Raw genomic sequence first — 70805 nt, 5'->3', positions numbered from 1 at the left:
ACAGCCTCCAAAATACAGAGAAACCCTGTCTCGAAAAAAAAAAGAAAAGAAAACTTCTAGAAACACCTCTACTAAGAAATTAGTCAAAAGTCTTTAACTGAATTCAAACTGAGTGTTTGGGATCATTTCTGGAATGCTGAAAGATCAATCGCAGGGCCCTGGTTCCTCACATATTCTCTGAGCCACATACCCCAGCCTTGAATAAGGGGCTCTTTGCATTCTTTTTTTTTTTTTTTTAATGATTTCTGTTGTCTGACTCTACTTAGGAAATGGATCCTTTTGGTACTTGTCTGTTTGGAAACCTGGCCTTACCTTCTGAAAACTGACTGGGCATGGTGGAGCACACCTTTAATCCCAGCACTCAGGAGGCAGAGGCAGGCAGATCTCTGAGTTTGAGGCCAACCTGGTCTACAGAGTGAGTTCCAGGACAGCCAGGGCTACACAGAGAAACCCTGTCTCAAAAAACCACAAGAAACAAACAAACAAAAACTCATAACTGATTTTTATATTGTCAAAACAGTTCTGTGCACAATAAAGAAATAAAATAAAATGGGATGGCTCCCCTTTGAGGAGTCCATACCACCCTCTCGGGCATGTCTTTCTTTCTGAATACCTTTCTTTCTCTCTCTCTCTTTTTTTTTTTTTTTTGGGTTTTTTTTTTTACGAGACAGGGTTTCTCTGTATTGTTTTGGAGGCTATCGGCCCAGCCTGGCCTCGAACTCACAGAGATCCTCCTGCCTCTGCCTCCCGAGTGCTGGGATTAAAGGCGTGTGCCACCACCGCCCGGCCCTTTCTTTCTCTTAACCATAGAGCTTACATATATACATTTAAAATCTCAAAAGTAGAAAAGAATTTTTAAAATCTATAATTTAATAAACCCAAGTTCTATAGCAACAAAAAGATTGAAATGGGTCCATGGTAGAGTATGGATCCTACTGTAGCTACTCACTGCTGAGTTAAGGTGACACGAGACTCCAGGTCAGAAGCAGGAGTGCTGTGCTCACAGAACAGCGGGCAGTCATCTGCATGGACATCCCTTACTCAAGGTCTGGGAGACACAGAATGGCCAGAGTTCTGTCGCACACAATAGGTTCACCCTGGAACACCAGGCTTGGGGTGAGGGGCTTCACTTATAGCGCACGCAGGCAAGCTGTGTGATGTCTCTTTAGGAAAGTACAGCTTGCTCACTGCAAACTAGAAATGGGCTCGGGGGACAGAGATCAGGGTCTTGCATGCTAGACATCCCCAGCAAGCATGCTCAGCGATGCTCAGACCCTATGGGTTGCTTCTCCCAACAGTCAGCAGGGGCTCAAAGAAAAAGCAAGTTTACACATAGCACTCAGGCATTGTGGCACATGCTACGGTCTCAGCCCTATGGAGATTTAAAGAATAAAAACAAAAAAGCCAGGCCTAGTAGCACACACCTTCAATCCCAGCACTTGGGAGGCAGAGGCAGGTGGATCTCTGTGAGTTAGAGGCCAGCCTGGTCTACAGAGTGAGCTCCAGAACAACCAGGCCGACACAGAGAAACCCTTTCTTGAAGAACAAACAAATAAATACATAAACAAAAAATTTAAACATCTATTATTTAAAAAAACAAAACCCTAACAGCTAGGTGTGGTGGTGTTCCTATGTAATCCCAGCATTCATTAGAGGTGGAGGCAGGAGGATTTCGAGTTTGAAACCAGTACTACATAGTGAGATCTTGTCTCAAAAAGCAGTTGACGATAGCCTCCTAAACAATACAGAGAAACCCTGTCTCGTAAAAACAAAAAAACAAAAAAAAAAAAAAAGCAGTTGAAGAGATGACCCAGAAGTTCAGAGTGCATACTGCTCTTGCAGAGAACCCAAGTTTGGTTCTCAGAACCCATATTGGGCTGTTCACAATGGCCTGTAACTTCAGCTCTATGAAATATGACACATCTCAGCTCTTCTAGTATCTACATACAAATAACCTCTCCCCCCCCCATCATGCACAAATCTTTTAAAAAAAGATTTCTGACTGATCTGAGTGGCCTGCCCTTACTTGGAACAATGGTGACATCCAGACCCAGCTGTTGCAAGGACCATGTGGGTCTGTTGAAGCTCAAGGCCCATGGTGCCACCAAGCGTTACACAGAAGCCTGGGGTTGGGGCCGTGGCCTTGTTGGTATCTGGGAGCCATGACTCCACCACAGCCATCCTGATCTGAGTGTCCAGTGCTTCCACCCAGAGCCAAGAAATTGTCCTGGACGGAGTTACTGCCTAGGGCCGTGTCTGGGTCTGTGGTCCAGCTGCAGCTGGGTCTGCGCTGATGTATGTCTGTGGCGTGTGTCACCTCAGGGGTCATAGGAAGCATGCATGATGAAATTTGAGAGCCATACTGAGCTCTTTACTGGTCCTGCCTCTCCCTGGACATTGCAGCAAGAGAGCTGCCCCTGACCCTCACAGGAGAGCTGCCCCTGACCCTCACAGGAGAGCTGCCCTGCTCCCCAGCACTTGGGAGACATGACTCCACCCCTCACCACAGGCTAAGGAGAACAGACCTTGATGACATGAGCATAGGGGAGCTGGCTTCCCCCCTTCACCTGAGGGGGACAGCCCCAGGGGCCTGGACTGACCATCTCAGCTAGCACCCAGACCCATAGCTGGGCCTTGGGTTGACCCTAACATCTACCCCTGGAGCTCACGAAGGGATTGGTCCTGTGGAACAGTACCGCCGAGTCTTCAAGACTCTCAGCCAGGGCTGTTCCAAAGGAGTTTCAGTGAGGATTCAGTGATGATAGCATATCAGAAACCAGAGACATTGAACCAGACCAGTGACTCATTGCAAGGGACATAGTAAAGCTGACGGGACAAAGGAGTATGCTATGTGACACACTGCTCCCAGTGCCACCAGGACCAACGAAGAGGTGTTGGAGAGGTGGGAAAGATGGAGAACTGAAGACTTCTTTTGTTGTTGTTCTTATTTTTGTTTGTTTGCTTGCTTTGTTTTGTTTTGATCTTTTTAGAAATTTTCTTTGCAGGGGCAAGGAGAGGAGATGGGGGTGGGGACTGGGAGGTGAATGGAATTAGGGTGCATGATGTGAAGCTTCCAAAGAATCAATATGGAAATTATGTTTTTAAAAAAAATATTTTTTCTGGGGCCTGGAGAGTGAGTGGCTCAGCGGTTAAGAGCACTGCTTGCTCTTCCAAAGGTCCTGAGTTCAATTCCCAGGAACCACATGGTGGCTCACAGCCATCTGTAATGAGATCTGGTGCCCTCTTCTGGCCTGCGGCTATACATGCAGGCAGAACACTATACACATAATAAAAAAAAAAATCTAAAACTCCGGAACTCACTATGTAGACCAGGCTGGCCTCTAACTCATAGAGCTCTGCCTGCCTTTGTCTGTAGAGTGCTAGGTTTAAATGCATGTGCCACCATGACCAGCATGAAGCTACTACCTTCTAAGCAGCTGTCCTCCACCTTGGCGTCCTGCATGCTGAAATTACAGCCATGTGCTAACATGCCCCATCTTGGAAGGGACTTAAAGGCTCAGTGCCGGGACAAGAGGTATGTATGTAGCACTTTTGGTGAAGGCTTTTTGGAGAAGATAAGAATCTAGGTTAAATTACTAACTCCCAAGTTAACAAGGTGAGCCAGAAACATTGCCATGTCTGGAGGCTAGAGATAGGCTAGGTACTGATGACCCTGTCCCAGACACTGCCCCCACACCCAGGAGTGCAGCCACACTGCCCTCAGAGGGTGATCCTGAGCCCAACATTGACCAACACACTCAGCAGGCTTCCACAGACTGTCTGTTTTTACCACAGTCTTGATTTGTAGTTCAGGCTGCCTCAAACTCTGATCCTCCTGCCTTAGCTTCCAGTGTGTTGGGACTGATTATAGGTATGTGCCACCACACCTGGCTTTGCCATGTTTACTATGAAAATTTATTTTATTAAAGGAGAGACAGTGAAACATATACCAAACTCTCCACAGTGGATATAATTTAGACTGGGATTATGGAGAAGTTTATTTTCTTCATTATATGTTGTAGATTTCAGACTTTGTCATAGTGTATAAATTATAAGTAGACATAGTCATAAGTGCCCGTGTTTCACTCCTTCCTACCTTCCTTCCTTCCTTCCTTTCTTCCTTCCTTCCTTCCTTCCTTCCTTCCTTCCTTCAGCCCTTGGATTCCATGCATCTATGCCACCATCCGGTTACAATGTGGCTTTTGTGTGTACACCAGACTCAAAACTCATTGCATTAAAATCAGTCTCCTCTACCTGCCTGCCAAGGGAGGCCATATTTGGAGAGAAAACCTTTTGTTTCCATCAAATGAGTGTCGAGTGGGCATGATCAGGGAGAAACTGAGACACCTTCAGCCTGCAGGCAAAAAGACATTTCCCAATGAGAAGAAAGCAGGGGACAGGACCCTGTGAACTATGCTTTTGCAGTGGGACTCAGGACGGGAGGGGCTCTGTAAAGTGCGTCTTGGGAAGGTGTGCTCGGGAACTTACTTCGCAGTGTCCTTCAGTGAAGATCTCCTGTAACTCCCCTGAGTGCTAAGGATTGAACACAAGTCTTTGCATTCCACCACAACCTCAACCCTCCTTGTTTGAGAGAGTGTTGCTATGTAGCTCATGCTGGCCTGGAATTTTCTATGTAAGCCAGAGTGATCTTTTTTTTTTTTTTTTTTTTTTTGGTTTTTCGAGACAGGGTTTCTCTGTAGCTTTGGAGGCTGCCAGATTGATCTTATACTCACAATCCTCCTGACTTTGCTTCCCAGGTGCTGAGATCATAGATGTGGGCCACCATGCCTGCCTTCTCTACGATGTTTCAAGATTCTTTGGAGAAGAATTTGAATCTAACATCTGTGACCATGACATTAAAGGTGCGAACACAGAGACCTCAATTGCCTCACACACTGAGACCTTTCCAGGAAAAGAGAATATTCTGGTCACCTCCACTGTTCTCCCCAGATGATTCAGTGGATGCATTCTCTTGGAGGCTGAATCACTGGGAGTCTACCTTGAGAAATCAGTGCTTGAACGTAATCCCTAGTCCTGCAAAACTGAGGGCCAAAGTCTGCAGCAGTCACCCCACCAAAATGCTGCCTGCTACAGTCTTCCTAAGCAAGAAATGGTACCTTCATTTGCTCTTTTATTTGAGGAAAAAAATTTTTGAGACAGAGTCTCACTATGTAGACCAAGCTGGCTTCCAACACAGAAACCAGCCTGCCTCTGCTTCCCGAGTGCACCACTGCCTGTCTTACTTAAGAAATACTTATATTAAATGCCAAGCTGAGAACACAGAAAGGAGCCTAGCTTTCGTGGAATTTAATATCCAAGCAATAAAAGACACAGCACATGTGAAGCAAATGTCACACCTTTCAGACTGAGGGTGTAGCTTAGTGGTAGAGAACTTGCCTACCATGCCCAAGACCCTGGGTCTGATTCCCAGAAGTAAAAGCACACCACCACTACTTCCTCCGTCACTTAAAACTTGACTTTAGGTTACTGTCAGAGTGGCAGAGATGTATACAATATCGTGAGAAACGGGAAGTAGGATGACCCGGTCAGGAAGATTTGCAGTGTGTAAGAGCTGTGGAGTTAAAGACGGGAGAGGAAGGGCTGGAGAGATGCCTCTGCTTCTCCAGAGGATCCTGGGCTGGGTTCCCAACACCCATACAGTGACTCATGACCATCTGTAATTCCAGTTCCAGGAGATTCAAAGCCCTCTCCAGGCGGCTGTGGATGGTGCACACATATGTACATGTGTGCATACAAACACTCATGCATATAAAATTTAAAAATGAATAAACCTTAGAAAAAGGAGAAGAGAATGAGGGAGAAGAGGAGGGAGAGGAATGTTCTCTGAGCATTTACTGGGGCTCCGAGGGAAGAGAGCGATGGAGAAGACCCAAGCAGGGAGCAGGTGCACCAGGGTATGAGCTTATTTGCATTTTAGGAAAACCAGTCTGGTTAGAACAGACTCTCTGAGACATTTTAAGAGGGTATTGTTTTCTCTTATTAGTTAATATACATTCTAGAGAAATCTTCACACAGGCCACAAGGGGGCAGGCATGAGAGGCTACACCATCACAGGGTATGTGACTGCCAATGGTCAGATACCATTTAGAAGTCCACCATCAGGGGGTCTTCAAAATGTTGGATGTTTAAACTAAGCATGGGCCTGTAACAGCAGCATTCAGAAGGCTGAGGCAGAAAGAATGCAAACCCAGCCTGGACTACCTAGCTTGTCTGCCTCAAACATAAGAAAAAGATTGGGGCTGGAGAGGTTAAGAGCACCGGCTGCTCTTCCAGAGGTCCCGAGTTCAATTCCCAGCAACCACATGGTGGCTCACAGCCATCTACAATGAGATCTGGCGCCCTCTTCTGGCCTGCAGGCATACATGCAGGCAGAACACTGTATACATAATAAATTAAAGAACAAGATTGATGGCACACTTGTTCTAAGTCACAAAGCAGACACGGAGGCTGAAGAGATGGCTCAGTGGTTAAGGGTGCTGGCTGCTCTTCAGACAGGCCAGGTTTGGTTCCAGGATGTAGATGGTGACTCACAGCAATATGTAAACCCAATTCCAGAGGATCTGATATCTTCTGGCCTCTGTAGGCACCAGGCATGACATATAAGAAGGCAAAATACCCATACATATAGAATAAACTTTTAAAATGTAGACACAAAGGTCTTAGAAACAAAACAAATAAGGGGCCAAGTGTGGCATGGTACTAGTCTCAGCACTTCGGAAGAAGGTGGATCTCTGTGTTTGAGGCCAGCCTGTTCTACTTATCTAACTTCAGGATACCTGGACTACGTTGAGAGACCATGTTTCAAACAAGTGAACAGGCTAATGCAGGGGTGTGGCCCCTCTACATCCTACCCATGGTCCCAGCTATTCAGGAGTGCACAATGAAGGTCGAGCCCACAGGAACCTGGAATGATGGGACAAGAGACACAAAGAATGGACAGCAAGTCAGGCTCTCTGATCAAGCTGCAGTTTTCTATTTCCTCCCATGGATTCTTGTAGTGGTTGAAGCAGGAAGCTTGGAGGGGGGTAGGTGGGAGAGATTGAAGCAGGGAGCTTGGTCTTGGCAGGATACGTTCCAAGGACACAAGTCTGAGGCAGGGGGAGTCCAGACTGCAGGCCAGGTGGCAGAAGGGTGGGAGAGCCTGGACTGCAGGCCTTGGAAGTATGCTGTACAGGAAGATAAGCAGGCACAGAGACATAGAAGCTTAACTGTGTTAGTCTCTAAGAATACAGTAGTAATACAAAGATGGCTTTTATTATGCTATCCTTATTTAGGACCTTCCACAGCTGACAATATTTACAAGAGGTCCTATATACCAATGATCACTCCCGTCATTACTGAATCAGAAACAGATAAGGGGATCAGAGACATGGAGTATTGGGGACCAGGTCTCAGTAAATCTCTATTTCTCAGCCCAAGGCCATTCCTCAGAACTTAGGCACCTTCCTACAGATGAGCCTGGTGCTTTAAGCTCCCTGCCTTTAAGGACACTCTGCATTCCCAGACTGACATTCCCTGCACTCCCCGGTGCAGTGTCCTGCCCATTGTTTATCAAACGTTTCCTGCCTTTGACAGACCCCTGTTCCATTCCTCAGGGCCTCCTGCCTAACAACCTCCTACATTCCTTTGCCCCCATCTCCCTGCCATGGTCCCCTGTATAAGCTTGTACAAAATTCTCAATAAATGGAGCTTGATCAGCCAGTTTGTCTTGCTCCAATTCTCTGTGTCTCCTGTCCCATATTTATCTCCCCCTCAGGATAGCCCACGTTGACTTGGTCCCGAGGGTCGGGGCAGTGGAGCAGGAGGTAGAGGTACTGTTGCCAAGTCTGCTGACCTAAATTCAAGCCCAGTGAGGTTCTGCTCATACAGGTTATCCTGTGATCTCAGCACAGCTGCCTGGCTATTGGCTGACACATGCCCACACAGAGTCCTAATAAAATACAGTGTAGCTCTAAAATGCATAAGGAAGAAACAGTAACTGGGATTAGAACATTAGGAAGCTTGTTGCTTACTTTAAGACTGGGTCTCTGGTAGCCCAGACTGTCCTGGGATTCCTTATGTTGCTGAAGATAACCTTAAACTTATGATCTTCCTACATCCCCCACCCAAGTACCAGACTACAGACCTGTTCCATCACACCCAATTTATGCAGTTGGGAATCAAACTCGAAGCTCTGCACTGGCTATGCAAGTATTCTACCGACTGAACCACAGCCCGGTCCCCCCATTTTAGGGGGCCCTTTTGAGACAAGGTTTCACTGTGTAGCCCAGGCTGACTCAGAACTCTGGGATTTACCATGTACCAAGGGTAGACTCAACTGGAAATTTATTGTTGTTGTTTTCAAGACAGGGTCTCTCTGGGTAGCCCTGGCTGTCCTGGAACTCACTCTGTAGACCAGGCTGACCTCGAACTCACAGAGATCCACCTGTCTCTCACTCCTTAGTGCTGGGATTAAAGGCATACACCACCAACACCCGGCATTCTTAAATTTTTTTGTGTGTTATACTTTTATTTTATGCATTATTGTGCTTTTAGGGCATTCAAGTGACACAGTCTGTGTGGTGGATGACATCTTCTTTTAATTAAAAAATTTTTTTAAAGACAGGATCTTACTATGTGGCCTCGGCTGGCCTTGAACTGCCTGCCTGTGTCTTTTTTTTTTTTTTTTTTTTTTTTTTTGGTTTTTAGGAGACAGGGTTTCTCTGTATTGTTTTGGAGGCTATCGGTCCAGCCCGGCCTCGAACTCACAGAGATCCGCCTGCCTCTGTCTCCCGAGTGCTGGGATTAAAGGCATGCGCCACCACCGCCCGGCCTGCCTGTGTCTTCTAAATTGAGGGACTAAAAGTGTACGCCAGAACTCTTGTCCTTATTTAAGATTTTATTACATGTATTTATTTATTGTGTGTGCATATGCATGAATACATGCACAGATGTACATGTGCCATGATGTGAGCATGGTGCTCAGAGGACAACTTGGGGGACTTGGTCTTCTCCTTCCACCATATGGGTTCTAGACGTTGAACTCTTGTTATCAGGGTTAGTGACAAGTGCTTTTACCTGCTCAGCCATTTTGGCACTCTTCAGAAGCTTGACTCGATTCCCTAGTGTTGCAATTAGAGGCACACACCACCACACCAGGCTAAAAACAATAGAAAAACTCTTCAGTTACAACAGCAGAGGCCCTTGCACTAGAGTGAATGTAGTAATGGGAAGTACATGTATTGTGTTATATGAATGAATATACATGGAGAACATTTCTAGAAGGGTCGAGTGTCTGACAAATGTGTTTTATTTTGGAGGGAAATGGGGGTTTTAAGGACAACCTCCAGGATCTGGCTCTGAGGAGCATGTCAGGTGAGAGGCAGTGAAATGAAAACTGAAGATGGAATGATAGGTTGTTTTGTTTTGCAACAGGATTTCTATATTCCTGGCTGTGCTAGAGCTGGCTATGTAGACAGGCTGGCCTCAAACTCACAGAGACCCTCCTGTTTATGCCTCCCAGGTGCTTGGACTAAAGGTGTGTACCACCATGCCCAGTCAGTAGGTTTAGTTTTGTGTTTGTTTGTTTGCTTGAGACATTTGGATGTGACAAGGAAGACAGAAACTTCCCCAACTTTATAATTACACACACACACACACACACACACACACACACACACACACACACACACACCCTGCTTCCTCCCTTTTCCCTGACTTTTCCCACTAGGCTGGCCTTTAATTACTGGGCTCGAATGATCCTCTGGCCTCCTCCATAGTAACTGGGACAGCAGTTGTGCGCTGTTATACCTTGTCCATTGTGCACCATGAAAAAGGAGAGAGACAACACTTATGGGTTCCAAAGTCTTTAATGAATCACCACATAATGGGCTGCTGGTTGACCAGGGCTGCAGGACAAGGATTCCGGAGACTTGCTTCTCCTGGCAGCCCCAAGAAGGGGCAGAAGTGGGCTTTATAAGCACAAAAATCACAAACAGACTGTTTCTATGGTTTAAGGAGGAGGTTGGTCAGCCATTGGAAAGTTCCCAGCTCCCCCTAGGGCCAGGGAACATGAACTGTGTTTTACCCTACAGATAAAATGAGTCTGAAACAAAATGACAGTATTCAGGCCAAGGTGCTTTTGCCTATTCCCTTCAGAACAATAAGGCTTATGTAAAAAGACAAAAAATAAATAAACAAAAATAGAAACAAAACACTAGCATATAATGAAAATCAGGAATTGAAGGCAAATTTTAAAAAAAACAACTGTAATAGTGGTAATTGTTGACCTGATAGAATTTAGAGTCACTTGAGAGATAGACGCATGGGCATGTCAATGGGATGACCCATCTTGACCTTGGGTAGAACTGTGAGCAGTATCCTGGACTCCACAGTAAGTCATGGGCAGGGATCCAAGACTGAGCACCACCAAGCATGGCTGCTTCAATGTTTGTTTTGGTTTTCTAGACAGGGTTTCTCTGTGTAACCCTGGCTATCCTGGAACTCACTATGTAGTATGAACCAGCCTGGCCTAGAAATCAGAGATCTACCTGCCTCTGCCTCCTGAGGAGCTGGCATTAAAGGCAAGTGCCACCATGCCTGCCTGCACATCTGCTTGTGTGTGTGTGTGTGTGTGTGTGTGTGTGTGTGCGTGCGTCGCACGCGCGCGTGCGCGCACGCGCGCGTGTGTTCATCAGTGTTTTGCCTGAGCCATGTGGGTGCTGGGATTTGAAGTTGGGTCCTCTGGGAGAGTAGTCAGTGCTTTTTACTGCTGGGCCTTCTCTCCAGTTCTGGTGGAGCACTTGGGGAGGGTTTGCTAAAGGAGGCAGAGGCAGCAGCATCACAAGTTCAAGACCACCCTGGGCATCTCAGCTTCTTAGCTGTAGATTTCTATGACTGTGCTCCTGTTGTTGTGACTTCCCAACATGATGGACTGTATCTTCAATTGTAAGGACTAATACTGAAAAGCCTCAAGGGAGCTGTGAAATTCCTGACAGAAAGGTTGACAGGCCAATAACATCTGCAGGCAGCTGGGAGCTCCTAAACTCCTGAGGTCAGCATATTGAGCTTGAGACTTTGGGGGAGGAGAATCTGCATATGAAGTCTTCTAACTCCCCGTTCTTCTGTTGAGGAAGGTCTCTTTCTTTAATTTTCACATTACCTTGATCAATCCTGATCAAACACCAAACCCAAATAAACCTTTCTGTTGTGTAATAGTCTTTTCATACACTGTGAAGATGTGTCTATGCCAAAGTGCTTTCTGATTTGTTTAGTAACGAGCTGAATGGTCAATTCAAGGCAGGAAGAGGCTAGGGGCGCTTCTGGGCAGAGAGAAAAGATTCTAGATGAATCTAGGCGAGTGAGACGCCAGAGGAGACAGAGAGGAAGTAGGACTGCAGGAGGAGAGGTAAAGGCGAAGAGCCGCATGGCAGGCAGCACGCAGATTAATAAAAATGGGTTAATTTTAGCTATAAGAGCTAGTTAGAAACAGGCCTAACTTAAGGTTGAGCTTTCATAATTAATGATAAGTCTCTGTGTTGATTTTTGTGAGCTGATGAACCAAAGAAAAATCCTTCTACATCTTTCTTCCTTACATTGCCTTTTTTAGGGTATTTTAAACCACAGCAACAGGAGCAGTAATGAAGACCATAATTGTGAGCCCTAAATATCTTATGATGAACAAATATGTCCAACTTGACTTTAGGACCTTGGCCTTGACAAACGGAAATTTTTATAGCAGAGCCATGTGTCATAAATCTGTAATCCCAGTACCTGGGAGGTAGCTGCAGCGGATTCAGGAGTGCAAGCCCCACCTGCCTCTAAAAACAAAAGATAGAGGTGGCAGAGGCAGGCAGATCTCTGTTTGAGGCCAGTCTGGTCTACAGATCAAGTTCCAGGCCAATCAAAGCTACATAGTGAAATATTGCCAGCCGGGTGTTGGTGGCGCACGCCTTTAATCCCAGCACTCGGGAGGCAGAGGCAGGCGGATCTCTGTGAGTTCGAGGCCAGCCTGGTCTACAGAGTGAGTTCAGGGACAGCCTCCAAAGCCACAGAGAAACCCTGTCTCGAAAAACCAAAAAAAAAAAAAAAAAAAAAGAAATATTGCCTAAAACAACAACAACAAAAACCTAACAGTAAAAAGTGGAACTCTTTTGTTTGTTTGAGACAGTGTATCCTGTTTTTCTATGTAGTCCCACATGTCCTGGAGCTCCCTACATAACAAGGTTAGCCTCAAACTCACAGAGATTCTCCTTTGCTGCCACCCATCCCCCATGCTGGAGGGTGCACACCTGGCTGTGAAATTCTTCATAATATAATTTTTCCAAAATTAAAGACGTATAACTGAGCCAAGACGGGTGATAGCATCATTCACTGAGTGGTGATAAAGAAATGCAGGGTTGGTGCTGGAGAAATGGCTCAGCAGTTAAGAGCTCTTGTTCTTGCAAAGGACCCCAGTTCAGGTCCCATCACCCGTGAAGTAGCTGACAACTGTCTGCAACTCTGATACCCTCTTCTGGCCTTTTTTAATACTAAGCATACACATGGTGTACATATATATACAGACAAAATAGTCATATATACAAAATGAAAACAAATCTTTTGAAAAGGAAATGGAAGGTAGTTTTTAAATTTGTTTTTTAATTTTTTTTAGATTCATTTTGTGTATGAGTATTTTGCCTGCATGTATGCATGTGCATTGTGGTGTGCAAAATTCCTACAGAGGTCAGCAGAGGGCATTTGATTCCCAGGAATTGGAGCTACAGATGACTGTGAGCCAGGTCCTGCACAAGAATTGCTCTTTCAATCACCGAGCATTCTCTGACTCTGGGTTTTGAGACAGGGTGTTGTTATGTAACCATAGCTAGCCTAAACTCACTGTGTAAACCAGGCAAGCCTTGAAATTGCAGGTGATCCTTCTGCCTCTGCCTTTGGGGTACTAGGATTATAGGAGTGTATTACCATGCCTAATGTTCTAGTTTGACTTCTGTTGCTGTGATAAAACATTTTATTTTTTTTTCTTTGGTTTTACAAGACAGGGTTTCTCTGTATTGTTTTGGAGGCTGTCAGTCCAGCCCAGCCTCAAACTCATAGAGATCTGCCTGCCTCTGCCTCCCGAGTGCTGGGATCAGAGGCGTGCGCCACCACCGCCCGGCTTTATTTTATTTTATTTTTGGTTTTACGAGACAGGGTTTCTCTGTATTGTTTTGGAGGCTGTCAGTCCAGCCCGGGTGATAAAACATTTTAACCAAAGCAACTTGCAGGAGGAAAGTGTTTATTTAGCTCTTCAAAGTGACAGACCTCTTTTTTTTGTGTGTGTGTGACAGGGTTTCTCTGTCCTGGCTTCCTGGAACTAGGTCTATAGACCAGGCTGGCCTCAAACTCAAAGAGATCTGCCTGCCTCTGCCTCCAGAGTGCTGGGTTAAAGGTGTGCGCCACCACTGCCTGACTTCTTTGTGTTTTTGTTTTTGTTTTTGAGACAAGGTCTCACTCTCTACTTTGGCTAGTTTCTAACTCACAGACATCCACCTGTCTCTGCCATCCAAAAGCTGTTAATTAGCTTTCTCATATAGGCCAAGACCACCTTCTTAGGGAATAGTGGCACCTACCATGGGCTGGACCCTCCTGCATAGATTAGCAATGAAGACAATTTCCCATAGACATGGACACAAGCAATGTCTATCTGAGAAACCTCAGCTGAGACTACCTTCTCAAGTGACTCCGGGCTGTGTCAAGTTGATGGTTAAAGACTAGAACACCCGACTAGACCTAAGTTCAATGAAAGAAAGTATTCCTTTTTTAAACTTGAAAAACGATGTGTCTCTGTGTGGTATGTGCACATGACACAGATGCCAGGGGAGGACAGGAGTATCAGATGCTCCTGGAGCTGGGATTACAGGCTGTTGTAAGCCACCAGGGTAGGCACTGGGAGCTGAACTTGACTCCTTTGCAAAAGCAGTACATTCTTAATTGTTGGGCATCTCCCCATCTTCATCATTTTTCTTAATTTTCTTTGTTAGTCTAGAGACTGGAATAGTTCCAGTGTTGGAATTTAATGTTCCTCAATAGAAAAAAATCTGATAGCTTACTGTGTGCAGGGCACAGTACTGTGTCCTGGGGATGCCTAAATGAACAACACTCATGATCTTATAGAGTCTGAGATTCTATCAGAGAATAACAGTATGTAATTAGAGACCTTAAAAGACTTATTTCCGCTAGGTCCTGGTGGTGCTCACCTTTAATCCCAGCACTCTACTCGAGAGGCAGAGCCAGGCCTATCTCTGTGGGTTCGAGGCCAGCCTGATCTACAGAGTGAGTTCCAGGACAGCCAGGGATACACAGAGAAACCCCTGCCTTGGAAAACAAAGCAAAACTGCCGGAGCCCAGCTCCAGCGGAGTTCAGGTCCCAAAGAGGAGGTGTGGAGTTGGTGAGGGAAGGAGACCGACAGGATCTGAGGGTGAATTAGGATGGCTGCCCGTTTACTGAAATGGGCACACTTCATATACTCTATAATTGCATCATAGTTTGAGCACAATCAATACTGAAGCAAACAATGATTCTGGGGCGAAAGTGGTCATCAAAGGCATTGCAGCATTCAGCATTTTTTTTGTGACGCAAAAACAGTAAGTTTAGGAAGAATCTAAATACCTCTTGTCCTGTAAGGTTTAGTAACCCCACAAGGTGCCCTTTTACACTTCCTCCTACGTGGGTGGTCTCAGCCTTTGTGGTCAAGAGGTGGTAGACATTGAGCCCTGAGAAACAAACCGGTAAGGGCGATTTTCATTCCTCAAGGGACTTGATGCAGCATTTGTACCATGTAGTACAACAAGCATCGTGGTGTTTCCTAGTTGTATTCCTTATTGCCTTAGTCTTATAATATGGGCCTGTTCCCTTCATAAGCTCTCAAAGGGAAGGTCCTGATAGCTTACTCCTTTTCCATTATACCGTACCATTCTGATTCTTTCAGTGTGTGCTTCTGTATATGGCAGAGGGGAATAAAGCCAGTCTAACTTCTTAACAGAATCTTCTCTCCATGGGGCATACGGATCTTGCCATATGTCCAGTAAGCCACTAATAGTGAACACTATTCTATACTTATTAACTGAACCCTTGCCCTAAATGGCCTCAGGCTCTGGATCTGCACCCACCATTTCTCTCTATAGTGTGATTTTCATCCCTGGTACCAGGTATTCTCAGTTAATAAATCTTTAACTTCTCTGTTCTTGGTGTAATTAGGGTGTGCATAATGGAGAGTCTTGTGTGGGAAGTAGGCAGAGTTACCATGCTATATAGTTCCACAGTGGCAGGGATTTTCTTGTCTGTATATTTTTTTATCCTTCGCCAAAGCTCACACAAAATTTCCTAAAGGAACAGGCATAAGGAAACTCCCATAGCCCATGGTGACAATCATTAAAAATGAATGTAAATAGGCTGGAGAGATGGCTCAATGGTTAAGAGCACTGGCTGCCCTTCCAGGGAACCAGGGTTCAACTCCCAGGACCCACATGGTAGCTCACCACTGTCTGTAACTCCAGTTCCAGAGGGTCTGACAACCTCAAATAGACATATATGTAGGCAAAGCACCAATGAACATTTTAAAAAAATCATAGAAAGTCAAAAGGTGCTGAAAAGTTGTGATTTGCAATGTCAAAATGCTAGAACTCCACCGGGCGTTGGTGGCGCACGCCTTTAATCCCAGCACTCAGGAGGCAGAGGCAGGTGGATCTCTGTGAGTTCGAGGCCAGCCTGGTCTACAAGAGCTAGTGCCAGGACAGCCTCCAAAGCCACAGAGAAACCCTGTCTCGAAAAACCAAAAAAAAAAAAAAAATCCCTTGGAACTGGAGTTACAGGCAGGTCTGAGCCATCTGAAGTGGGTGTTGGAATTCTAATTCTGGTCCTTATGAAGGAGCAGCAAGAGCTCTTAACCGCCAAACCATCTTGGCTTTTTAGGGTTTATGAGAGAAATACCAGGATAGATACTTGGGGTGGGTGCTCTCCTGAGGGGTGAAACCATGAGATAGGCTTCCGAGGAATACCTTTGTAGCAAAATGTTTGCGTGACCACATCTTTTTATTTCCTGGGAAGATTCTGTAAAAATGTGAACCCCAAACTGCTTATTTACAATTAAAATTGTTTTTGGATAGATTCACAACAAAATTTAGCTTAAAGTCAGAGTTCTCATATGCCTCGTGGGGGCCTTCTTTCCTTCTTCCCAAAGATCCGATGGTTTTTTTTTTTTTTTTTTTTTTTTTTGTTTTTTTGTCTGGTGCTGAGGATCCGGTCCCATCACCTCCCACATGCTGGGCAAGGCTCCATACATGCATTTTGGTCCACTTGATTTATATGAAGTTTTCGGGGGAGTATGCAAAGACACGGAAAACAAAAAAGCACTCTGATTTATTAAATCATGGTGAAATAGATTAAGGCACAGGTGTCAAAGTTAAAACTACGTTTCCCAGGGTGCAATGCAGCACGTCACAGAGAAGTATCGGGCATGCGCAAAGGAGTCCTCCGCGCTCGACCGCGCTCATAAGAGAAACAGCGTGTGTGGTTCTTGACGTGCCGCGAACCTTCGAACACAAGTGCGATACTCCCCTGTGAGGAAGCGTTCCAGCGACTCTCCTGTTCCCGCCATCGCAGTTACCAGCGCGACGTGCTTTTTCGCCCCAGACTCGGTAGGTGGGACGGGACCATGGCAAAGCACTTCCAAGCAGCGCGGGAACGAAGGGCCAGCGTTCCTGCCCGGCGCCCGGCTCGCTCAGGCGGCTTCGGAGGAGACGCGCAAGCGCCCTAGACGGGAAGGGGGCGGGGCTGTGGGTGCCTGCGCCCCGGCTCCCTGGGCCTGCGCGTGCGCCTTGCGTCCCTGGCGAGGTGGGAAGCCGCTGGAGCTGGTTTACCTTGGGGCAGGCACCTGGCTAGGGACTCGGCGTGAGAGTGGGCTCCAGACACCTGCACTTTTTGCTGCTTGTTCAAAGCTTATTGGTTTTTTTTTGAGACCGTCTCGCTCAGCCTGGCCTCGAGCTCGCAATCGTCCTGCCCCAGTCCCAAGTGCTGAAATTACAGACTTGAGCCACACATTCCCTAGAGGTGTCCATGTGTTTACACAACAGAGAAACTTCATCCACCCTCCAGCTCACTCACCTGTCAGCTCACACAGGCTTCCTAGGGCGTCGGCTTCTACTCCAGGTAATCCCTGTCTCTTGTCATTCCAGAGAAACAGCTCGACCAAAGCCACCTTGATTTCTAGATCGCCAAGTTCAGTGATGTAGGCTTGGAAATATCCTCTTTCGTTGCCTAAAAGTCCTGCTCCATTTCATTATCTTTAGTGGTTGTACCATCGAAATACATGAACACTTCATCTTGCCTTTCCTTCTGTTCACTCCTTGGGCACTATCTGCTTCACACTTTCAATATAAATAACATTTATTTGGTGCCACTCTCTTTTCTATCTTTTGCTTTTGTTTCCCGAGATAGGATTTCTCTGTATAACAGCCCTTGGCAGTCCTGGAACTCACTCTGTAGACCAGGCTGGCCTTGAACTCACAGGTTTCCACCTGCCTCTGCCTCCCGGGTGCTGGGGTTCAAGGCTTTAGGTTCTACCATTTAGAAGTATTCAGTGTGTGTGTGAAGGCAGTCGTGTACATATGCCGCTTGTGTGGAGGTCAAAAGGACAGCTTTCAGGAGTTGGTCTGTCCTTCCACCGCGTGGGCTTCTAGGATTGAATTCAGGTCTTCAGGCTTGGGGCAAGCACTTGCAGATGCTGGGCTGTCTCGCCGGCCCCTTAGCTCAGTATTCTGTTGTGGCATTCGAATCCACTGGGAAAGACCAAAGACTTGGACTCAATTCAAATTTAGCTTAAATGAGTTTATTCTTACTACTCACAGAGGATGAGCCCCAGGGGCTAAAGGAAGGGTTTATAAAGGTGGCTATCAAAGGTGTACATGGCAGTTACCTATGCAATCCATAGCTGGACAAGGACATTTACAACCTCAGTTGTTCCTCTTTCCCGTTGTACACTAATAAAAAGACCACTTTGTCCCAGTCCCACAGCGAATAGCAAGTGAACAAAAGCAGGAAGCAAAGATAGGGCACGTAAGGGATGCCTGGTACCATAGGAAGTTTCTTTGGCTATCACAGGGGAGTTATGTATAAATATTACATAGGTCTGCACACTCTGGGGGAAGTGTCACTAATTGACTGGGATAGCACAGGCAATAACACAATGCCATTAGGTTAATAGTGGCTTTCACATCCCCATAATTCTACCTTGGCCTGAAGATTTATTTTTATGTGTATTTTTAGTATTAATTTAAAATATTTTACTTTTTTTTGGGGGGTTTCGAGACAGGGTTTCTCTGTATTGTTTTGGAAGTTGTTCTGGAACTCCCTCGGTAGACCAGGCTGGCCTCGAACTCACAGAGATTCACCTGCCTCTGCCTACTACTGAGTGCTGGGATTAAAGGCATGCCACACCAACACCCCGGCTATTTTGCAACATTTTATATATATTTTAATTAATTTTTTGAGACTAGTCTCCCTATGTAACTCTACCTGTCCTTGAACTCATGTAGACCAGGCTGGCCTGTAACTCACAGAGATCTGCTTGCCTCTGCCTCCCATTGCTGAGATTAAAGTCATGGACCATTATGCTTGGCAAACATTTTATTTCTCAAAGATTGTTTATTTTATGAATAAGAGTATTTTGCCTGATGTATGTTTATATACCATATGCAGAGACCACAGGAGGTTATTATATCTCCTGAAACTGGAACTAGTCACCATGTGGATGCTGGGAATTGAACCTGTGTTCTCTGGAAGAAGAGCCAGTTTTCTTAACCACTGTGTAGCCCTGGCTGTCCTGTAACTTTGTAACCCAGGCTGACCTCAAGCTTAGAGATTCTGCTCTGACTCCTGAATGCTGGGCTTAAAGGTGCCTGCTACCACCATCCAGCAGCCCTGTGTTCTTTTCAATTGCTACATTGACCATGGGCATGCTGGTGATGTATTCTGTGTAACCATAGTGACAGATGGTCTAGTAGCAGTTTACAGGAGAAAAAATGTTTCTTCCATAATTTCCTTACCTATGGAAAATGCTGAATCGCAACAAAACTTGAATTTAGAGGAAGAGCTGGAATTTGAGCCTTGTAACCAAATCCCAGTTTTACTAGTGTTCCTGAGTTATTGCCATAACTTCTCACTTTTCAGCAGCAAAGAACAGTGCTTTCCCAGGGTCTTGCCCCTGAGCTCATTTGTCCACCCTGAACCTTCTTTCTGGTAGCTCAGTGGCCTTTTCTGAGCTCCTTTTTTCTTAGCCTCTTCCCACTAGTTCTAAGGCTTTTGCAACAGCCTGTAGGTTGACTGTTCTTACATATACCCCGTCATCTCTAATCTAAGATCCTTATTCTACATACTATGATTCTAAATAATACATGATTTTTTTTTTGAACCAGAGTCTTTTCAACCATTTTTACAACCTACACTCTCCTGAGTGACCTGGAACTTGCTTTGTAGACCAGGCTGACCTCAAACACATAGAACCTGCCTTCCTCTTCCTCCAAAGTGCTGGAATTAAAGGAACATGTTACCATGCCTAGCATAACTAGACTTGTTTTCTCTCTCAAGATTTATTTATGTGTATAAGTGTTTTATCTTAATGTATGTATGTGCATCATGTGCATGTCTGGTGCTGTTCGAGACTAGAAGAGAATGTCTGCTCTCTTGGAATTGGTGTTACAGTTGTGAGCCATTGTGTGGGTACGGGAACTGAAGCCAGGTCCTCTGCAAGAGCAGCAAATACTCTTAACTGCTGAGCTGTCTCTCCAGCTCCATAACTAGACTTTATATTTTTTAAAATTTGCATTTTGGGAATGGTTAGGTTTGGACAGGTTCTCATTATTTAATAGCCCCAGTTAAACCTTGAATTCAAATTACTCCTGCCCCTGCCTCCAATGTGTTGGGATTATAGGCATACCATCATGGCTCTTTATTCTTCCTTCCTCTTCCCCCTTCTCCCTCCCCTCCCCTCCCTCCCTCCCTCCCTCCCTCCCTCCCTCCCTCCCTCCCTCCCTTCCTTCCTTCCTTCCTTCCTTTTTTGGATACAGGGTCCTACTATGTAGCTCTGGCAGTCCTGTAACTCAGTATAGATCATAACCCTGAACTCACAGAAATCTGCCTGCCTCTGCCTCTGGAGTCCTGGGACTAAAGGTGTTTGCCACTACACCTAGCTCTTTTTTTTCTGGCACATATTCTTTATGTGAAAATGAGTAATTCTGTGGTACTAAAAATAGTGTTGTAGAGGCTGGAGAGGTGGCTCAGCAGTTAAAAACATTTGTTCTTACAGAGGAGTGGGGGGGTTCTGTTTCCAACACTCACAAGATAGCTAACAAGTGTCTTTAATTCCAGTTCTAGGGAATCTGACACCTCTTCTGACCTCTGAAGACTCCTTCATCCATGTGGTACACATACACATACTCAGGCACACATACAATTAATATTAAAAATAATGTGCTGCAGCACTTGGGAGGCAGAGGCAGGTGGATCTCTGTGAGTTCGAGACCAGCCTGGTCTACAAGAGCTAGTTCCAGGACAGTCTCCAAAGCCACAGAGAAACCCTGTCTCGAAAAACCAAAAAAAAAAAAAAAAAAAAAAAAAATGTGCTGGGCATTGCGGCACATGCCTTTAATTCCAGCACTCAGTAGGCAGAGGCAGGTGGATCTCTTGAGTTTGAGGCTAGCCTGGTCTACTACAGAGCAAGTTCCAGAATAGCCAGGACTACACAGAGAAACCCTGTCTCAACAAACAAAAAATAGTGTCATAAATGTGGAGAAAAAGATTATCTTGCAGACCTTGTTGAAGTCATGTCTCCAAGACTCAAGTTTGTAGGAAAAAGAAGTTGCACTTCCTAGATATTTAAGACCTGTGCTTCCAAGAGTGCAGTTCAGTAATAAAAAGAGATATAACTGAATTTAGAAATGGAAAGGGGGCAGTTTGCCAAAAGAAGATAATATAAATTATCGCTAATCACATGCAAATCAAAGCAACCAGGACCAAAGAAGTAGTAAGGTGGTCGAGCACTTGCCTAGTGTGTGCAGGCCCTGGGTCATCACCAGAGCCTCTGCACTGCACAAAAAAGAGACAGCAGTGAGATACACATCAGACTCACTAGGATGCCTGTAGCAAGAGGACAGCAGTGTATGCTGGCACAGATGCAGACATTCTAGAATCTCCTTAACATGCCACAGCCACTATGAAATAATCTGGCCATTCTTTGAAAGGCCAGACACAAAGTATCCAATAATTCCCCTCTTGTGCATAAACCTGGAAAAATGAAAATGTATGTCAATACAAATCTTGTATAAGCTGTGTCACTGGCTCTTTGGGTGCTGAGTTAGGTGGATTATTTCAGCCCAAAGATTTAAGGGGCCCACAAACATAGTAAACATCTTATCAGAAAACAGACTGGGTGTAGTGCCACACATATGTAAATCCCAGCACTGGAGAGGCTGAGGCAGAGCTGTGGGTTTAAGTTCATTTTGGCTTCATGAATTCAATCTCTGTCCTTACTTGAGCAAATTAACATATTAGCACGTGGTATGTAGCTATTGATCTAGCAAATGCCTTTTTCTCAGTCTGGTCCATAAGGACCACCAGAAGCAACTTGCTTTCTCTTGGCAAGGCCAACAGTATACCTTTGCAGTTTTACCTCAAGATTATATTAACTCTCCAGTCCTGTATCATAACTTAGAGGGGATCTTGATCATCTGACTCTTCTACAGCTTATTACATTGGTTACTATATTGATGATTTTGTGTGCTGATTGGAGAAGGAAATAGCAACCACTTTGAACTCATTGATGGCCCAGATGAGCGTCAGAGGATGGGAAACAAATCCAACCAAAATTCAAGGGCCTTCTACCTCCATGAAGTTCTTAGGAATCCAGTGGTGTGGGGCATGCAGAGATAGTCCTTCCTAAGTGAAGGAGAAGTTATTGGACCTGTCTCCTCCCATCACCAGGAAAGCAGCACAATGTTTATTGGGCTATTTGGATTCTAGAGACAGCACATCCTCACTTGAGAGTGTTACTTTGGCCCATATACTAAGTGACTCAGAAAGCTGCTAGCTTTGAGTGAGGCCTGGAACATTCAATCAAAAGGCAATTTAAGCAGAAGTTTATTTAGAAAAGCAGAACTTAGTAAACTAATCAGCACCCCAAAGAGAGATTGGAGTGGACTCCAAGACAGGGAGCAGACTAAAGGGTTTGTGCTGGAGATTTTAAAGAAGTTTTGAATGGTAGAGAATCCAGGCCCTTTTGATCCTAAGCAGAAAATGCAGTTAAACCTTGTCCCAGTCTTTGTTGCTAGCAGGAACAGGGCAGAAGCAGCCTAGCCTCCTGTGGTCCTGGCGTGAAGCAACTTGATCATAGTTGCATATTGATCAGCTGTATCCTTGCTCGTCCCTGATCAGTTTGCTGTTTCCTACCCTGCGTCTAGTTTCATCTTTGAGCCCTAACTTTCCTTTTAACTCTAAGGTCTGTTTTTACCATATCAATAGGAAAACTGTCTTATTTTTTTTCTACACAATTTTTCATAGGTACATTATTTCCAGTAGCCAAAAAGTGAGCAAAAATCCAATGTCCACAGTTGACAAACTGATAGAATATTGTATTCCAAAATAATGCAATTTTATTCAGCAATACAAAGAAATTAAGTCTCCAGTTTGTGTCCAGACACCACACCAGAACAAAGACTGAGCAGAGACATACATAAACACATCCAGACTCACCAACTGACAGAGAGCAGAGTGTGCCCTCTGAACACTCTACTAGTGAATTGGGCGGTCCCCAGACTTCCCAGACAATGCACCAAATGTAGGGTCCAAGGAAACGTTGAAGGAAGACCCTGGGACTCAAATAGCATGTAAGATCAAAGAGCGTTTATTAATATTCCAGCATGCATGGGAGGTCATTCACCTGTACAAAATGGCAATGACACTGAGAGGAGCATGCAGGTTCTTTTAAGCACAGCTGGGGGAATTCAGGAGTGATTAGGTCATCTCAAACATAATTGGTTAAGCAAACATCAGGTACACTAGCATACATTTAATCAGCTGAAGTTTAGTCTCATCATTTTTGAACATACTTGCACAGCTTGGACAAATTTGAATGTGACCCAGAAGGGGCAGCTGGGTTTGTCCTTGAAACATTGTGAGGTTGGCTCAGGCCTTGTCCCTGAATGCAAGGACATTATGGATAAATGACCCTTTGTGGGAGAGACACCTGTTTCACCCTTCTCAGAGAACTGAAGCCTAAACTCAGTTGTGAGAGTGGGAGAGTTTAACCCCCTACATTCCCCCTCTTGAGCTTGGCTCTATCTTGAATCTTTGAGATGGGTCTAGGGACAGATACTGCAATTTTAGCATCATCAGCTTAATAGTACCCAGACAGGAATTACCATTTAGTTAAGGCATCAATGATATAAGAACCATTAGCAATTAGCAGAAGCAGAAGAGTCAAAGGCCCTGTGATGGTTGACAAGAGTTCCTAATCTAGAAGGAACCTGGAAATCAGAATGGGGATTAGTTGTAATTTTATCTCAGGTCCCATTTTTTGTATTTTTTTTTTTAGTATAGCTAGATTGTAATCCTGAGTGATTTATATTGAAATAATATTTTCTTTCTTTTTTTTTTTAAGACAGGGTTTCTCTGTGTATCTTTGTAGACCAGGCTAGCCTTGAACTCACAGAGATCTGCCTGCCTCTGCTTCCTGAGTGCTGGGATTAAAGGTGTGTGCCACAGCCCAGCAAAATAGTTTTTTAAAGCTATATAATACCTCTTTGTTTCTGTATAAAGAAGGCCAAGTGCTTTATCATATTGTAGAACTATTTTAGTTTATGAGCCTACCAATTGGCAAATCTAAGCTGTAAACAGATGTTTCCTGTCCCGACCTCCTGGCCCCAAATAACTGACTCAGAGGCTGCATATGAATTATAAATGTCAGGCTGATAGCTCAGGCTTATACTAATTAGCTGTTACATTCTTTTCTTTTCTTTCTTTCTTTTTTTTTTTTTTTTTTTTTTTTTTTTGAGACAGGGTTTCTCTATGGCTTTGGAGGCTGTCCTGGAACTAGCTCTTCTAGACCAGGCTGGTCGCAAACTCACAAGAGAACCACCTGCCTGTGCCTCCCAAGGGCTGAGACTAAAGGCGTGTGCCACCACCTCCCGGCAGCTCTTACTCTCTTTATTAACATGGCACATTCATCCCCTGCTCCCTCTGTATCTGGCTGGCAACTCTTGAGTCTGTCCTTTTTCCCATCATCCTTAGTTTGGTCATCCCACCTATGCTGCCTGCCTGGCTACTGGCCAATCAGTGCTTTATTAAATCAATTCAAGTGACAAATCTTTATGTTGTATGAGAGGATTATTCTGCAGCCTTTCCCCCTTTTTGTCTAGTTAAAAAGGAAGGTTTTAAACTTTAACATAATAGATTATATACAACAAGAATAGTTATCAAGTAAGAATTATAGATATAATAGGTAGGCTGTATTTGACACAATTAGAGAAAATATTCTATTATCTGTTTTATCTTTGTGACTCTAAAGTTTTACATCTAATTTGCCTTTCTAATCATAATTAAAACTGTAATTATAACTGTCTAGTCTTCAACTCCATCAGTGACCCCAGAAAGGTGAAATGTAACCTAATGACGGGGACTTCAAGCTTCCTGGGCAGTCACCCAAAGTTCCTCTGTAACATTGGGGCATCTAGCTCTGGCCTATAGGCCTAGCATATCTGACAGACTTTCCTTTGAAGCAGGGAATTTTGAAGGACTGTCCTATCTGGTCTTGGCAAAGTTCAGCAGTCTCCTTTTTTGTGTCCTGCTGGTCCAGTTTGAACAGTAACTGTCAACAGTTGAGGCAAGGGCAGTTTCTTTGCCCATATGACTAGCTTTTACCATAAAGAAAACAAACTCCATACAGTTTCTTTGATGCCTATCCTCTCTGAAGTAGATTGGTGCTGCCAGAAGCAGACATGTCTCACTGTTATGAAAAGCCCTAGGTTATTAAACATATTAAATGCCATATTCTGTAGGTCTTTGAAGTGTTTGAAGACCATCTATCTAATATATCTATGAAAGACCTTGAAAGCATACCTACCTTGACAGTTACAGATGACTAGTAACATGTATTTCTTAATTATATGTTACATTTTTAAATGAACACAATACCTTAAACAAGAATAGAAATATACATATAGTACAACAAAATTAACTTTAAATTTGTATCAATAAACCAAAATCCATACCAATGTAAACTGTTTAAGACTAGGAATTGCTTATTTAGTTTAAAAGTAGGTTCAATAATCTTTTTTGTTTGTTTGTTTTTGTTTTTCCAAGTTTCTCTGTAGCTTTGGAGCCTGTCCTGGAACTCTTTCTGTAAGGCTTTGAACTCAAAAAGATCTGTCTGCCTCTGCCTCCCAAGTGCTGGGATTAAATTATATATCCCTCCTTTATCTTTTCAGAAAGAGATACTTGAATCTAATCTCCTTTGTTCAGCTTTTTTCCTACTGTCAATAACAACTTGTAAACAACTTCCTAAATAACGACAACCATACATAACCCACTGGACAACCCAAAAGATGCCCACCCCACCTCTTGGAAATGTGGGCATTGCATTCTTAAAATTACTTCCTGTTGTCTGGGAGGTGATGGCGTCTTTACGGGACCATGAAAAAAAGTGGGATTATGTCAAATCCTAGGAGAGCTAGCTGTATCATTTGTTGTCCAGTCTCTGTGTAATGGGAAAGTGTAGGGCTTATCTCAAGTCCTGGCTAGAGTAGTCTGTGAGGCTGGATCATCTCAGCTAGCCACCTTGAAATTGTCCTGAGCAGTTTGTTGTCCAAAGCTGATCTTTGGGTGGTGTTTGTCAGATTAGTGGTGTTACCATAATCTAGGTGGAATTGTCACTGTGGGGCCCCATCCTCCTTTTGGAGACTTCAAAAGTCACTGTTAGACATGGTAATGGTTCACTGCAGAAAACTTAAAACATTTTAAATGTCATATGCAGCAGAACTTGAAAAGGTTAAAGGACCATAATTTGTTATGTACATACAGCTTACAAAAACTTAATACCTAGGTACCTGATAGCAACTCAAATCAAATCCAAAATCATGTACAGAAAGTTAAATGAAGCCCTTTTTCTAGAATTAGTACTCAATATGACCATTAATATAATGACAAAAAGTTTAATAAATATATATACATATAAATCATAAATTTTTAGATATTATTTATACCTTAAGAAAAGTTTTAGCCAGGCGGTGGTGGCGCATGTCTTTAATCCCAGCACTCGGGAGGCAGAGGCAGGTGGATCTCTGTGAGTTTGAGACCAGCCTGGTCTACAATAGCTAGTTCCAGGACAGCCTCCAAAGCCACAGAGAAACCCTGCCTCGAAAAAAAATACCCAAAAACGAAAAGTTTTAAAGAGCTGAATGGTGGTGGTACATGCCTTTAATCCCAGTGTTCAACTTGGGAGGTAGAGCCAGGCCGATCTCTGTGAGTTCAAGGCCAGCCTGGTCTACAGAGTGAGTTCCAGAACAGCCAGGCCTGCTATACAGTGAAACTCTGTCTCAAAAAAGAAAAGAAAAGGAAAAAAAAAAGTTTTAAAGCTGGGTGGTGGTGGTGCACGCCTGTAGTCCCAGCACTCAGGAGGCAGAGGCAGGCAGATCTCTGTGAGTTTAAGACCAGCCTGGTCTACAGAGCTAGTTTTAGGACGGCCTCCAAAGCCACAGAGAAACTCTGTCTAGAAAAACAAAACAAAACAAAACAGAATGTAAATGAAACCAGGTGGCTCTTCTGACATAAGACAGATTTTGATTTTTCTTTTAACAAGCATGCTATGCTCTAACTCCAAAGCCAGCTTTAATCTTTAAGTGAACTGGTATTATAAAAAGATCATTTGCATTACATGTCTGTAGAGAACAACAGAAACAAACATTTTGGAAGATTTATGAAATTTTATCCTCTTGGAAATGTTTGATATACTAATAGGCCAATTTACTCTTTTTTCTTGGGACATTATCATTAGATGATTCATCCTTTTTCTTCAGATGTCTCATTTGACTGGTGATCTTCAGATTCCTTTGCTGAATGCCTTCATTCTCCTGGAAAGACAAAAACAAAACTGTGCCCCAGCCCTAACTTTGGGGAGTTTCCGTTTTGGCAGGTTATATCTGATCAAATGAAAAACCTTTGTTAATCTTAAATTAATTTAGATTGAATGGTCACACTGTTTGAAGAGCTATCATCTCTTCTAATCAAGAGGTCTCTTTTGTTCGAATCTAATCTTTATAATATTTGCTATGATTTCAACTGAAATTTTTGTTTTATCTTCTAAAACTATTCTATCATCCAGAGCAGTATGGTTTTTTTTTTTTAACAATAGGCTTTAGGTTCTTTAATTGCTCTGGAGAGGAGTTTCCCCCATGGTCACAGATTGCAGATGGGGGTCTGCGAGAAGGACCCGCAAGATATTTCCTGATGGCAAAGAGTTACCTTGTCGGTCTCTTATTGATCTATATTCATTGGTTAAATGTCTGCCTTTGCCACACCTTCTGCATACTCCAGAAGGCAAGGACCTTCTGTTTGGATTGTTCCTAGAAGAACATTGTTTCTAGGAACACCCTGCCTGCAATCCTTTTTCAGGTGGCCTTGTTTACCACAATTACAACACTTGACATTTTGATTTTTCTTTAAGCCACTGGAAATTGCCTGTCCTACCCAATTATCATCATGGTTGTATCATTCAATATTGACTGTATCTCAGATCCATTCCTCTATGGGTGGTGAACTTGCCTTTAAAGTCCTAATTATCCTTTTTTATTGTGAATTAGTATTTTCAAAAGCTAAAGATTCAATTAGTATTCTAGATTTGGTATCATTCTATTTACTGCTGAAATTAATCATTGTTTTGAAAAAAAATCAGTGAAGGTTTCTTTTAAACCCTGTATAACTTTAGTAAATGACTCAGTTCTCTTTCCAACTTCTTCAATTCTGCCCCAAGTATTCAAAGCTGCTGCGTGGTATAGAGCCAAGGTGAGGTCATCATATAGAGACTGTCTTTGTGTATCACGATAATCTCCCTCTCCAAGAAGTTGCTCTTGAGAAATTTCAATACCTCTACCCCTACTTTGTTGTTCAATGGTCCTAGCCTCTTCCACTGCAATTGAGGACCAGGTTCCAATACTGCTGTAACTAAGTCTTTCCAGGCTTGTGAAATAATTCTGTTACTAGTTGACCTTGAATTTAACATCTGCTTCACAAAATGTAAATGCATACCATATGAGACTATCGCATCCTCAAATCTCTCCAAATCTAACATTTCTACAGGAATCCAGTCAGCTCATACATAGCCTTAGTCTGTCATTTGGCATCTGTTGCCATAAGGTGACTGGATAAATTAAAGTTGGTTGTTTGATAACCTTGGGCTGTTCCTCTCTAATTTATACTGTAATGGTGAGGTTGGTTCTCCTTTAAATTCCTCTGTCTTTGTCTGAATATGTCTATTATCTGTTTTAGTAAGTTTTTCTAAGACTTGTAACTTATCAGTCAAAATGGCATTATTTTCTCTAGTAATTTTTTTCTAAAGCCTGTATCTTGGCACTCATATCACCAGCTTTTTAAGGGATAAAACAAGAATTATCAAACTGGTAATGTTTATAATTGATATTGTGTAAATCCCAGCTAAGTTAATTATCCCCTCATTTAATTGTTCCATTTTTAAACCATTCATTGTGGAATCCTACAGAGACCTAACTCCCTCCATTGAAATAGTGTTTCCCTTTTTTTTTTTTTAATATGGGAAAAAGCTCTTTTTATAAAACTAATTCCCCCCTTTAAGAATCCCCAGTTGTCTCACCCAGTCTGCTGACGATGACGGTGACATGTGAGGCTAGCTGCCTCTGCGTAGTGTGTCTGAGCAGAGAACACAGGAGGTACACAGCCTGGCTGAGGACAGCTTCAGCTGCTCTCGTGTAACTGAGCTCTACCTGGGCACCAGATGAAGTGTTAATATAATTAACCTAATCAGGTAATATAAAATCTGGAGCCAAATATTGGGGTAAAAACCTGAAAAATCAGAGAAGTAGGGGAGCTGCCACATTGGCTTCCTGCACCTACCATTCCTCCATCCAAAAGGGGACCGAGATCCTCTCTCCTCCCTGCCTTACCACTTCCTGTTTCTTCTCTTGTACAGTCCTCCAGGTCTCTATGGTTATATAGTGCCTAGCTGTGCCCTTTGACTCCAAGCAAGCTTTATTTATCAGAACACAAACAAAATATCACACAATACTGGGCCCATTTTTCTGGTATGTTCATGAACATTATAGGTAACCATTTTGTCCCCTATGTCAGGGAGTTTCCTTTTGACCTAGCATTTCAGCCTATTAAGGACAGGGGCAAGGGATGACATTTTTTTTTCCCCCTGTATCTATTTCCATCTGAAACTGGGGTGTTGTTGTCAGGTCCTAGGAAGGGTGAAAGGCTAGTCAAAGGCTGGGAAAAGGTGCGTTCATCAGAAGCATGTGGTTGTCTGACCAGCTGCAGAGACAGGGAGTAATAACATTGGCCGGACTTGTCCACATCAGCTTTCAGCAATTCATTTGGAGCAGGTGTAGTCAGCAATCGATGTTTGGATGTGTCTGCCAGCCAAGTAGAAACCTGCTGAGACAGATGTAGACTAGGGACAGAAGCAAAACTTTATGAACTTAGAGGAAAATATGTTACATTTGGAACTTTCAGATCATAGCCCTAGTAATTGGGAGGGAGAGGAGTCCCAAGACCAGGAGACAGAGAGACCATCCTCAGGAACAAACAGGAGGGGAAGCTTAGGTTGTACTTATCAATCTGTATTGAAATTCATATTATAGAAAAAGCAGATAGTTGGTGTCTGGAAAACAGCAGGAGTAGACTCACACCTTTGAGACCTAGCAAAAGCTATAGATTTGGGTTAAAAAGCATGAACATTTCCTTAGATCCTCAAATATCCTAGACCTTCATATTTTAAAGCATTTATAGACCTTTAAAACTTGTGTAGACTTTAACCCTTTTTTAATCATTTATCAGAGAGACAAGTAGTTATTACTGAGAACAACCATTGCAAAGCATGCTCCTGTGTATTCTTTAATATGAAGCCTGTGAGCAAGGCAAACATGTCTGCCTTTTCTTACCAAAGACCTTAGCTTTAATTAATGTACTGACAAATGAATGAACAAGGTGGCTGCAGTTTTGGGGAAAAGAGCTGTTAAACTGGCAAGGCAATCATTAGCCTCATTGTCAAACACCATCAGAGATCTGAGAAGGATAAATTTCATCTGAGTAAGCAGAAGTGCAGGCCAAGCAGCTTCTGGGTCCATTAGAAATGGCAGAGACTAGTCTGTTTCCTAGATAGCCATCCCAGGCAGCACCCATCTTCAGCTGCCAGGCCCATAAGGTGAGTTTTTCCTGTGGAGGAGGAACATGGGAAAAACTGATCTTATTTTGCCTAAACAAAGTGAGGCAATCATTTCTTCAGTGTCATGTTTGTCCAGTCTGGGCCAGGATCTGGTGGCACATGTTTCATTGGGACATTTTGTTCAGTGGTCAGTGTTATCAATAATCCAGCTCAATATCTTCTTTGGAGACCTCAGGTTCATTGTTAGGAGCTGGGAGTCTCTATTATAGTAAGCTTTTTTATTAAATAATTTAAATGCCATATTCTTCAGATCTTTGACAGGTTTGAGGACCATTATCTGACAGAGGATGTCCTTCTGTATATATGTTTCTCTTATTGGTTGATGAATAAAACATTGTCCAATAGAGGCAGGAAGATAGGCAGGGCTGGGAGACAAAGAGAATTCTGGGAAAGGTAAGATAGAAGCACCGAAAAGAGTCGCCATGTGGAGACCAGGAGGAGAGGCCGCACCAGGCATTCTCTGGTTAGATAAGGCCATGTAAAAATACATTGATTAGTAGTTATGGGTTAATTAAGACAGAGCTAGCCAATAAGAAGCCCTATTCATCAGCCAACAGATTTGTAATTAATATAGTGTCTGTGTGTTCATTTGGGAAGGACCTGGAGGGACAAGAAAACTCAGCAACAATTATATATTAAATATATCCAAGCTAAACAATCCTAGGCTTAATCTTGAAAATATATCTAAATTTGGTAGCAAAACCAGGCTAACATGTTACCCTGTAGATAACATTAGTCAAATGGGCTTCTCAGGTCCTGTTTTTATCCTATAAGCATTATTATCCATAGATACAAGTATATTCTTATATATTACAGGAGTAGTTAGACTGAAGTTTTTATTTATAGACCACAGATATCATGTTGAAAATTTTTAAGAAACAGGTTAAGAAACTCTGAATAACTAAGAACTTTAGTCCTGCCCTTTCATAGAAGGCCAATCATATAGAACCTTGCAACCCAGAGGGCTGTGACATGATCAATTATTAACCTGTATTTTAAATTATGCATTATATTTTAAATAAGTTGTATAAGTAAAATACCATAGACAAGAGTAGAAATATATAGCAAAAATAACCTTAAATTTGTATCAACACATTAAAACCTGTACCAACCTGAAATATTTGAGAGTAGTTTTTTTTAACCATAACTAATAATAATTTGTAACTAATCCCCTTAATGGTGACAAATATTTGTAACCACTAAATGTAAATGACCACAAAACATCTATCTAATCTGTCCTGTAGTTTTCCTTGGCTTTCTCCCTCATGTCTGTAGCCAAAATTCTCAGGAGGTTTCTCCCAGTCAAGTCTAATCTTTATTAATTTTGAGGAAAACTATATTTTCCCCCCCTCTGGAAACAAAACCTAATTTTTCCCAAACATTTTAAAAAAATTTTTATTCTGAAGCCAAGACATCCTAAAGTATATAGGCTGGTTTAATTCAGCAGTTTCTTAGTGTCAGGACAGGAAAGGGCTAAGGTAGGAAAGTAGCCACAGAAAAGACCTTGGTGGAGAGAGGTGTTATCACAAGGCTATAAATTATATCAAAAGTGAAGAATTTGGCTTAGGAAGGGAGCAGGAGCTGTGGCTGCATGGGCAGTGTGGCAGCTGGTGGGCACAGAGCACCTGGCAATCAGTATTCCTGCGTAAGATCATTAGATTTCCTGGCCGAATAATTAACCTCAGACTCTCTGCTTAATGCACCAGATGTGACTGAACTAAGTCCAGGGGAGGGTAGAGCTCACTGCCTGCTTCATGATATCTTCCAAGAACACAAAAGAGGCTGAAGGGGCTGCTGGGTTTGTCCTTGATACGTGGTGAGGCTGGCTCAGGCCTTGTCCCTGAATGCAAGGGCATTGTGGATAAATAGCCCTTTGTAGGAGAGAATCCTGTTTCACCCTTCTCAGAGAACTGAAAGGTAAACTCAATTGTGAAAATGGGGGAGTTTAACCCCTTCAGTAGGCAAAGCTTAAAAACAAAACAGAGTAGATGAGTTTTTTAAGTTTTATTTATTTATATATCTTTTTAGGTATCACTGCTCTGTCTGCATGTATCCCTGCAGGCCAGAAGAGGGTATCACATCTCATTTCAGATGGTTGTGAGCCACCATGTGGTTTCTGGGAATTGAACTCAGGACCTCTGGATGAGTAGCCAGTGCTCTTAACTTCTGAGCCATCTCTCCAGCCCAGGTTATGTATCTTTTTAGCACAGTTTAGTCACTTGACAGAAAAAGTCAGTGCCCTTTAAGAGTCCCTTTCTGTTCTCACTATTCTTTGCCTACTCAGATTTACATACTCTTCATATTTCTTATAAAAAAAAAGCCAGACATAGTATAAATGCTTGTAATCTTAGCACCCTGGAGGTTAAGACCTTCTGTTCATGAATTTGAAGCTAGTTTGGACTACATGATAAGATTTTGTCTCAAAACAATAATACAAAATAAAATAAGCCTGTTGTGACTGCTTTCCTTCCTCCCTCCCTCCCTCTCCCTTCCTTCCTTTCTTTCTTTCTTTTTTTTTTTTTTTTTTTTTTTTTTTTTTTGGTTTTACGAGACAGGGTTTCTCTGTATTGTTTTGGAGGCTGTTCTTTTTTCTTTTTTTTTAAGGAAGGATCTTGCTATGCAGCCCTGGTTGGCCTGAAACTCAATAGGCCAGGCTGGCTTCAAACAGATCCACTTGTCTCTGCCTCCTGAGTGCTGGGATTAAAAGTGTGTGCTAGCATAACTTGCTAGTATGACTGATTTGTTTTGTTTGAGACAGGGTCTCACTATGTAGCTCTAGCTGGCATGGAACTCAGAGATACACCTCCCTCTGCTTCCAAAGGGCTAGGATTAAATGTGTATGCAACCATACCTGACTGCCACTACTGATTTTTTAAAAAAGATTTATTTATTTTTATGTGCATTGGTGTTTTATCTGCATGTATGTCTGTGTGAGGGTGTCAGATCCCCAAGAACTGATACTTGTGAGCTTCCATGATGCTTGCAGGGGCCAGAGGTGTCAGATTCCTATCTAAGGTGGGTCCTAGGACTCAGACTCATGTCTGCAACAGCATTGACTCTTAACTGCTGGACCATCTCTCTAGCCTGCTTTCTTTTTCTTTAAGATTAAAAAAACCTTTTTGTTATTTATATGCGTGCACGTGTGTGTGTGTGTGTGTGTGTGTGTGTGTGTGTGTGTGTGTGTGTGTGAAAATATGTGCATGTGTTTGTGGTACCTGCAGAACCAGAGAAGGACTTTGGGTCCCCCAGACCTGGAGGTAAAGGTTGTTGTGGTCAGATCCAAAGGTAACTAACTCCATTTCCCCAAATTCCAATAGGCAGGAGGCACCTAGCTATCTGTGGTGCCTATTAGTATACCAAATCCTATGCTGACCTCCAAGATCCCTCGGTATCACAAGTAACTGTTAAACATTTCTGAGTCCATGCTAGCATCCTAGCTCTTCTCCCCTACCCTCAACTCCTGTAGCTAACTCGTTCTCTTTATAACTCTCCCTTTCCCTCTCTTCTTCTCTCTTTCCCTCTTCCCCTCCCTCCCTCCTTTCCTCCTGCTTCTCTCATGGCTGTCTATTGCTTTCTCTCTCTCTGCTCTGGACCCTTCCAGATACCTCTGGCTGTTCCTCTCTCTCATATCTACAACAAAACCTCCTTAATCATACTCGCTAACACCCCTTAAAGAAAAAAAGGGATCTTTGTAGCCCATGCTGCTCTGGAACTCAAAGTTCTTCTATCTCTACCTCCCAAGTACTGGAATTACAAGTGCATACTATAAGGCATCACAAGCATCTTTTGTATTGTTAGTAGTATTGTATTGTCTGAATAATAATGCAATGCTCCCTTTGGTGTGTTCACATGCTGTCCCTTCTTATGTTTCCTTTAGATCTTCTTTGGATTCTTGTGCACATGCTGTGAGATATTGTGGTTTCTTTTCCTTTTTGCAGTACTAGAGTTGAAACCTGGAGTTCTCTCTAGGAAAGCTCACTTGCACTGAATTACATCTGCAGCCTTTTTTACTTTTTATTTTGAGACAGGGTCTCTCTGTGCCCAGGCTAACCTCAAATTCCACATCATTCCTGCCTCGGTCTCCTAAATAGCTAGAATTACAGACAGACATGTACTCAGACATGTACTACTACACTGAGCTTGCCTTGTGATTTTTTCTTAATTTGCTTTTTTTTTTAAAGGGGAGAATGTTATTGATTGTTGGGCATTTATATTACTATAGGTTAGATTTTGGGTTTTTTTGAGCAGGGTCTCACTGTGTGGCTTTGGCTGTCCTGGAACTCAGAGAGATCCATCTGCTTCTGCCTCCTTAGTGCTGGTATTAAAGATGTGCACCACTACTCCTGGCTACACTTGTTTATTTGTTTATTTTAAAACAAGGTCTTGTTAGAGCCCTGAACTAGGAGTCCTCTTGCTTGATCTAGGCACTAAGATCGCAAGTGTGCCCCATACTTAGTTTTACTCTTGACTGTCCCCACAAAGGCCCACATGATAAAGGCTTGGTTGTCCGTGTATAGTGAGGTGGTGGAATCATTAGGAAATAGGCTTGTAATGTACATGTTATTGGTCAGTTGTCATGTGCTGTTTGAGCTTGCTGAGAGGCCGGCCCTGGAATTGCGGTCGGTGCCTCCATTTCAGACCCAAGCGTGTTTGTCTCGCTGTCCACTGAAGTCCCTTGTCTGGGCATGGGCTGGCCTCTGTAGCCCTATGGCAGAGAGAGAAGAGAACAGCTAGAAGGTGAATTGTTCCCTTTGAACCATTCCCTTCACAGACTACTGTTCTAGTACATAAGTGCCCAAAATGGGAACTGTGAGCTGGAGGTTCAGCCGGGAAGCTCATCTGTGAGCGAACCACTCCCTCAGGAACTCCAGCTGACTGCCTCAACTTTCCCCCAGTCAGTTTCCACTAGATGTCCCTTTTGTTTGCTGTCTCAGTTGGACTACTCCAGTCCTCCCTGATGGGTGTTTTGAGAATCTATTGAAGATGTTTGCTGCGTGCTGCTCCAACTTGACAAAGGTCATCTCCAGACTATACAGAATAGATCACCCAGGAAGGAAGAACCAGGGCACACTTGAAAGGGATATTGGGACCTCAACTCCTTCCATGTTTCTGTTTCCGGACTCTCATGAGGTGCCATATGTCTGCCACCATGATATATTGTGCTATCTATCACAAGCCCAGAGCAACACAGCCAAGTGACCATGGACTGACATTCTGAAATTGAGTCAAAATAACCCTTTCCTCCTTGTAAGCTGATTTATATTGGGTATTTTGTCATAGTGATGGAAAGCTGTGTGTCTTTCAGAAAGGTTATTTTCCTGTCATTTGAGTGGGTTTTTGTTCTTTTGGGGGGTTGTTTTTGTTTTTACTCAGATGGTAATCTAAGTCCATCCTTCTGATTTCAGATTTTCAGTTGTCCCAAGCATCACTTACTGACAAAACGTTTTTCCTTATTGAGATATCATTGTGTCTTTGTTGAAAATCAGTCATGGATGTGAAAATTGGTTTTTTTGGTTTTGTTTTTTTTTACTTTCATGTATTTTCTGTGCATGGGTATCTTGTCTGCAGGTAGGTCTGTGCATCACATGTGTGTCTGGTGCCCAAGGAGATCAGAGAAGTCATGGGGTCCCCTGATACTAGCGTTAACAGACAGTTGTGAGCTGCCATGTGGGTGCTAAGGATAGAGTCAGGGTTCCCTGAAAGAACAGCCAGTGCTCTTAACTGCTGAGCCATCTCTCCAGCCCCAACATTGACTTCTTTGATCTCTGTGTTCTGTTTCATTTAGTCTAGATGTTTTTCCCTAGTGCTATCATGCCATCTCAATTACCATTTGAGTACCTGTCCTGGTTTGTTTTTATGATTTTTGTTTGTTTCTATCAACTTGATTCAAGGTAGAGTCATCTAAGAAGGAAACTCAATTGAGAAAATACTTCCATAATACCGGCCTGTGGGTAAACCTGTTGTTGTTTTGTTTTTTAGGTTTTTGAGACAGGGTTTCTCTGCGTAGCTTTGGAACCTATCCTAGAACTCTTTGTAGACCAGGCCAGGCTGGCTTGAAACTCACAGAGATCCCCTGCCTCTGCCTCCTGAGTGCTGGGATTAAAGGTGTGAATCACAAAGGTGTTTTTATTGAGGGTGTTTTTTTTTTTATCATAGTAATAAAACCCTAATTTATGGGTCTGAAGAGATGGCACAGCAGTTAAGAGGTTAAGAGCACCTGCTGCTCTTCAAGAGGTCCTGAGTTCAATTCCCAGCAACCACATAGTGGCTCACAGCCATCTATAGTGGGATCTGATACCATCTTCTGATGTGCAGGTATACATGCAGATAGGGCACTCACATGCATACATACATACATACATACATACATACATACATACATACGAATCCTAACTAAGACAAATTGGCATTAGGAGTGGAGTATTGCTGTGACAGACCTAAGTATATGTTTTCAGGAGGATTGTGGATTTAGGACTGGAAAAGTCGTTGAGTGCTTAGAGCTTAATTGGCTGTTGTGGGGGCTTGGGAGATAAGGAGTTCTGGAGAAATGGAGATGATGGAGGAGGTTTGAGAGTCCCTCAAAGACAGTTTGTGTAATATATTTGAATTAAGACTCTATGGTGTCTGGTCAGCTGGAGCCGAAGAATCAGCTGTGATTAGTAAGGGCATGTGAGCAGACTGGCATGGATATATGTAAGAGAAACTGGCAGACAGGAAGGGAAGCCCTCTGGGTCAGAGAGGTGTAAGGTAGGGGTGAGATGAGAAGGGCTGAAAGGAGCCACAGGTCCTGAGGGAGCCTGGAGCCCAGACAGACACTTTGGTATGCTAATAGGCAACACAGTTAGCCATTTGTCCTGAGTTTCTTGGAGAACTAGCATTCCAACCTTTTTTGTTGACCACAAAAGGTGGCATAATCTCTTCTATACCTGATTCTTAGCTGAAATTGGAGTGTCATATTCAAGCCCAGGAAGAATGCTGGTGGAGGCCCAGAAAGGAGAGAGAAGTATAAGCTGGGGGCATCTGTTTCCATCACTGCCCAGGTCCTGAGAGACACTGGGGACTGACGGGCAGGCCACTTTGGAGCAGTCAGGGGTGTGGGTTCTGAAGCTGCACCTGGAACTGGAGCATGAGGGCAGTTTGGGAGCAGTTTGCACTCTTCGGCTGATGGAAAACTTGCTGGGACAGGTGTAAAGTAGGGACAGAAGTTATAGTTAAGTTGAGGGGAAGATTTTTATCTTGGGTGTACATTTGAAACTTCTAGGAACTCCCTCTGTAGACCAGGCTGGCCTCGAACTCATAGAGATCCGCCTGCTTCTGCCTCTCAAGCGTGGGATTAAAGGTGTGCACCACCACCGCCTGTGGAAAAAAATTTTTTTATGTTTACAAAAAGATACAAGTTTTAGATGTATTAGCATTACCACTGCTAGTAGTCTATACTGAAATCCTCATTGAGTCATAGCAAAAGCTGTGGTTTGGGGTTAAAGCATGGATACTCTTCCCTCTGCCCAGAGGGCTGGGTGTATAGATTGGACAGAGATGCACAGTAAGAAGCACTTGTCAATCTATACTTAGAAGACAACCAAGGAAATTTAATTTTTTGAGCTTGTGGCTTGATAGTCATTGCTTTACCAGGGCTAGATTAATAGCCTATCAGAGCTCCATTGACCAATATTAAAACTCTGAGCTTTAGAAATCTTAGTGAAATCATAGCGTAGGGGGAAAGAAACCTGAGACCTTTCTCATGTCTACATACCTTAAATCACTTCCTCAGACCTTTCTAATTTCCATTCACGTGCTTAGTCACTTTCTTATACCCTCACAACTTAAACTGGCACATCGTCAGACCTTTACTTTCTTAGATTCTCACAGCTTACATAAACTTCAAACTCTTTCTTTCTGTCCAATCAAATGCCATGAACCACAGGCAGTCATTGTAAAGCAAGTTCCTTTAAATAAAGGAATAGTAATGTTGAAACCTGTTTTTGAGTTTCTTTCTTTAGTGTGAAGTCTGTCAACAAGGTAAACTGCCATTCTTAGCAGGAGTCATAGTAGTTCTAGGAAAGGGAGGCCTAATTTTTATATATGAAATGAACTGTCTTAGGGTTTCTACTGCTGTGAAGAGACACCATGACCATGGCAACTCTTATAAAGGAAAACCTTTAACTGGGGTGGTGGTTTACAGTTTCAGAGTCCATTAGCGTCATGGTGAGGAGTATGGTGACTGGGAGTATGGTGCCAAGCAGGCAGACATAGTGCTGAAGAATTCTATATATTGATCTAAAGGCAACAGGAAGTGAACTGCCTCACTGGGTATGGCCTGAGCATATATGAGACCTCAAAACCTGCCTCCACAGTAACACACTTCCTCCTAATAGTGCCACTCCCTTTGGGGACCATTTTCTTTCAGACCACCGCATGGACTAAGCAGGAAACTGCAGCCTGAGGAGGAGTTTGCTTGCATCTGTTAAACTGATAAAGCCACAGTTATCCATCATCACATCTGAGAAGGATAAATTAGAGCCAGAAATATAATCCAAATGGCCTCAGTTGAAATGACAGAGATTTAGCCAGCTACCTGGATGATTAACCTACAGTCCTGGGTGATCTTAATGGCTTTGTTGAAGGCAGAGGTAGCTAGTGTTTGGCTGTTATACAGGACAGCATTCAATCTCCAGCTGCTGCACAGGACAGCATTAGCCTTCAGCTGCCAGACCCAGAAGGTCTTAGTTTTTCCTGTGGAGGAGGAACTTGGAAAAACTGACCTACTTTGATACAGCAGAGTTGAGCAGTCAACCCAACAAATTGTCTACAATTTGGGCAGAGCCCTGGCAGTGGGTGAGGCATGGGGCAGTTCATTTTCTAGTGGTTAGCTTTACCACAATCCAGGTGGAGTCGTCCGTGCCTTGAGGACAACTCCTTTGGAGACCTCGGGGTCACTGCTAGGAGCTGGCATTTCTGTCTACCACAGGAAGCTTTTTTTTTATTAAAACTTTAAACGCCATATTTACTAGATCTCTGAAGAGTTTGGGGACCATTATCTATTAACAAATTTCATACGGCTCACGAGTTTTCTTGTGTTTCTCACACCATCTTTTAAGGATCACTCGCAAGTTTTCTCAGTTTTCACGTGCTGTCTGTTATGGACCTTAGATGTCAACACACCATCTTGTACACATCATGAGAGTTTGGGATCATCTGTTTGTACAGTTGCAGAGGTTGTTGCCTTATGAGAGAATTTGATAATTGAGTGTGCCGTCTTTGGCCATTGATTGAGCTGTCCTGAGACCGAGCCATTTTCAGGAAGACAATGAAGCTTTAATGAAATCTCTGGGTCCAGTGAAGAAGAAAAGGGTCATATAAGGTCCAGGAGGATGTAAGGAACCTAGAGGCCCAGAGCCAATAAGGAAGCAGTGAGACTCCAGGAGGGAACCGAGAGACAGAAGGAGTGATGCTTAAGGAGCTCCACCCGAGAGAGGAGTCCAGTATTGTAGAGGCCCAGGAGGGTGTAAGGAAGAGACAGATCAGGCGGCTCTGAGAGGAAGGCGAGGGAAGGGTCACAGTATAGCAGTGCAGGCCAAGGAGAGCATAGAGAAGCTGCAGAACTTCCAGGAGGGAGCTGGGAGGGAATTCCTGGGCCTATACATTGCAACCCTGTCCCTTGCAACTTGTGTACAATGAACCATCCTTCTTGCTGTCTTGAGAAAAAAAAAATCAAATGTCTAATATTCCATTGTCTCTTAACTGTGGGTTCCCATAAAAAATTTTTAAAAAATTCTTTCAGGGCTGGAGAAATGGCTTAGAGGTTAAGAGCATTGACCACTCTTCTAGAGGACCCGAGTTCAATTTCTAGCAACTACATGGTGGCTCATAGCCATCTATAATGAGATCTCTTCTGGTGTGCAGGCAAACATGCAGACAGAACATTCTATTCAGAATAGATAAATCTTTACATATATGTATATGTGTGTGTGTATATATACATGGATACATATATTCATGATAGACATGGTGGCATTTGTCTTTACTCCCAGCACTCGAGACAAAGGTGGGCAGATTGTTAAGTTTGAGGCCAACATAGTCTATAAAGTGGGTTCCAAGACAGCCAGAACTATACAGAGAAACCTTGTCTCAAAGAAAAAACTTTTTTTAAAGGACTGTGGGACTGTGGTAATATTTTGTTTATGATCTAGAAAATACAGCTTGTCTGAAGACCAGAATGCAAAGTTAGCCACACTAATTAGCCACAGAGGCCATGGTGGCACATACCTTTAATCCCAGCAGCCACACTAGAAGCCAGGCAGTGGTGGCACACACCTTTCATCCCAGCACTCGGGAGACAGAGGCTGACTGATCTCTGTTAATCCAATGCCATCCTGAGCTACACGAAATTGATCCAGACTAAAAAGAAACAGAGTTCACACAAAGGTGATCCCAGCACTAGAGAGGAATATAAATCAGGAGGAGACAGAAGCTCAGGGCAATCTGAGGTTTAGTGGAGACAGTGCAGTCTGAGGAGCAGTGCAGTCTGAAGATGCAGTCTGAGGACAGGGTCACCCTGTCAGTTTAGTTTGAGCATCGGTAGCGGTGAGAACTCTAGTGGCTGGCTGCTTTGCTTTTCTGATCTTCAGTTTTAACCCCAATATCTGTCCCTGGATTTTTATTATTAATACCAACTAGAATTTGTGCTACATGGGCCTTTTAGTTTGCAATGTATTTTATTTTGAGATGCTGATGTTAATATGAGATCTTTGTGTGTGAACAAGGAAAGTTAGACTTGAATAGTGATATGATTTGTGTGTCAGATTGGTGAGGGTTCAGTTGTACTAGATGGTTTGTTTTGTTGTTTTTTTGTTTGCTTTTTTGTCAACTTGAAACAAGCTAGAGTAATCTGAGAAGAGGGAACCACAATTGAGAAAATGCCTCCATAAGATTGGCCTTTAGTGATTATTTGTGATAGGCTGTATAAGGAAGCAGGCTGACAAGCTTGCAAGCATCATTCATTCATGGCCTCTGATTCAGAGTTGAGTTCCTGCCCTGACTGCCCTTCTGTAAACTGAAATAAGCCTCGCCTCCCCAGATTGCTTTTTTTTTTTTTTTTTTTGGTTTTACGAGACAGGGTTTCTCTGTTTTGGAGGCTGTCGGTCCAGCCCAGCCTCGAACTCACAGAGATCCGCCTGCCTCTGCCTCCCGAGTGCTGGGATTAAAGGCGTGCGCCACCAACGCCCGGCAAAGTAATGGAAGTCCTTACCAAGATAGTTCCACACCACCTCTAATGGTTGGTTTCCTGCTGGGCTTTGTAATTGTGAAACATTAGTCCTTCAGGTTTGCCCAAATTCTCAAGATGATTTTAGGTCCTGTGAATTTTTTGTGTGAATTTTAGGATGTTTGTTAATTGGTGAGAAGCCAGTTGGATTTTGACTGGGATCACACTGAGTCCTGTAGATCAGCTGGGGAGTGTTGCTGTCTGAACACTATTCTGTCTTCTCATCCATGAAAATGAAATCTAGCCAAGCTCTGGTGGCTCACGCCTTTAATCCCAGCACTTAGGAGGCAGAGGCAGATGGATCTCTGTGAGTTCGAAGCCATCTGGTCTACAGAGCAGGTTCTAGGACAGGCTCTAAAACTACAGAGAAATCCTGTTTTGAAAAATACCAAGAGACGGGGGGGGGGGAGGTGGGGAGGAAGGAAATGAAATTTAACAGGACCCCTCCTCTCCATTTATTTATGAGTGTATGTAACAGATATGTAAGTGGTGAATGCATACCATGTGTATAATCTTTGGGTGCTTATGTTCCCACCTTGAGACAGGGTCTCTCTGGCAATATAAACCAGGTTGTACTGGCCTGTTCTGTGCTGTGCATGCTCCTTGAGGTTCTCCTGTCCAGTCTCTCCCTTTCTGTAGGTATGCGAGGACAACAGGCACTCACACTACTGCCTCCAGCTTTTACATGGGTTCTGGGAATCTAAGCTTAGGACAGTATGCCTGTGCACCAAACAGTTTTACCCACTGTCTCACCAGTCCTTACTTAGTTCTCCTGAACTCAGTGTAGGGGATCAACCTTGGCCAGGAATGATGGCATATACCTGTAAGTAATCTCAGCCCTCAGGAGGCAGAACAGGCAGATTCAAGAACATTGTAGACCACAGCATGAGTTCTAGTTGAACCTGGCTATGTAACACAACTGTCTCAAAAAAAAAAAAAGAAAAGAAAAAAAGAAAAAGAAAAGAGGGGTTAGAGCAGTGGCTCAACAGAACAGCAGAAGAGCTCTAACTGTTCTTCCAGAGGACCCAGGTTCAATTCCAGCACCTACACGACGGCTAACAACCCTTTATAACTCCAGTTCAAGGGACCTGGTGCTCTCTTTCTGGCATCTGCCTGAATCAGGCACACACACGGTACATAGATACAGATATAAGAAAATTACCCATATATATAAAATAAGATGACAAAATTTTTAATTAAAAAAACAAACAGGGAGCCCAGGACTTTGAGCATGCTAGACAAGCACTGTACCACTGATCTAAATCTAGCCCTGAATAGCCATATTTGTTTTACAATTACAGAGTGGCATTCAAGTAATAGACTAACTATGTCATGTAAATTGTATCGTAACTGAAGATTCAAGAATAACTGTCACTGGGCGTTGGTGGCGCACGCCTTTAATCCCAGCACTCGGGAGGAAGAGGCAGGTGGATCTCTGTGAGTTCGAGGCCGGGCGGGACCAACAGCCTCCAAAACAATACAGAGAAATCTTATCTCGTAAAAACCAAAAAAAAAAAAAAAAAAAAAAAAAAAATCAGAATAGACTCCAGATGGACCCTGAGTCAAATGTGGATCACCACACTACAATACCTCCAGTATTTGTTGTTCCCTCTTTTGAAATAAGTTTTTATGTAGGTTAGTCTGGTCTGGAACATGGAATTTTTCCCTGTGCCTCCTGAGAAGATAGAATTTCAGGTATCTACCACCATGGCTGGCACCAGAATAACCCTTCTAAGAGGAGGGTATTATACAAAATTCCAGCAACCCTTCCCCCCAAAAAACTTCTCATCCAGTAAACTTTTATTTTAGATGTGTCTATCTTCAACTAGTCATAACTTTCTTTTTACCTTTTTTGGTCATCTTCTATTTTTCTAATTACTTTTTGTTATTCAAAATATTTTATTTTATATTTACCTTACCTTGAAAATATTTTTTTAGTAATTTCTTTTTCCTCTTTAGTAAGGAAATAATGGCCCTTTGACATGGAAATCATCTTCATATAAAGTCTTATTTAAGGTAGAGTGTGGTGGTGCTTGCTGTGTCATTCCAGTCTCTGCCTCTGTAGTTACCTTTCCTTTGTCTCGTTTGGTTGGTTGGTTGGTTTTGTTTTTTGAGACAGGGTTTCTCTGTATTGCTTTGGAGACTGTCCTGGAACTTGCTCTGTAGACTAGGTTTGCCTCAAACTCAAAGAGGTCCCCCTGCCCCTGCCGTCTGAGTGCTGGAACTAAAGGCATGCACGACCACTGCTGGACATGTTTGTCTCTTACAAGGATACTGTCATTCCAGGTTAAGGTTGCATCTTACTTTTGATTTGCATCTGCAAAGGCCATGTTTCCAAATACATCATTCAGACATACCAAGGGTTAGGGCTTCACATGTCAGAAATACAGCTCAACAATGACAACTTTCCCTCCATTCTTCCCTCTCACCAGATGTCCTTCATAGGCCCATCCCATGGCCCTCGTGTCTGCTGATTCCCGAATTGCAGAGCTTCTCACAGAGCTCCATCAGCTGATCAAGCAAACCCAGGTAGGAGCGAAGTGCGTGGGTATGGCGGTAAGGGGTGGGGAGGTGGGGTTATTTATGTTCAGAGAGACCTTCATGAGCCGAGGTATTGTAAAGATAGGAGGGAGTCTTGTGTCTGACTGCCATTCCTGTGGGGTTTTCTGTCAAGTACGAGATTTCAGGGTTCTTTTTGTTTAACAGCTGTCCAAAGGCTGATCAAATACAACACAAGGTTCCTATTGAAAGTATACAATTCAGTGATTTTTAGGAATTTAGTTGTATGACTGTCACCACGATCAGTTTTAGACCCGTACGCATTAGCCATCACTCTTCTTCCATCCCCAAACTCCAAGTAAACACAGATATTCTTACTAGGCAAGACAGTCACAAGATTTCTAGTTAACTTCCAGGATCTAGTCAAAGGATAAAGCACTTTAAAATGTGTGGGGTTTAGACAACCCAGTCTGCTGAGTTTAACCTGTTAACCCTCTGCTGCCCAGATTACTACCCTAGCCATTGGCTGTCTACTTCTGGGCTGTAGCTCAGTTGAAAACAAAGCCCCATGATACTACATACTAAAGTCTACCACCTTCCCTTGAGACAGACACAGGCATTATTTAGAATAATTCTTATTGTGTATTGACAGTGCTTCAGGACGTAGCTTAGGCTGCTCTGTTACAGATTCAGGTGTGGTCATGCGTATCACTGTATTACAAGTACCATGGAGGCCACACACAGACTACCATAAGTGTGCCTGTGGGCTATAGCAATGAGAGTGGAAGGCCTCTGTCTGCTCAAAATAGCTCTGCTCCGTTGGGTCAGTGTTTAAGGCCTTTCTTTCCCCATGATAGATGGTTTTAGCATTTTTGCTGGTCCTGCCTGACTCTAGAGGCCCTCCCTATTTCTAGATTGGCTTCCACTGGCCTTTTTCCTATAAGAGAACTCATTTGATCTTCTTATTCTAATTAACAAATACTTTTCCTCTGAATGCAGCTCCTCATTCATCTTGAATTTTGTCTTATCCCACAAGACGCAGACCATCACCTGCTTCTTCCTAAAGCCCTTTCTGTCTGTGGGTCAGTGTTTACTCTGCCACTCATGTTGCAGATGTATACTGATAGCATAGGTATAGTAAAGTTTCATACCAGAAAAGGTACAGTGCCACATTCTAGGACTGAAAGGTGATAGTCACATGTGTATTTATTTGTCCTGCATATAGTACCAAGGAATTGGATCTGCTGGGTGATACTCTACTTTTTTTTCCAGACTAATTTTTATTTTATGATTATGAGTGAGTCCTTGCATGTATGTCTGTTCACTACATGCATAGCGGGTGCCCCTAGAAACCAGAAGAGGTTATCAGATTGCTTGGAGCTCTAGTTATAGACAGTCGTGAGCTGCCGTATGGGTGCTAGGACTAGAACCTGGGTCCTCTGGGATAGCAGCCAGTGCACTTAACCACTGAGCCATCTCTTCAGCCCCCAGTGCTCTAACCCTCATTTCCTGCTGTATATTAAAATAGCTTTCCTTTCATTCACAAATAAAGCATAGTATGTGTTTGTGCCTGTAGCATACCAGGACATGTTGAGCCTGCCATTGCTCTGTTTTGTCCATTGTTACCATTCCAAGCATTTGCTCGTTGAAGTGTGTGTGTGTGTTTTGCTTTTTTGAAACAGGGTCTCTATGTAGCTCTGGTTGGCCTGGAACTTGCTAAGTAAACCAGGCTGGCCCAGAACTCAGAGTGACCTATCTGCCTCCCAAGTGCTGGGATTAAAGGTGCGTGCCACCATGTCCAGCTTATTGATGTTTATAGTCAGTCACACACTGGTTGTTCTGCTGAACTACATGGTCTAGTGAACCAGTAGGGAGAAATTCCTCTCCAGAACATATGAGTTGGTATAGCTTGAAAAATAAGAATCATAAACTATTGGTGCATATTTGCTAAATGAAAGATCCCAGTAGGTTACATTTTATATGCTTCATTCCAACTGTGTGACAAATTCCAAGAAAGACAAACTAGAGAAAATAAAAGTAAAAGAATGTTATTGGCAGAGCCTTGGGATAGTTGGGGTGGGATGCAAGGGTAAGAGGAGCGTGGAAGATGCCTAGGGAGGTGGGACTCTTGTGTATGATAGTGTAATGATAGATATATAGCCAAAGCATCTGTCAAAACCCACAGGACAGTATAACGCAGAGGGAGTCTTTGTGTAAACAGTGGGCTTTTGTTAAGGTAAAGGATCTACCTCATGGTCTCTTGACCTCATCCTTCCAGGAGGAACGTTCGAGGAGTGAGCACAACTTGGTGAACATCCAGAAAACTCACGAGCGAATGCAGACTGAGAACAAGAGTGAGTATCCGAGGGCAGGAGAGAAAGGAGGTGGGAAGGGCTAAGACCAGGAACATGGCCTTACTGTGTCTTCATAGAGTATTTTTGCATGTATCTGCATATCCCAAAGTTGCTCTTTAGGGTCATTGTTCCTTTGTCTGAATGACCTAAAGTGACAGGGACTGATGACAGACAGCCTTTCTCCAAAGAACCTCAGAGTCTCTCAGCTCAAACTGGAAAGGCAGCCTTGAATACAGTAAAACTCTCCCTTACCTTAGAGCTCATGGGCATGGGCTTTTCTGGAGCAGACTTCCCCCATGGCATCTGCATATGCCCCAAGGCAGTTCACTCCCTGTGCCTGGTGATTTCTAACTCAGAATAGCTTTAGACAGTACTTGCTTCTCCTTGGTCATTGTGTGGACAGGTGGCAGGTTAGAAAGTGCTTTTAAAGAATGGTGGTGGCAGCTAGGCGTTGGAGGTTCACTCCTTTAATCCCAGCATTCAGGAGGCAGAAGCAGGTGGATCTCTGTGAGTTCGAGACCAGCCTAATCTACATATCAAGTGCTGAGATTAAAGAAAATGCTACCACATCTGGGATGCCTGGCTTTTTTTTTTTTTTTTTTTTACTTAGGTTCTGATAATAGAGCTTGGTTCCTGGTACTTTCAAGGCAAGTAGTTTGCATACTGAACCATCTTACTAACGTCCCAGGAGCATGTTTGAACTCGTAAAGCTCAGGCCTTGGCCTCTGAGGTCCTGGAATCAAGGTTACATGCTGCCACCTCCGCTGCTCACGCCTTCTCATGCTTGTATTTACAGTTTCTCCTTATTACCGGACAAAGCTGCGTGGCCTCTACACAACCGCCAAGGCTGATGCAGAGGCTGAGTGCAAGTGAGTACCACCCACAGGGCTGTTGCTGCTCCGTTCCCTGAGGTAGTGCTGGACCACATATCCCTGAGGCCACAGCCCCAGCTTGCCTCTCTGTGAAGAGGGTCCTCCTGCTCTGCCTCTCCCATTATTTAACCTTCCCAAGCTCTTCCTTCTTTACCCATTCTTCTCCTTTAGCTTGCTGCTTTATAGATGACAGTAAAGCAGTATCAATGTCCCTGCATACCATTTCCTAGTCATATGACCTGGCAGACCCGTTGCTTTGTCATTAAAATCAGGGTAATAACTCCCTACCGGATTGTGAACATACAGTGGGATTATGTGGAAAGCATGCCAGATTCTATAAACTGTTCTGACCCTCCCCTGCCATGGGAATATGCTGACTATTGCAGCCTGTAATGGTAACAGACATCACTGTCTGACACTGCTGTGTGTAATGGTAACAGGGACCACTACATAGCACTGCTGAACTCTGTTACCATTCCAAGTACTTTCTGAATTTTTTTTATTTTTTGAAACAGAGTCCCACAATGTTGCTCTTGTTGGCCTGGAACTCACTATGTAGACCAGGCTGGCCTCCAACTAACAGAGATTGACCTGCCTTTGCCTCCCTAGTACTGGGATTAAAGACGTGTTCCACCACCATACCTGGCCCAAATACTTTGTGTTTATTTACTTCGCTTGACCCTCAAAACATTCCTTTGATGTAGTTTTAGTATTGTCCCCATTTACTGTTAAGGAAACTGACTCATAGAGCGATAATAAAATCTGCCAAAACTCACAAAACTAGTAAATGGGGAAACCTGGTTCCTAAGGCAGAAGTCTATAGTTAGTACACTGCTGGAAGCTGAACAGGGCCTTTCTACAGCTCTACTTTTTTGTTTGTTTGTTTTTTGTTTTTTTTTGTTTTTCAAGACAGGGTTTCTCTGTATTGTTTTAGAGGCTGTCCTGGAACTCGCTCTGTAGACCAGGCTGGCCTCGAACTCACAGAGATCCACCTGCCTCTGCCTCCCGAGTGCTGGGATTAAAGGCGTGCGCCACCACTGCCCGGCCAGCTCTACTTATTTTAAATGAATACATGTCACAGGGTTCTGACAGAAGTTACATTTAATGTGTCATTATGTGTAGTCAATTTTCCTCACTTTTTAATGCAAGTTATAGGCAGAAAATTAATCTTAAACCTTCCTAATAAATCTTAGTCTGCTGTTTTTAATAATGGCTGCAGGCCGAGGGTCCCTAAGGACGCAGCTGTGGGGTAAGGACAAGAGTAGCCTACTCTACTCTTGTGAGTGCTCACTCTAGAGGCCTCTGGAGTCAATGAAGCCTTCAAGTTGCCATAAAAAAGAATCGGAAGAGGATCAAAGCCAGTGGAGGTGGAAATGAGTGGAACATGGAGAAGTATGGAGAGCAAAACCCAGTTCGAGAGCAGCAGTGTTTGAGACCGATGTAGAGAACTCTGGCAGGAGGAGGTTCAAGATGGCAGAGTTTCTAGCTGGATGTGAGCTGAGCCACAGAACGGAAGAGTAGGCTCTACTCCTGGAGAAGAAACAGAATGAATTAGGAATGCCTTGCCCTTCCCACTCACCTGAGCTGGAGTCGCTTGCATAAGTCAGTGCTGCACGTGTTTGTTTATCTGGGCTTTGTGTTTTTCCTTTCATAGTGCAGAGGACCCAGCGCCTTATGTGTAGTAGGCAAGCTCTGTACCACTGAGTTACACCCCCAGACCTTCATTTGAGAGTAAAAAGTAAACTGCCCTTTCTGTCCTAACTGCTAGCAGAGTGAAGACTCAAACAAGTTTGGGATGGAATGACTCTGGCACGACTTACCCAGCATTCAACACTTAGAAGCCTGTTTGGTAAACATGGGCCTGCATTGAAATCCTTTTGCTAATTCAGATTTTTGTCACACTATAAACACAGCCAGACCTTCCCAACCCAGCAGCTGAGAGAGAGAAAGCAAACAAGAGAGATGAAGCTACTCCATGTAGGTCAGACAAAGCCAACGCACTGGGTGTTACTGAATTCATGTGGGTGATAAGTAGTAATAAACATCATAGTGTTTGTTATATTTCATGTAAATTAGGATATCAGTTCAAATATAAAACTGTGACCCAGAGAGCTTATTCATATTTCATCATGAAAGAGGCCCTGTTTTAGTGCAGATCTCCATTGAGGTCCAGTCTTCTTTGATCTGATCAGTTTTCACTCTCTCTTAGCCATTTTGAAGGTTTATATTATAGGTTAGTTATTCTGTAGCGTGTTCCTCCCGTGAGTGTATTTACTGCTTCCTGACTTCTAGATTCAGGTTTGACATTTCAGGCATTGGTAACACAGTAGCAGCCTTCTATTAGAAGGCCCAGATACTATGTCTCATTACTTGATTTGGGATCTCCCAGGTTTCTGTTTTTTGCTGTATAATCAGCAAGTGACTTATGGGGAGATGCTTTGTGACTGTTTGGATGTTCCATTTCATGTCACCAATTAGTTTGCATATCACTTTGTTTTGTTTTGTTTTGTTTCCCTGAAGCATTAGGCTGGGTTCTTGGTGATTTTTGTTGTTGCTATTTCTTTGGATGTCATGTAGACTGCAACTTTGAATGTAGGACGCAACTACTACATCCTCCAAACAGGCCCAACAGCAGTATCTGCCTTTTCACAGTATCTTTGGCCTCCTGGCTATCATTCTTTGTCTGCTTTCTGGGTGCCTCACTGTCTTGAGTCTTTGCACTCCCAAGCTAAAGCTTTGCAAAGGGTTTGCTGTGGAAACTGAATAAAATGACCCACAGTGGCATTGTTCCTACTGATTAAGGTTGAAGTCTTTTCTGGGAGACTTAGAGAACCTGTGCAGTGATATCCACTGCTGGCCTGCCTGCCATCCTGAAACCCCTCTGTAAATTGACTTTTAGAGGTTCAGGCTACAGGACTCCACAGGAGTGGGAATTGTTTCAGTCTTACAGGGGCTACTATGAGCTTGCCTGGTCTCTCTAGGCCCCTGGGATTCTGCTTCTCCCTCAGCTACCTAGAACGGCCCCGGAGCTTCGTTGTACTGAGGAAGCAGAGAGCTCAGGCCAGAACACATGAGACCTGCCCCTCACCAGCCCACTTCCTTTAGCAAGATCCACAACTCTGCAAAAAGCTCCACCAACTGAGGAGCACCTGCTCAAGCACATGCATCTATTAGAGACACAGCAGGCATACTCAATCTGAACTTGCATTCCTGTCATCTCAGGATGGAGTCAGAGCTTTGGCAGGGTTTCTACGGAATAGGGCAGTGACCTCAGTGCACCTGCTTTCTCAAGGGGTTGTCCTGCCGCTTCCTGCCACCTTGCCATATGTGCTTTCACAGTTACAAACAGGGCTGAGGATGTCACTTAGAGGTAGAGCACTTGCCTAGCTTTCAGGTGGCCCTTGGTTCTTCCATGAGCACTGAAAAAAATTCAGTCATTGGTTAATTAATATTCTGAGACCTGTCATTGATGAATCCCACTGCGAACATCATAGCATTGATACAAACTTAGATGCACTGACCCTCACTGTCGCCTCTTAGACAATAAAGACATTCTGTGAACATAAAATGTATAATGTAGCTACCAGTGTCACATGTATTTTGTCAAAAGTATAACGTAGTAAGTTTTGTTTGTTTTGGTTTGGGTTTTTTGTTTTGTTTGTTCTGTTTTTTTGAGATAGGGTTTCTCTGTGTAGCCTTGGCTGTCCTGTAGACCAGGCTGGCCTCAAACTCAGAGATAAACCTGCCTGTGCCCTCCAAGTACGGTGATTAAAAGCATGCACCACCACTACCCAGCTAAATTTTATTGGTTTGTTTGTTTATTTATGATTTATGTATTTTATGTATAGGAGTGCTTCATCTGCATATAAATCTGCATGCCAGAAGAGGGCATCAGATCCCATTATAGGTGGTTATGAGTCACCATGTGGGTCCTGGGAACTGAACTCAGGACCTTTAGAAGAGCAGTCAGTGCTCTTAACTGCTGAGCCATCTCTCCAGCCTTAGTAAATTTCTAAATCAGTGGCATGACCACTGCCATATTATTGTGACATATATAGACCTGTTAACTGAGATATCAGGCATAGTGCCTATTTCTATTTAGGGGCTATAGTTTATTTTATTTTTTCTTTGTTTTTATTAATATTTTGTGTATATATGTGCCATATATATTTTCATAAAGTTTATATTTGTGTAGGTCCTCAGCATGTGTGTGCATGCACATGGGTGAGAGTGCGTGCATAGGCCTGTGGTTGATATGGATGCCTTCCTTGATTATTGTTCACCTTAGTTTTTGAGACAGGGTTTCTCACTGAACCTGGAACTAATTGATTTGGCTAGGCTGTTTGGCCGTGAACTCCAAGGATCCAGCTGTTTCCATAGTAACCCAGTGTTGGGATGGCAGGCACACTCTACCATGTCTGGTTCTCAGATGGGTGATGGGAATCTAACTCAGATGCTCAGGCTTTCACAACAGGTACTTAACTCACTGGGCCATCTCTATAGCCTCTCCTGTTTGGTTTGAAGCAAGATCTCACTCTAGCCCAGGTAAACCCGGATCTCATTGTGTAGCTAAGATGGCATCAGACTCACTACAGGCCTACTGCAGCCTCCTACATGGTAGGATGGCAGGTGTCAGCCACTACATGCAACGGGATCTGTAGTTTTCAGCATAGACTTGGTCTGGGGAGCCCAGACTGCCGACGAACACATGCTGAGTGCCTCACCCAGCACTCTTTTCTCCCTTCCCTGCCTAGCATCCTCCGAAAAGCGCTGGATAAGATAGCTGAGATCAAGTCTCTGTTGGAAGAGAGGCGGATAGGTGAGTGAGAGAAACTGCAGGGCATTCCTTGACCAGGCAAGATGGGGGCTTGGGGGAAAGCAGTCATGGCCTCGGCAGGGGAACATGGGACATAAGTTGGTGGAGTCACCCGACAGAGCTGTCTGAAACAGACTCACAGGCAGAGAGTTTGCTTAGTACCTGCCCAGACCGAGGAATTTTTGTCCCACCACTCACACTGTAGCCAGGGCTGGTCATCTCTCTCCTTCCTACCGCTGCTCCCTCTGTGGCATGCTTTGGTGGCTACATGTAAGCTGGCTTAGCCCCCTACCTTGTAGGGCTCCTCAGGTGCCATTGCCTTGGCTTCCTGACTTCTGTCTTGTCCCAGATGCAACTCTTTACCCCATATCATGATCATGCTACCGTTTTTGTTTTCAGTTGAAGAGTGTGATGAGCTATGGCTGGTGAGACCAAGGATCCACACTAGATAATTTGTGCAACTTTTGCTAAAATTACATACACTGGTAGAAAGGAGATACACAGAAGTATCTCATTCCAGGAATTTCCTTGACCCAGCACATTTATATGTTCAGCACTCTGATCAGGAAACATAATGTAACCTGCATCCTGGAAAACCTCCTTTTTAGTTCCTCTCCATGATGGTGGCTACTGTCCTGCCATCTCACCCATTAGAGTTAGGCCTGTTAGTTCCTGACCTTAAGAAGGAGCATGGCTGGTTTTGGGATCCTGGTGTAAATGCTCCAGCTCAGAGCAGTTGCTGGGGTATGACTGGGTCAGGCACCATCCACTTGGCCTCAGGGGTTCACTTGCTTCCCACAGCGGCCAAGATCGCAGGTCTCTACAATGACTCGGAGCCCCCACGGAAGACCATGCGCAGAGGGGTGCTGATGACACTGCTGCAGCAGTCAGCCATGACCCTGCCCCTCTGGATCGGGAAGCCTGGTGACAAGTGAGGGCAGGAACTAGCCAGAGAGGGCTGGTGTCAGGGGGCCAGACTAACAGGCTTTCTCTCACAGGCCCCCACCCCTCTGTGGAGCCATCCCAGCCTCAGGGGACTATGTGGCCAAACCTGGAGACAAGGTGGCTGCTAGAGTGAAGGCTGTGGATGGGGATGAGCAGTGGATCCTAGCTGAAGTAGTCAGTTACAGCCATGCTACCAACAAGTGAGTATGGGCCTGGCTTTGCATTCTCACTGCTCCAGCCTCTGCAGCACGAGAGGAAAACTTCCCCCAAAGGGCGCTGGGTAGCGCTCCCTCAAACTTCTCCATCCCCTTTTCATCCGCTCTCATCCTTGCTCCTGGGTGCAAACTGCACTCTTTGTCCCAGCACTGTTTCCTTCTTGTTTGCCCACAGGTATGAGGTAGACGACATTGATGAAGAAGGCAAAGAGTGAGTGTCCCGGTGGGGAGCAGTGCAGTCACCACGCTTCTGGGAGAAGCCTCCTGGTCATGGCCTATATTGTTCCCCCAGGAGACACACCCTGAGTCGGCGGCGCATCATCCCACTGCCCCAGTGGAAAGCTAACCCTGAGACAGACCCCGAGGCCTTGTTTCAGAAGGAGCAGCTGGTGCTGGCCCTGTATCCCCAGACCACCTGCTTCTACCGTGCCCTGATCCACACCCCCCCACAGCGGGTAAGGAACCACCATGAAAGGCCTTTGATGACATCAGAACCTTAAGGGTTGGTCCCCATCATTCTTCAGAATGCCTGCTTGCTGCCCTCCTCTTGTCCTTCATCTCCTAAACATAGGCTTTCTGGTAGCACCAGACCCCTTGACTCCAGAGTAGAGAGGAAAGCAGGAGAGGCAGGGAGGTGCATCTGGGGCTCTGGGCAAAGAGGGGCTGCCCTGGCCTGGAAGCATCTTGACCAGCCCTTCCTGTGTGTGCCCACAGCCTCAGGATGACTACTCAGTCCTGTTTGAAGACACCTCCTATGCAGATGGCTACTCCCCTCCTCTCAATGTGGCCCAGAGGTACGTGGTGGCTTGTAAGGAGCCCAAGAAAAAGTGAAGCTGGCTGGCAGGCTTGAGTCTGCCACTGCCGACCTCATGGGAGAAGGCAACAAAGGAGTCCCTGTAATCAAATAAATACTCTTCCCTCTCACCATGTCTCCTGGGCCTCACTGCTTCAGACCTTCTTGCCCTTCTCCATCAGGCACATGGGATTGATGGCCGCAGCAGGGAGAAGGCCCAGTCAGCTCCCAGTGACATTTATTCTTTCAGGTAAAATACAGTTTATGTCTTCTGTTCTTGCATGCTTGAGTTCCTTTTCAGATTACGGACGATTGCTTTCCTGACACATGTCCATAAAACCCTCTTCATTCAGATACTACCCAAGTCCTGTTCATTCTCGGAGCTGAGATTTCCTGTAGGTACACAACAGGGATGCATCACATTTTATTCTTGAGGTCATAATGGGTTATTTCAGCCTACCTTCATTCCCAGTGTAGCCATCTCCACTTACAGACTGCAACGGAACTTGAGGTCACAGCCTGCCATCTTCTCAGCATAGTGGTCATCAAAACACTCATTCTGAGCCACAGTGAAGGTGTTTTTCCAGTCCCCAGTGATTCCTGAAGAGGGAGACAGAGAGACTGTAGCATCGCAGCTACAGGACCCATGTGACTTCAGGTTTTGTTGGCTGCATCTGACCTCCCTTCCCCAAATCCATCCAAGCTACTACCTACCTTTCCTCATGAAGGGAGAAACATCATGGTCCATGATTTCAGAGGGGAGGGTAGTGTAGTTAGCCATAGGGTTCTCCTTCATCTTCTTGAAGGATGTATGCTGAACAATGATATCCACAATCTCCTCAGGCAGAGAGCGTCCCAAAAACTCTAGGATCTTCTTGATCTCCCTTTTGGGGTTCTGGAGCATAGAGATGATCTCTGGATGCTCATTGGGATAAGGTTGGGGGATCACCCACAGGGAGCGGGCCACTTCACCAAGGAATTTTCAGACCTGATGCCTTGACTCTGAGCCTCTTACCCTGATGCAAAATAGGTAGTTTCCTACCCTGCCATCTTGGCATGATCCCAATGGGTTTGTTCTGGGAGAGGACAGGGACAGACTTTGGTCCCTGGTACCCTGACTTGGCACCTCTGCAGCATGGAGAAGCCAGAGCAACAAGCCACCAGATCAGTATTGGCACATGACTGGCGCTGCTCCAAGATAAGAGCCGTGCAATGCTGAACTGTGCTAAAGTCCTGAGCCAGGAGGTGATGGGAGGTGCTGGTCTGGGGTGGGGCTGGGGTGGGGATGGGCTCAGGGCCAGGCGAGTGAGGTCCCTGCCTGTGTGACACAGGAGGAGTGGTAGCAGGCGGCCTCACCTCCTTCATGTCTTCATAGAAGAGATAGAGAACAGGGTGAGTGTGTGTCAGTTCCCACCACTCCTTCACGTGCTGGAACCACGACCCATAGGACACTGGGGAAGAGGACGGCACCGGCACAGGCCTTGTTAGCGCCAGCTGTGCCCCTCAGCTCCAGCCCCTCCTTTACAGACCCAGATTCACCTTTCCCTTCCATGAAGTTCTTCAGGAAGCTGTCCCAGGTGCCAGGCTCAGGGTGCACCTTGGCCATGTTGTAGAAGTTATAATAGGAGACGGCCACATCCTTTGCGTTTCTGGCGACGTAGATCACCTGCAGGGGCAGACAATTCCTAGTTCTGGTTCCTCCTGTTTTCCTTTCACCACAGGACCCAGTGAGGTGCTATGCCTTCTAGCACTTGAGAACTCTCAGCACTTCCTTTTGGGATGGCAGAAGAGAAAATAGGACTAGAAGTTGATTTGTTGAGATTCCATGGTAGGGTGCCACCGACCGGAGATTACACCTTTGATGGCTAAGTCCTGGTTATTCCATAAACTATATTTCATCTGACTCCTTTATTGTCAACACATCTACACAGCAGGTCAGAGTTCCACCAACCCCTTTATCTATGTCCTGTGAGCACCTTGACTCTGCATCTCTAGTTTACACTGAAGAATTCCATTTGCCTTGTTATGTGAGCCCTGCCAGAGTGACAGCCAGAGATCCTCCATACAAGATGAAACAGGGCTTGAGTAGCCCCATAATTCCCAGCAGAATAAATCAAAGCTAGGATGACTCCAGGAACCCTTGCAACTGCTCACTTTACCCCTCCCCTTTCTTTTTTCCTGCTTTTGAAACAGGATCAGATACAGCTCAGACTAGTCTTGAACTTGCAATGTAGTGAAGGCTAACCCTAAACTCCTGATCCTTCTGCCTCTACTTCCCAAATGCTGGAAGGTACCACCACAACCAGCTTTTGTTTTGTTTGTTTTTACCTTGATCTTCTGATCCAGCAGACTCCGAGGGAGCAAGGACAGGGGCAGATGTGTCTTAATGAGCCGTGGGGCTGGTGTCTCTTTCAGAGATTCAAGACCTACAGTTGAGTAGAGAATTTTATTAAGCTGGGGCCTGGTTCTACCTCTCTCCACTTGTGTCTAACATACCGGTGCTCATACCTGAGGGAATTCCTGGGCATTGAAACTCAAGGAAGGGCACCCGGGCATAGATGGGGGCACGGCAACAATTTTCTAGCTTGCCACCCTGGTAGATCATGTCCAGGATCTCACTAATCCAGGTAGTACCTATAAAGAAGGGAGCAATAACTGAGCAGGACCCAGCGTCTGGACCTGCTTGCTAAACTGAGGTCTATATGAAGTTAGGGGGACCCCCATTGCTTACCAGACTTTGGGTATGTGCTGATAAGCAAGTCATCAGGACAGGGTGTGAAATTCTGCAGTGGTCCAAGAGCCTCTGCAAAATATTTGATGAGTGGGATGCCCTTCACATGCACCAGGGGTGGACGGGAAACATCCTCAATCAGCTCCATGTCGCTGCATTGAGAACAGAGGAAAACTCATTTTTTTCCCCTAACAAGTTCACAATACTGTGCTGAATTCTTGCTTTAAAATCTGGATCCTGGCCAGGCGATGGTGGCGCATGTCTTTAATTCCCGCACTCAGGAGGCAAAAGCAGGCGGATCTCTGTGAGTTTGAGGCCAGCCTGGTCTACAGAGCAAGTTCCAGAACAGGCTCCAAAGCACCCTGTTCCCCCCCCCCAAAAAAAATAAAAACAAACAAATTGGGATCCTGAGGCTCTGGCATCTCACCGAAGTGGCAGGTAAACCTGGGATCAAAGGCAACTCTTACTCCAGCAAAAGTTACTACTGTGGCTACATAGCAGCTCGCCTGCAGATCTTTCCATGTCCTTGATGCCCAAGCATAGTCCAGATATTTAAGTGCTCTGAGGTAGAACCAATGCAGTGTTTGGCATGTACTCAGGTAACTCCGGCACTAGCTATGTGTCTCTTATACTTGCTGGTGCAGCTGGATGGCTAGCCTATGGCACACGGGCGCCCGCCCCTACCCACTTTTCCTCCTTGGGCTTCCTATTACCTTCAGAAATACCTCAAACCATCTAAACCTGTTAATCCTGTTTTGCTCTGAGACAAGCATAACCAGTTTAGCTACTAAGCTTGTTGCAAGGGAGAGATTTTCTATTAAAAAGGATTCTAACACCAGCCAGCGGAGAGAGGGGACTCAGACAAACCACAGCTGCTCTTCTGAGGTAGGGTTTGTATGGGGAAAGAACAGAGAGGCTAGAGTCAGGGGTCAGATAGACTGACCAAGACGGAGGAGCTAGCTGACCTTGAATATTGGGGCCTGTAGCTGGGCAGGACAGCGGTGGCCACCCTACTCTGCCACTCACCTGATAACGAGTTCTCAGCAGCTCCTCCCCAGTGCACAGTGGTAGGGATCTCTGTGTGGGTGTTGCAATGTAGGGAGTGCAGAATTGGTCTTTGAGCTGAATGAAGATTTTGTAGGTCCCAAGTGGGAGGGAGTGGAAACAGTGCTAGGACTGGCTGTTCTTTAAAAAAAAAAAAAAAGGAGTGGGTGGAGATGGGGCGGAACTCTGTTACCCGACTATGGACTGTAGAAAACAAGGGGGGGAAACCAGAAGGACGGGAAGAAGGTAGTTTCATTTTTGCATTGTTTGTGGTTCCTTTCTCCTTCCTTACCTAAACTTCGGGGTAGATCAACAGTTGACTAACAAAGGGAAGACAGTGGCCAGATGGGGACAGAGCTACTCACATTCTTGCTGGCTCCAAGCCAACCTTGAGGACACCTTGGGTTTAGATCAGAGCACCCACAGCAATCTTGGAAGTTGTGACTGACCTCAGGGAAAATCCAGAATGGTGAGAGGGACCAAGGTCAGTGAACTGGAGGGAGAGCAGAGTAGGGAAGGCTGTTTAAGGGGAAGACCTGGGGTCTAAAGGCCCTGGAAGGTGCCCCTGCCTCATGGCTGCTGGGCTACCTCATCCAGTACCACACATGACTGGTAAACAGTTTCTAGAGGGCTTTCACCCAACTCTGGACTTGCAAGCAGCCCTGCAAAGACAGGAGAAGCCTGCAGCTGGGAGAGTCATAAGACCTCAGGAAGAAGAATCCTACCCTCTTGACCTTTTGCCTTCTGTTGGAGTGAAGCTGCGCTTCTGCAGACCCTTGCAGAGTTGTCCTCTCAGGAGAGCTGTGGAAAGGCAGGCTACAGGACCTTCCGAGAATGACTTAGGAATTTCCATTTATCTAGGGCAAAGTTTGTTTGAGACTGTCTGAAAACTGGTGGCATGTCTGCTCCGAAGTATGATTGGAGGAAAGATTTTTATTGTAGACAGAGGGAGAGCACAGCCAGAGGCACCTGGGAGAGTCCATAGAGAAAGAAATAGACTGAGCTTGGCCTTGAGGCTTGGGGGTGAGGTAGCAAGGGATGAAGATGGAAGAGGACAGAGAGGAAGACAGCATGGGACAGCAGAAATAGCAGGGTTGTGAGGACAATGAGAAGCTGAGGAGAAGCTTCTGAGCTTGGGAAGTTTAGGGTAGGGGTTGGGGTGAGAAGGGCTGGGATGCTCGCATGGACTCTGAAATGTGTAATAGGTACTTGTGACACTGCGGGAGCCTAGAGGCCAGCATGCTCTTTGTTATGCTAATAGGCACCGCCAGTAGCCATTTGTCCCTTCTGCCAGTGATAAGGAAATGGCTCCTTTGGTAGAGGGGAACTGCTTTACAGGTTCCTGAGGAATTCTGGCTTTGGACCTGACAGAGACACTGTCGCCTATGCTGACCAGGAATTCACAATGTAATCCAGTTCTCCAGCTCCCAAGTGCTAGGATTGCAGGTATTAACCACCACACTGGTCTCATCAGGAAAGCTCTATGCTTGGGACGAAGATGGGTCACCACAGGGGCTCTGGCAACCCAACTTTCCCAGGAGAGAGACTGCCACACTATGTGTTCCTAGCTCTGGCTCCTCCAGTCTATAGACAAGCTGTAGAGCATTTCTCAGCTTTGAAGAAGACTGTAAACTCATTTCTTCATATATTCTTTTTTTTCTTGTGGGTGGGCATTTGGATCCACTGTCAGGCCTTAGAGGCATGGGATCCACTAACAGGAGCCTGGAGGAGCGAGGCTGACCCTAACAAAACTTGGCACCTAAAGGGAGAATTCCCTCTCAGAACCTGGCATCTATGTAGAGAGGATCCACTCAGAACTTGGTGCTGGTGGAGACAGTTACTAACAGACATGGTGTCTGTGGAAGGACAGTGTCTGGTTGCAACTCCGTAGTTTTGACTGACCTTTCAGCCTTCCTGGACCCTGTTTCAGTTTGAAGCAGCTATAGAAAGGATGTTTGCAAAAGCATGTGCCTGACACAGCCACTTTTCAATGTCCCTGTAAGAATGCAAGGCAGAGAGTAGAGTCATGTATCAGGACAGTTAAAAATTCAGGGAACATAACGCAGAGGGTCCCATAGAGGCAGTTGTTGGAAGCCAACCTTTGTCTCCCGTACCTGCCTAGCTGGGAAGCTGGGAGGTGGGAGACCATTGTTAAAAAAGTCTACCTCTGTACACAGTGACTGCCAGGATGTCTGCTCTTAAGGCAGAAAGTGGTTGTTAAAGATTAACAGTGACTGCCAGCTCTTTGTTTGAGCTTACAATATTATATGTCCATATTCCTGGACCCTTCGTTTCAAATCTTTGATTCATTTTGATCATCTTAAAGTCTCTGACTTGGCCAGACCCATAAATTGAGAGACTGGAGGAGGGACATGGAGAAGACTTATATTACTTTGTCTAGGCAAAGGGGTGCAATCAATTCTCCGGTGTCCTGCTGCTTGTCCACAGCCTGGGCCAGGTCCTGGCAGCAGGTGTTGCATTGGGGCATCTTGCCCAGCACTTAGCATTTCCATAATCCAGGTACAGATGTCATGGTGCCCTGCAGTCTTCTTTGGAGACCCTGGATCCCTGGTAGGTCCTGGTAGTCTCTGTCTGATATAAGCTTTTTGATTATATTCTTTAGAATACCATATTCTTTAGATTTCTGAAATATATGAGGACTACCTAGATAGATCTAAGTAGACAAACTTGATGACTATTAGCTTGTGTTCCTTGACAGTCTGTGATAAGTTAGCAGCTAGACTAGGACTTTACATTTCATTTAGCAAGTTTAACTTTAAAAATAATTATTTTGAATTGAAGCTCTCTTAGTATCAAAATAAAAAAATTAATCATAAATAATAGCTTTAATAAAGAAACCAAAATAGTCATTCCATGAGTAAAAACAGAACATGTTTGTACCAAGTTGTTAAGACTCTCCTGGGAAGGCATAGAAGAGTGAGAAGGGAGAGATCCCTGGGTGAAAATGGGAGCTTGTGAGCTGGGGAGGCTGAGGGAGCCCCAGTGTTGCCCTTGACAAGCTGTGGGGCCTCTGCCCAAATGCCCAGCTCTGGGGAGAAAAGGGGGCCCTCTTGGGGGACCGGGTATTTTATTATAGACTGTATCTTATTTATTATAGGTTTTATTTATCAAATCTATGTTGTCATTTATTTAAATTCTTTAGGAATAAGTATTTAGGTGTAAGTCTCTAAGTCAGCTTCTGTTAATCTGAGTAGGCCTGTGTAACCTTAAATTTTTATCATTACATAGAATATATTTTAAGCCAAAACTGAATTACATATACAGCGTGTTATAATACATTTAACCATGTATTTTTATCATCATATAAAAGTTCATATTAGTTTAAAACATTTGAGACTTGTTGCTTTCTTAGTCTAGGAGGAGACATAATACACAGAGAGCTCACTCATCAAGACTAAGGAATGTTACATAACATGTATATATATATATTTTAAAGCATTAGTTAGATCTAAATTATAATCATATTATACATCATTAAATCCAGTTCATGTTTATATATATACATATAGCGAGTTAAATTTAAGTCATCTTTGTGTATATATATCTTAAACAGGAGTTGAACCATATATGTATGTATACATATATATACATATATATATATACATACCCATCTACTTTCATGTATGAAGTTTAATTATAAGCCCTTTGTTATAAGTTTAAGGCCAAATTTTGTTATAAATTATATAGATTTTAACCTATATCTCATGAACAATCTATAAGCCCTGAGATAAGAGATTATAGTTTAATCTCAAGATACTGTTATTATGCGAGGCAGTGGTGGCACACACCTTTCATCCCAGCACTCGGGAGGCAGAGGCAGGCAGATCTCTGTGAGTTCGAGGCCAGCCTGGTCTACAAAGCTCCACAGAGAAACCCTGTCTCTAAAAATAAAAATAAAAAGATTATTATTATTATTATTATGTCAGACATAATAACTGAACATCCAGAGGTAAATTGTAAGTTTGGGCGGTAAGGGCTACAGCCAGGATGCATTGAACATGGTTGACTCATACATTTATGAATAAGGATTCAGTGGCCGTATGTATGTATATAAACCAGATGAACTTTTCTTACTTTCTCCAGGTGAATTTTTAGGCAGGGGGAAGGGTGACAGGATCTGCCCCCGCCACTGGTCAGCCCTGGTGGTTTTCATTGTGCATCTTTGGAGCACGTGTCATTTTGTGAGATCTAAAACATAATAGTCCCCGAGAAACAGCTGGCAGTGGCCGCCTTCGGTGACTGGCCTTGCCGTCACCTCTGCCCTGTGGCCAGGGGCTGTGGTATCTGAGGGGAGGGGAGGGGGAAAGGCGGTCTTCTCCCTGGCTGCCAACACTGCTTGCACAAACAGGAGCCCCCCACTCCCGACTGTCTTGGGGAGCCTGGACTCCTGAGGCAGAGAGGAGCAGGGAAGGCTGGCAAAAACTTCTGTTGTATTCCTGAAATCCTGGATATTAGAGACCATGATCCAAAAGGGCCTGAGGCTCAGTGGAACCTTAACCCAGAGTAGACATTAATTAACTGACAATCACCACAAAGAGACTGATAACACGACAATTAAACAGAATTGACAGACATGCAGGAGGAAGAACGCTGGGAGCAGGGACCAGGAACCCTAAACCAATCCCCAAGGGCCACAGATGAGCAACCCAAGGGCCAGAGGAGGGGTGGAAGTGTCCAGGTTCCCTTTGCTCAGAGATCTTTGGTGTGTCTGCCTACTCTTACTGAGCCTTCCTTCGTCTGGACACCAGAAACCAGAGAAAGGTTACCAGTTGGCCAAAACCAATAAAAAAAGTTTGCTAGAGACTGGGGTGTGTCCTCCCAACCAGGATTATATGAGGTCCCAGGTTTTGGCACCAAAAACGTTGGGTCCTGGGTTGCAGAAGCAAGCTTTATTCCAGGAAAGAAAAAAATCTCCGAAGGGCACAAAAGCTTATCAGCTGCAGTCATGACCACAGCCAGAGTTCGGGCTTCTGAGACTGGCAATGCGGGCTGGTTTGGGGCCTCCTCTTACCATAAAATCCATCACCAACTGTGGTCAAAGAGCTCCACAACCTTGAGGTCAGGCTTAGGATCACATTACATTGTAAGTTTCACAACTTTTGTTTATAGGATATTAGGATGTTAACTGAGGATGTTTGTGAAAGCCTCTGGCTGACAGCCATTTTTCACTGTCCCTGAAAGAATGCAAGGCAGAGAGTAGAGTCACATAGGAGGACAGTTAAAAATTCAGGGAATACAAGGCAGAGGGTCCCATAGAGGCAGCAGTTAGAAGCCAACCTTGGTCTGCCGTACCTGGCTAGCTGGGAAGCTGGGAGGCAGGAGACCATTGTTAAAAGTCTACCTCTGTACACAGTGACTGCCAGGATGTCTGCTCTTAAGGCAGAAAGTGGTTGTTAAAGGTTAACAGTGGCTGCCAGCTTTTTGTTTGGGTTTACAATTTTATATTTCCATATTCCTGGACCCTTCATTTCATTCACTCAATTCTTGTTTCTACCCTTGCCCTATTTTTTTTTTTTTGAGACAGTCTCACTATTTTGTAGTCCTAGCTGTCCTAGAACTAGATATGTAATGCAGGTTGGTCTCAAACTCAGAGATCTCCCTACCTCTGCCTCCTGGGTGCTAGGATTAAAGGCGTGTGCCACCACCTCCCAGCTAAAGTGCATTTCTGTGTCTGCTTTGACTTGCTATTGTTGTTGGTTGGTTGTTCAGCTGTTACGTTTTTTTCTGAGGAACACTTGTGGATTGAGTCCTCAGATGGAGATCACATCCGTCCCAACAGACTCACAGATCAGAACCAACAAACAAGAAAAACAAGGTGGCATGATCCCTCTAAAGGAACATAACAGCTCCACTGCCAGATCCAAGATACTGAATTCGGGTAAAGTGCCAGAGGAAGAATTCAGAAGTGGAGTAGAGCAAAGGCTGAGTGGTTAAGAGCACTTGCTTTTCTTCCAGAAGATCTGAATTCAACTCCCAGCACCCACATCACAGCCCCGGGGGTTGACGATGCTGCTCCCTTGTGGGCACCTGCACTCACATGCAGACATACCTATCTACTCATAATTGTTTTTATCTTAACAATGGGCACATAGTGTGTTTAAAAAAGTTAAGTTTACTTGTAAAAATAATAACTTCAAAGACAACAGGAGACAAAGGAAGAAAATAATTCAGGACTTGAACAAATTTAGCAATGTGGATGCAAAACTCACAGCAAGGCATGTTTTGGATGAAGAACATAAATGTTAGAAATGAAAGTACTGCCAATTAACAGACCATTGGTAAAGACTTACCAGGATTGGAAGACAAGGCCAAAGAATACTATAGTTAGCAATAAAGAACAAAAAAAAATGTATATGCATAACCACAGCTTACAAGAACTTTGGGATAATGTCAAGAAACCAAACCTGACGGTATCCTGTTGCATACTTTTAATTCCTCAGAGGCAGAGGCAGAAGAATTTCTTGAGTGATTCTATTCCAAATATTACGAAAAATTGAATACTAGTTAAAATAAATGTACCCTACTGTTCTAAGATGAGGTTTGAATCATTGTATCCAACTGGTGGATAGAATAAAGGAACACCATGTCCAGCAAAATTATCTTTTATAATGGAGGCATAGACATTTTAAGAGAAGTACAAATTAAAGCAGTTAATGAACATTAAGTCAGCACTGCAGAAGGTACTTAGAAGGAACCCTAAACACAGAGGAGGAAGATAGTGTCGATCACAAGAGCACAGAAAAAAATAGCATGCATGAGAGGAGCTGTGCTAGTTATCTTTCTGCTACTAGGATAAACACCATGGCCAAAAGCAACTTGGGGACGAAAGAATTTATTTGCCTTACACTTTCAGGTCTATCACTAAGGGAATTCCTGGAAGGAATTCAAGCAATAGCAGAGGCAGAAACCATGGAAGAGTGCTGCTGACTGGCTTGTTCACTCTGGCTCAAGCTTAGCTAGCTTGTTGTTGTTTTGTTTGTTTGCTTGTTTGTTTTTTGAGACAGGGTTTCTCTGTGTATCCTTGGCTGTCCTGGAACTCACTCCTCTGTAGACCATGCTGGCCTCAAACTCATAGAGGTTCACCTACCTCTCCCTCCCCAGTGCTGGGGCTAAAGGTGTATACCACCTAGCCCTACTTAGCTTTCTTATGTGCGTATGGGTATTTGGCCCGTGTATGTCTGGTGCCTGCAGAGGCCAGAAAAAGGTGTTGGAATTACAGATGGTTGTGAGCCACCATGTGGGTTTGGGGACTCAAGCAACAGCCTCTCTAAAATAGCAGTCAATGCTCTGGAACTAGAGTCAGGCAAGGGGAGCATGCATATAATCCCAGCACACTCAGGAGGAAGAGGCAAGTACGGTGACATAGTGAGACTCTTGCCTTTTTTTTTTCCAACAAGGTTTCTGTAGCTCTGGAACTACTATGTAGACCAGGCTGCCCCAAACTCACAGAGATCTGCCTGTTTCTACCTTGCAAGTGCTGTGTCTTTAAATAAAAGAAAAAAATTAAATTTGGTTTCTAATAAACACCTCATTGGCAATGACATACACAGACTGAATGTAAAAGGATGAGGTCAAGAAGTCAGTATGTGCCGGGCGTTGGTGGCACACGCCTTTAATCCCAGCACTCGGGAGGCAGAGGCAGGCGGATCTCTCTGAGTTTGAAGCCAGCCTGGTCTACAGAGCGAGTGCCAGGACAGCCTCCAAAACTACACAGAGAAACCCTGTCTCCAAAAACCAAAAAAAAAAAAAAAGTCAGTATGTATTAATAAAGAAAATAGAATGATTGTAAATATATATGCACCAAATTTATTGGGCCTTTCAGTTTCATAAGTGCTCATGGGTATAAAAGGACAGATGGGTCCAGGTACAATAATAATAAATGAGTTCAATACCCAGTCTTACCAGTAGCTATGGCATCCAGACTAAAAATAAACAAGAAAAATTCAGGGTTACATTTAAAGGTCATCTATACTGTACAAAATTCCAGCCCAAAGCTATAGATTACATGTTCTCAGCAGCCCATGGTATCTTCTCTAAACTAAGTCACCTCTTAGTCTGAAAGCTAGCCTTAACAAATAACAGAATAATTAGTACAAACTTTTGTGTCTCTCAAAATGAATCTTACTGTATTGTGTGTGTCTACATGAAGGCCAGTGCGGGAGCACATGCAACAGTACAACAGTGACCTGGCAGAGGTCACTCCCTTCCACTGTGTGGGTCATGGCATTGAGATCAGGTTGTCTGGCTTGGGGACAAGTGCCTTCCTTCACCCACCAAGCCATCTCAGTGACCTGCGTTTTTGGTTTTGGTTTGGTTGGTTGGTGAGGTTTTTGTTTTTTGTATTTTCTAAGATCAGAGTGGAAATCAAACAAGATAAAAGACAAGAGATTACAGAAACTGTACAGGCCAGGTGAGATGGTGCACACCTTTTATCCTAGTATTTGGGAGACACTTATAGGAGGATCTCTGAGTTCAAGGCCAGTCTGTTCTACAGAAGGGTCTTAGAGACACCCTGTCTCAAACAAAGGAGCTATTCAGATACATGGAAATTGAACAATAGATTTCAGAATGACCAATGTTCATTGAAGAAATTCAAGAGGACTAATAGGTTTTCTGCTCCCCTAACCCCATAATAGGTTTCTCCATTGACTCAATAATCGGATCAAGACAAATTGAAAAAGTATAACAACAGGTTTATTTGAGCAAAGCAACTCCAAGGTGTGTTCTCCAGTGCCAGAGGTCAAGGCTGGAGAAGCCTTGCCTACAAACAAAAACAGATTTTATAGGTTGTAGGAGAGGGGTGATGAGGTGTCCGCCACAAGCCAGGTTTGTGCCCAAGTCTGGTCAAAAGCTGAGCATTTAGGCAGGGACTTGGGTGACTGGTGGCTTCAGGGGAGGAAGCTGCAGTAGCCATCAATAATTCGAAACTTGGCTTTTTGTTACCCATCTTTCAGAGGTTCTCTGAGTGGGTGGGGTTTGAAGACAGACAGGAAGGAGCTGGAGGTTCCAACTGAACAGGAACATTTAAAAATTCCTAAAAATTGGGCATGGGGATGTGGCTAAATGGTAGAGTTCTTGCCTAGCATTTATGAGGTTGTGATTTCATGCATCTGGATGCTTAGAAAAAAGTTCACCCACAAATGCGTAGATGGAAAGAACGGGATAGGAATTAAAGAAATGGAGCCTAGAGGAACACAAAGGGTTAATGAAACTGCCAGTGGTTGGTTTTGAAAAGACAAGATTGACAATCCTTTAGTCCTACCAAACAAACAACCCAGAGCGCTCAAGTAAAATTAAAGATCTGTCAGTCGTGGTAGAGGATGTCCCAACACAGCCACCAGCACCCTGAGGTGCTCCTTTCAGAGTTGGGGATGGCTGCTAGGTAAGGGTCAAATCCTTGACTGCTCCAGGAAGGAATTTTAGTATGAGTCAGAATGAAGCAGTTAGTGAGTTTATGAAGTATTGAGACAGTTACATAGGAAAAGAACAATAGACATCCCAGGACCTGGGTGTGGGCTACTTAAAGAATAGTCATTTGGCCGGGCGGTGGTGGTGCACGCCTTTAATCCCAGTACTCGGGAGGCAGAGAGGCAGGCGGATCTCTGAGTTCGAGGCCAGGCTGGACTGACAACCTCCAAAACAATACAGAGAAACCCTGTCTCGTAAAAACCAAAAAAAAAAAAAAAAAAAAAAAAAAAAAAAGTCACTTGTAGATTTCTTTACAGTGGCTTTATGTGGTTTGCCAAGCCACATTCCTCACAAGGATGCTGCCTCATCCTGCACAGCGAAAGACTGGGGTTGGATCTAGCTCAAGCACTCCAAAAGATGAGCATGTTTATTTCAATTGAACAAGGAGGTGGGGTTATTACACCAGATAAACAAGGAGACAGGTTTAGCTAATCATGAGGAACATTCTGTAAGAGGTCGGTCTGCAGGCTGTAAGCATGTGGGAGTGGACATTTTCTGCAAACAATGACAGCATTTGCCCTTTGGAGGAAGGCTTTGCCATCCTGTTGAACCTGCCTCCCCATGAGTCCTTGATATGGCCATGCCCAGATAAACAGCAAACTCACTCTGATAAAGTGCCTCCTGCTTGGTAAAAAAATAAATAAATAAAACAGGATTCTTTTTGTTTTTTGAGACAGGGTTTCTCTGTATTGCTTTGGAGCCTGTCCTGGAACTTGCTCTGTAGACCAAAAACAGGATTTTTAAGAGATTACACCAAGGGACTGGAGAGATAGATGGCTCACTGGTTAAGAGCACTGGCTGCTCTTCCAGAGGACTTGGATTCAGTTCCCAGCACCCATGTGGCAGCTAACCACTGTCTGTAACTTCAGCTCCAGGAATCTTTTTTTTTTTTTTTTTAGAGAATCAGTATCAGGGGATTCTGTCTTTTTTATTTATTTCTAATGTATACAATCTTCTGCATGCCAGCAGAGGGCACCAAATCTCATTCAAGGTGGTTGTGACCATGTGGTTGCTGGGAATTGAACTCAGGACCTCTGGAAGAACAGTCAGTGCTCTTAACCGCTGAGCCATCTCTCCAGCCCCCAGCTCCAGGAATCTTAACACAGATACACATGTAGACAAAACACCTATGCACATAAAATAAAAATTAAAAAAAATTAAGAGAGATTATAGCTGACCTTGCTCAACTTTACTAAACCCAGTTAAGAATGTTTGCAGAGAGAGCCTGTGTCCCAAGATAATCTTGTCCAAAGCAAACAACTCTAGGGAAGAAAGACTTCAAGTTTCAAAATAACCCCCACAGCCGCATCAAGGTTCCCATTCCCGAGGCTCTGTAAAGGGTCCCAGCTAGCTTTTCTCCCTGGCAGACCCTTCCATTTCCCAGAGGGGGAGAGGCTACCCCTCTCTGTGTGTCTGAGCCTCCTGATTGTTTATGCTGCCTCAGAAATCTAACACACTCAATGATTCACTCTGTCCCTACAGGATACAATTTGTAACAAGGTTTAAAGATTAAGCAAATGCGCTGGAGTGATAACTAAGTGGCTATGAGCACAGGCTGTTCTAAAGAGGGCTCCGATTCAGCACCCAGCACGCACATGAAGGCTCACATCAGATCGAGTTCCAGGGGATATGATGTCCTATTCTGACCTCTGTAGGCACCAAGTACACACATGGGGTACAGACATACATACAGGCAAAACACTCATACACATTAAATCTTAGGAAAAAATAAGATTGTGCTGAATGTGGTGCAGGCCTTTAATCTCAGCACTCAGGAGGCAGAGGCAGGTGGATCTCTGAGTTCCAGGCCAGCCTGGCCTACTGAGTGAGTTCCAGGACAGCCAGGGCTGTTATACAGAGAAACTCTGTTTCAAAAAAAAAAAGAAAGAAAGAAAGAAAGAAAGAAAGAAAGAAAGAAAGAAAGAAAGAAAGAAAGAAAGAAAGAAAGAAAGAAAGGGAGGGAGGGAGAGAGGGAGGAAGGAAGCAAGAAGAAAGGAAGGACAGAAGGAAGGAAAGAAAGATCTTCCTGGTGCTGGAAAGATCCTCAGCATGTAAAAGCACTGACTGCTCTTCCAGAGGACCTGAGTTCAGTTCCCAGCACCCATATGGTGGCTCACAGCCATCTGTAATGGAATCTGATGCCCTCTTCTCGCGTACATGCAGATAGAGTACTCGTATACATAAAATAATTTTTTTAACTTCTTTATTGAATCTTTGGGAATTTCACATCATGTACCCCAATTCTGCTTACCTCCCACCCCCCACATTCCCCCCTCATCCCTGTTGCATCCCCCCATGAAAGAAAACAAAATAAAGCAAGTAAACAAAGCAAGAACAAACAACAAAAACCCAATGAACCAAAACCAAAAAAAATCCACCCGAAACAGATCTCTGCTTCTCCTCTCCTGCCTCTTCATCACCTCTTCATCTGTCCTGATGGCACTGGAGGCTTCGGTGTGTCATATAATAGCACACCCCTTTGTCCCACCTGTTCATTGACTCCGTATGGGCCCAATGGTAACCTGTGCCACAGAGTTCAATGCAGACCCCAGTTGCAGCTGGGCCATGGATCCAGTCATGACCTCAGGCAGCAGCTCAACCTGGTTGACATCCTTGTTCTGAGTGGTGGCTCTGGACACTCAGATCAGAATGACTCTGCTGGCAGCATGACCCCTGGACACCAACAAGGCCACAGGATGCTACCCAGACCCCAGGCTTCATGTGGCCTTTAGTGATGCTTTTGGGACATGGGCATCAATATATATCTCAGCTGCAGTAAAGCCACAGGCACAGACATGGTCCTCAGCAGCATCCTAGGCCTGGGTGTCACCATGGCCCCAGGTGACAGCAAAAATGACCCAGATCAGTCTGTCCCTGGAGCAGCATGGCTCACGGACGGGATTTCAGCTCTAGGAGGCAGCCCAGCCCACTGGAGAGAGCATGGCACTTGACAGCAACAGGAGGCATGGACATAAACACAGACCCTGGCTACTGTAGGGCCAGAGACGCTCATGTGGCCCCTGGTAGCCACCTGACCCGGACGTCACCATGGTCCCGGGTGGCAAGCAGACCTCCGGTCTACTCATCGCTGCTGCCACCAGGGACCCAGGTGCTGGTCTCTAGCATCTGCCCAATCCTCTACATCTACCTTTCTTCCTTGATGTGTCTTCCGAGGCACATGAAACATTCTGTTTCTCTAACCTCTTCCAAATCTCTGTCCCTTAATTACTAAAAATGAGGCAGACACCAGGCAGGCCCCTGGCTGTCTTCCCACCAGCCTGGGC

General features: G+C 44.3%; 2 protein-coding genes and 1 long non-coding RNA gene across 5 annotated transcripts; 2 read left to right on the top strand and 1 right to left on the bottom strand.

Annotated features, from left to right (window-relative positions):
* Positions 1-16506: 16506 nt before the first annotated feature.
* Sgf29 (SAGA complex associated factor 29) lies at positions 16507-54388 on the top strand. Of its 2 annotated transcripts, none has more exons than XM_005064417.4 (10): positions 16507-16674; positions 44196-44292; positions 46541-46616; positions 47413-47485; positions 52243-52307; positions 53106-53235; positions 53303-53449; positions 53640-53675; positions 53757-53919; positions 54179-54388. In XM_005064417.4, the coding sequence occupies exons 2-10, from the start codon at positions 44218-44220 to the stop codon at positions 54293-54295; spliced, it is 882 nt and encodes a 293-aa protein (XP_005064474.1). In that variant the 5' UTR covers positions 16507-16674; positions 44196-44217; the 3' UTR covers positions 54296-54388. The 2 variants fall into 2 exon arrangements, with proteins under 2 accessions (XP_005064474.1, XP_040610329.1); XM_040754395.1 differs by lacking the exon at positions 16507-16674 and adding an exon at positions 16996-17185.
* Positions 54389-54478: 90 nt separating this feature from the next.
* On the bottom strand, positions 54479-58162 carry LOC101842832 (sulfotransferase 1A1). Of its 2 annotated transcripts, none has more exons than XM_040754377.1 (9): positions 58015-58162; positions 56989-57140; positions 56766-56891; positions 56586-56683; positions 55797-55923; positions 55614-55708; positions 54972-55152; positions 54749-54857; positions 54479-54650 (listed from the first exon to the last, which is right to left on the bottom strand). In XM_040754377.1, the coding sequence occupies exons 2-9, from the start codon at positions 57134-57136 to the stop codon at positions 54629-54631; spliced, it is 906 nt and encodes a 301-aa protein (XP_040610311.1). In that variant the 5' UTR covers positions 57137-57140; positions 58015-58162; the 3' UTR covers positions 54479-54628. The 2 variants fall into 2 exon arrangements, with proteins under 2 accessions (XP_040610311.1, XP_040610317.1); XM_040754383.1 differs by lacking the exon at positions 58015-58162 and adding an exon at positions 57416-57559.
* Positions 58163-58169: 7 nt separating this feature from the next.
* On the top strand, positions 58170-64585 carry LOC121143170. Its single transcript, XR_005880318.1, has 2 exons — positions 58170-60603; positions 63783-64585. It is a non-coding gene; the product is annotated as an uncharacterized LOC121143170 (long non-coding RNA).
* Positions 64586-70805: the final 6220 nt, after the last annotated feature.

The sequence above is a fragment of the Mesocricetus auratus genome, unplaced genomic scaffold, assembly GCF_017639785.1.
Source record: "Mesocricetus auratus isolate SY011 unplaced genomic scaffold, BCM_Maur_2.0 Super-Scaffold_4256, whole genome shotgun sequence".
NCBI lineage: Eukaryota > Metazoa > Chordata > Mammalia > Rodentia > Cricetidae > Mesocricetus > Mesocricetus auratus.
Note: the sequence above shows the minus strand (reverse complement) of the source record. Positions and strands in the feature narration are given on the sequence as shown.

Bases quoted from the DNA above. Each gene is read 5' to 3' on its own strand.
- Sgf29 (XM_005064417.4), top strand. From the start codon at position 44,218: ATGGCCCTCGTGTCTGCTGATTCCCGAATTGCAGAGCTTCTCACAGAG. The intron at 46,617-47,412 runs GTGAGTATCCGA...TTGTATTTACAG, and splicing joins AATGCAGACTGAGAACAAGA to TTTCTCCTTATTACCGGACA. The intron at 53,236-53,302 runs GTGAGGGCAGGA...TTTCTCTCACAG, and splicing joins ATCGGGAAGCCTGGTGACAA to GCCCCCACCCCTCTGTGGAG.
- LOC101842832 (XM_040754377.1), bottom strand. From the start codon at position 57,136: ATGGAGCTGATTGAGGATGTTTCCCGTCCACCCCTGGTGCATGTGAAG. The intron at 56,684-56,765 runs GTATGAGCACCG...ACTCAACTGTAG, and splicing joins ATGCCCAGGAATTCCCTCAG to GTCTTGAATCTCTGAAAGAG. The intron at 54,651-54,748 runs GTAAGTGGAGAT...GTGTACCTACAG, and splicing joins CTCAAGTTCCGTTGCAGTCT to GAAATCTCAGCTCCGAGAAT.